The following is a 72,089-nucleotide window of genomic DNA, read 5'->3' as shown; positions in this document are numbered from 1 at the left end:
GAAGAGAAAATTAGACAGTTAAAGTAAAGGAAGTATATTTTATAAATTTTTGGACCTTACGAACGCCCCAAACTTTGTGCCCAATAATGGAAATGACCTTGATTTTTCGACCATGTAAAAAGGAGCAAAATATACTAGAATCTAACCAAATATAAGACCAGGGCCGGCCCTGGGCATAGGCGGGCTAGGCCCGTGCCTAGGGCCCACCCCTACCCAGGGCCTAAAAATATCATGTAAACTCTTAAGTGTGTTCAAAGAAAAAAAAAATTTAAATAAGGTCCGCTCAGCAGCCTTTCCCCTTCCCAGCTGGTGTTCAAGAAATTTTTTTTTTTTAAAAAGGCCCAACAGCCTTTCCTTCCCAGCTAGTTTGGAATGTATTTATATTACTAAATATTAGTTTAATTTTATTTAAAATTACATAAAAAAATTACATATACAAAATTGTCCATTTTTTTCAAATTTATTAAAACTGTCTACTTTTTTTCAGGACCGGCCCTGTATAAGACCAACAAAGAAAAAAAATAAACAACTTTGTGAAAAGGAAAAAAAAACAAAAAAGGAAAAAAAAACAATAGAAGATACAGGTAGAGCAATGATGATGAGAGAAGAAGATTTAATCTACCTACAAATGTTACAAAGCAAAGTGAATAAGTAAATGTCTCAATATTTTTTTAAATACATCACTAAAATTTTATTTTATTTTTATTTTACATCAAACATTTATTTATACTATACATCTACTTTTTTATTTCTTCTTTTTATATATATATAAATATATATATTTACATTATTTAGATATTATTGATTTTATTCATTAAAATATTAAAAAAATAAAAGAGAAAGAAACAAAATAAAATAAAATATAATTAATATAGAAAAAAATAATAATAATAAATAATTTTAACTTAATAGTTAAGTGTCTTTATATGTAGAGTAATATTATTCATTAAGTTAAAAAATATATAAAATAGATCAAATTTAACTTACTCGAAAGCTAATTTTATAATTCTTTTCTATATTTTAAAAATTTAGCTAATTTATTTCTTCATTCATAGTGAGTGTTCTAAGTCGGTTGAGGAATATTTGGTTATTCATATGTTTTCTTTGCTATGATATGATAGATGTGAAGATTGACACGTATAAAGTTTTATTGTGTAGATTGACATGTTTAAATTTTTGTTTGTATACAATCTTTTTCTATGTGTTATAGATGAGATTTATATTTTTTTTGGACTTTGTGTTTTTTCTGATTACTTATTTGGACATTGTATTTTAAAAAATTAATTTTTGGACCCTATATTTTGTAAAAATGTTCAAATAGACCCTTAAACTCAATTTTAATGAAAACAAAATTGAATATAACAACACAATTTTTAAGCAGAATGATTTTATTTTTGTTCTGAAGTGTTAGTTTGGTAAATTATTTGTGATTTCAGTTGAGAAAATTTTGACCAAAATCGGGTTTAGGGTTCTATTTGAACTATTTTACAAAACATAAGGTCCAAAAAGTAATTTGTCAAAAACATAGGGTCTAAAAAGTAATTTGTCAAAACACAAGGTCCAAACAGGTAATGGAACAAAACACATGATCCAAAAAAATATAAACCCTTATAGATGCAGTGTATTTTATTTATTATTTATTTTTTGAAATGGTAGTGTATCTTATTAGAATAATAATATTTTGGTAATATATTTTTATTGAAGAAATAATTTATTCATTGTATTGTATATAGTTTTGGAGGATTCTCCGGTGCACCCTTATAAAGGGGCACACCAATGCACCCTATTAGTATTTTTGGTTTAGGAAGTATTTTCGACAAATTTTTCTATCAACTTATAAAGGGGCACACTAATGCACCCTATTAGTATAAGGGGCACGCCAGTGCACCCCATTAGTAGTTATTTAGAGAATTCTGTAAATTTTCGGAAAATTCTAAATAATTTACAGTACCGAAAATAAGATTCAAACATATTACATTCCACACGCATAAAAAAATAGTCACGTGCGCAATAAACTATTTGAAATTTTTTTTTTACATTATAAATTATTCGAAATTATTCAAAAATTTACAAAATGCTCTAAATAACTATAATATACACAATTATAAAAATATTTGCACCGAAAATACTTTCCGATCCAAAAACTAAAAAAAATGTACTGATGTGCTCTTTTTTGGGATACACAGGATAACTACTCTATAATTTTTATACTATGCTGTAGTCATTTAGTGTAAAAAATAATATAACAGAAAGGAGAAGTTAAAAAAGTAGTCTTATTGATTGTATTTTCTCTACAATCTACTCAATTAGTTGGAAAAAGAACATGACCCAAGAATAAGACAAAAAAGATAACACTAAAAAATATTATAACAAAAGAAAGTGAAGCATACATTTTCTTTAATAAAAAGTAGTATTATATCCAATGAATTACTGTGAAGAAGGAAATAACAAAAGAAAAATAACAATACAAAATCAAGAATGATCACCAGCTTATCCTTTAGTAAAAATCTTATGCAAAAGAAACTAGCCATCCTTAGTTATATTTATCTTTTATTAGATATTTTTGGTGCGAGAGAAATATCAAATAAAAAAGTCAAGTTATTATTTTATTTGTAGATGGATGATTTGAAGTTATAAGTTTAATATATTGATTGAAATTTACTAAATTAATTAAGTTGTGCCACATTTAATAAAAAAGTGTTGTATAACCAAAAAAATAATAATAACAAACTACAATTATTTTACAAATGTATATCTATGTAGGCTCCACACTATAAATTTTTTAAAAAATAAAAAATAAATAAAATTACATAAATAACAAAATAGTGTAATGAAACCACCCATAACTATATTATACCCAACAATTTGACATATTTTTTAAAAAATAAAATCTAAGCCAGAAAAAGTAAAAGAGAAATAATAAGCTGATTGGAGACTGAAAATGGCATCAAAGAACGGGTGATGAACTAAATCAATATTCATGTTTTAGATCCAATTTAATTTGCAACATAATTCAAAACCAGTCTAATCTAATCCACAAAAATGCTTATTGAATTTGTTATTTTAGATTAATTTTTTTTTGAATTAATTACTAATTTTAATAATTTATGACTATAATTTATTGAAATAAGTCAATAAATCAAATATTGAAATAAAACATCATTGATTCAACAAACTAAAACTCTACGAGTCATAAACAACAATAATTAAAATCCAAAACTCATAAGTAATGACAACTTATAAATCATAAACAAAAAAATATTTTACATTGATTTAAATTACTCTTTTTTAATTTTTTTTCTAATAATATTTGAAATAAATATTTTTATATATTGATAATTTTTAAATGAGTTTATACTTTTTTGGACCCTGTGTTTTGTCTCATTACCTGTTTGGACCTTGTGTTTTGACAAATTACTTTTTGGACCCTATATTTTGTAAAATAGTTAAAATAGAACCCTAAACTTAATTTTGATGAAAAAAAAATTGAATATAACAACACAGTTTTTAAGCAGAATGATTTTATTTTTGTTATGAATTGTTAGTTTGGTAAATTATTTGTGATTTTAGTCGAGAAAACATTGACCAAAATCGGGTATATGATTCTATTTTAACCATTTTACAAAACATATGGTCCAAAAAGGAATTTGTCAAAACATAGGGTCCAAACAGATAATGAGAAAAAATACAGGGTCAAAAAAAGTATAAACCCTTTTTAAATATATCTCTTCTATATAAAAAAATTTGTATTTAACTATTTTTCTTGATTTTAACAATTTTTTTGTTAATTTTAACGAAACATTACAAATATTGAACGGAATATCATTTAAAACTAATTAAAAATAAATATTTATTAATTATATTAATATAAATTCAAATATTATAAAATATCATTATTATAATAATATTTAATACAAGACTAGATATTTAATAATTATATTAATATAAGTTTAAATGTTATAAAATATCATTATTATAATAATATATAATACAATACTAATTTAAGATGTTATGAAATATTATTATTATAATAATATATAATTCTCATTTTTATAAAATTTTAATAGAATAACTATTTGGTAGTTATATTAATATAAATTTAAATATTATAAAATATCATTATTATAATAATATATAATACATAATCTTAATTTTTATTAAAAATTTTATCGTTTATATTTTAAAAAAAACATGTTACTTTTTTTTATTACTTAAACTAACTTATATAAATATACATATATATATATATTCATATTAAATAACACAAATATTACAAATAGAATGACTGTGTAACTACATAAGAAATTATAATAATATTTATCTTCTATAAAAAATAAACAAACTTCTTCTTCGATCATTGATGTTTGCTTTGAATAATACCTGAATGTTTTGTTCCCTGAATATGGTAGTTTGTGATATAAAATGTTATCATATTATTTGTTTTTTTTTAAAAAAAACATAGGAATTTTTTGGATTAATTTTATTTTAATTTGTTTATGTCATTCTTTTATATATAATATTATTTATTTTTTTAAAATTTATATGGCAATCATAAAACATAATAAAAATAATTAATAATTTTTTTAAAAATAAAACTAAACAAACCTACATTACATTGCATGTTACTTATATTTAATATATAAAAATAAGGATTATATATTATATGTTATATATTATTATAATAATATTTATAATATTTGAATTTATATTAATATAATTATTAAATATTTAATTTTGTATTATATATTATTATAATATAATATTTTATAACATTTGGATTTATATTAATATAATTAATAATTATCTAGTTATAATAATGATATTTTATAATATTTAAATTATATTAATATAATTATTAAATATTTATTTTAAAAATATATTCGGTTAAATATTTATAATATTTCATTAAAGTTAACCAAAATAAAAATATTAAATATATAACTAATATCAATTTATAATAAAATCTAAACTCCCTAGTCCAAGTTCCATCCTATTTTTGTAATAACAACTACTAAACCCCAAAACTTAGCTATTCAACCGTTCAACCAATTCAGTCTATTTTTTATTTATAATTTTCGACCCACTTTTTCTTCTACCTAGCATTCCACACTATTTATTTATTTTTAAAAAGAAGCTTGTTTTGACAAAAGAAAAAAGTGGTAATATTATGATTGAATAATCTTATAGTCATAGCTTTATATCACGTGTGATGTAATACAGTGACAGTTGTATATCTATATCTATGTATATGTGTATATATACATATATATATATATCTTATTCGAATATCTATATCTATGTATATATGTATATATGTATATCTATATATGTATCTATATGTATATGTATATATATATACATATTCGAATTCAAAATATGTCTACGGATCTTGACTATGGATAATTATATCAATATGTATGTATGTATATATGTATTAGTGTATTATATATATATATATATATATATCTTATTCTTTTGGTCTTGTTTTTCTCGAGGAACCAAGTGATGTATTTAGTAGGTGATAGTTACATACCTATGGTTGATTCCATTGACTTGAATATTAACAATCCAAATAGTAGTTATATTTATATCGATTCAACCAATTGATTAAGATATCTTAATTCATCAGCCATGTATATATATATATATATTTATATATATATATATGGAAGACTTCTCAATATTTACTTTTTATAGATGGGTACTAACAATTATGATAATTTGGTAACATAGTGACTTGGTATAACAAGTCACCAACAAGTAAATATTTTTTTTCTACATTAATTTTGAATTTAATTAATTTTTTTTCCTATAATTAATGGTGTTTCGAACCAATAAGAAACAATAGTTATATTTTGAAATTGACATGCATTTGAAAAATAAAAAGCTTATAATATTATATTTTCATAATAAATACACATTTTTCATCAGGTAATCTTTCAAAAAATTTGAAAAAAAATTAAAATTTACTTTTAGAAATATTAATTAACAAATATAAATATGGATAATTGATCTTAATCCAATTGTTAACATTAAAGTAATCATCCATGGGTAGTAACCATTAAGAGTGCACCCATATATATATAAATATTATGGTGTAACCACTTTTCCATTCCTAGATATTTTTTTTATATAACGATGTACATTATAATTATTTAAGACATCATGCAAATTTTCAAAAAATTTCAAATAATTTACAGTACCGAAAACAAGATTCGAACAATTGTATTTTATATTCGTATACAAAAAAATAAGCACACGTGTACCAAATTGTTTGAACCTTATTTTTAGCACTCTAAATTATTTAAAATTTCTTGTAAATTTGCAAGTTGTCTTAAATGACTACAATATAAACTGTCATATAAAAAAAATGGAAAAAAATTATCAAGGTGTAAAAAATAACTCGAAAACACAAACTGGTTGTACCATAATCTTACCCTATACATATATATATATAAATATAAATGTTTTTTATCCCAAAGTAACATGTATAGCACCAACAAGCCCAACTTTGCACACAGGTGTGTTAGGTCTGTGCTTAGGGTCCCCACACAATGAGACCCTAAAATTTGTAAAAATGTAATTTTTTTACATATTAAAATGCTCCAAAATTTTAAAAATTATCACTTTATATATACATTTTTTAAAATAACATATTTTGTATAGGGTCTAATAAGAATCATGATGCTCCATCTAAAAACCAATTGGTGATTAGTGGAGTTATACATATTTTTATTAATGGTTCAATATTCTTACACTTATTCTATGTGAGACACAATAGTCTAATATCCCCTGAAGATGGTGGCGATTTTTCGCTCACCAATCTTGAATCACTTGATCACAAGTGGCCCATTTTTTTCAGCTCGCTTATTTTTTTTTTTGGATCTCAAGTGTCTTTTCGCACTATGCGGATCTCAGATCTCAAGTGTCTTTTTGCACTATGCAAATCTCGTGCGGCTTGCCTCACTCTTTTGGATTGGTCTGGGATCGAATGCCCGCTAGGGAATTGACTCTTGATACCATGACAAGAATCATGAGGCTCCATCTAAAAACCAATTGGTGATTAGTGGAGTTATACATATTATTATTAATAGTTCAATATTCTTACGCTTACTCTATGTGGGACATAATAATCTAATAAGATCTCCATGACTAACGGCCGAAGTTGAGCACCAATATTGAAGAGTTATTCGTAATGTAAGTTCATAATTAACTACATATATATTTTTTTAGATTTAAAAAAAATTACCATTATTTTTTATGTAAAATTCATATATCTTCACAAAAGATATATTTTTTTTCTAACCATCATTATCTTTTAAAATAAAACTATATATTTATATAAACTAGATTTATTTCATTATTTGAATACAACTTGCATATAGTTGACTAGGTATTTATATGTATGTCACCACATTAATTAAATATCTCCAATGACTGAAAAATGATCAACAACATATAAAAATAAGTAATTTTCAATCATATCACTTGTCTATATAGATTCGAAATTTATATTAGTTAATTAATTTTTCCATTTTTCTTGGATCCATGGACACTATTTTTTATATATATAGACATTCGTATATAGTTATTAATTAATTTGGTGCGTCATATATTACACATGTATATTAATTAACATTTCTTTTTGGCTTCTGTAATGATATGATGCCCTACTTAATTAGTATGATAGTATCTTTTACATTTTGAGAAACTATTATTTAAATTACTTTCGTACGAACACTATTTTAATTAAAATAATAAAACATTTGCCTAATTTACTAAATACTAACTAATGGGACTTTTTGTCAAAAAAGGAAAAAAATTATAGGACTTAATGAACTAGTGGGTTTCTTTTTTGCAGCTCTAGAAAAAAGTCTTCTAGATGTTCAAGGCTAGTTTGTCTAGATTTGAGAATTTTCTTATATCAAATTATACCACTTCCCTTGAATTAGGGTGCTCTTTTATATCATCTAGAAAAAGCTTTCGTTTTCTTTCAAGGACTTAATTTTATCTATGGAATATATGTATATACTTTGTCTTTTTCTACAATTGTTCGTTTAATTAAGTAATATGATTACTTTTGAATTTCTAGAATGTGAGTTTGAAGGAGACTAAAAAATTACCTTTTTTATACACTCCTCCCTCTCCTCACTTATTTCCAAAATAAATTTCACATCCATTTAAAACTTTTTTTTCACACTTTTTATAAAAAATAAATTAGTATAAAATTGCCGTAAATAAAAAAATATAGGAAAATTTATAATTATATATCTAGAATTCAAATTATTTACAAAAATATCTTCAACCAAATTATTTACACAAATATCGGTGTCACATCAGCATACCATACCGAATTTTAAAAAAAATTGGGAAATCCTGCTTCCCGAATTTTATTTTTATTTTTTTTGGATTGTAAAAAATTACTTTTTGGTTACTTACGATACCGATAAGATACTAATTGATCACTTTTTTTTTTATTATTAAAAGCTTTTTTTTTAGATCATATTATTTCAGTACCTTTTGGTTTCCTCCAAAACTCATTTGTAGACATCTTAATATACAAAGTAATTATTTTTATGTTATATTATGATATCTTATTATTTAAGATACATTTTGGTAATATTCAAGTTTATTTTAGAAACTAATGAGTTGCAATATAGTATAATAAGTTACCATATAGTTTATTAATAAAAATTAATTTAGTATACTACACAGTAACTTTTAAATGAAAACTTTTAATAGATTTTTTTAGTCACTCATGTAATTTACATGTCTTATTATTTAAGATACTTTTACGTATTCTTCAAGTCTATTTTAGAAACAAATTAGTTATCATATAGTATAAAAAGTTACTCCTATAATTCCAAGTTACTATGAATAACTTATTAGAAAATGATACTATTTAGTATACTGCATAGTTACTTTTAAAAGCTACATTTGCGTTGCTTGTAAAATCATTTAAGATACTAATTAGTTACCTTTTGATATATGACTAAATTTTTTGGTATGCCACAAATTTAAAGCAACCAACAAACTTAGTGAGTTACCAACATTTTTTTTCTTATGTTCTATTTAAAAGTTACCAAACAATATCCTAAAGAATCTATTTTAAAAAAATTATTTGAAATGTTTCTAGAATAGTTTTAAAGTTGTTTAGAATATCATATGGTATCTTTAAATGTAAAATAAAAATATAAATTTTGGTAGATTAAATTTTGTTTAAGTTTAAAATTTAGTTATTTTTTGGTTAACAAAATATATAAAAATAAAACAAACTAAAATGTTGCTTTTTATTCTGGTCATCTTCTCCGGCGACTGCGAAAAAATATATGATTCCCACATATCAAAATGACCACCTTGAAGAGTAGGTTGCGATAGTACCACTCTTGAACCCAATCGACTAGCAGGATGGCCGAAAGAGATTTTCTAAGTTAAGGAGAAGAGAGAGAAAGAAAGCAATGTTAAAAAAAATCTTGAAAAACAGTAAGAAGAAAGTGGAAATAAGTTTAAAAATCGTTTAAAATAAATGTGTTGACGCGGTTCTTCGCCAACAGGTAATTAAGAAAATAAGAGAATATGATTAGTGCTAAGTAATGAACTGAAACAGATGAATGATCTTAAAATGAACTGATGATACAAATACTTTTTTAGGTGGTTCAAATGTTAAAATCCTTCTACTCCACCAGCCAATATTATTGCTATATTTCTGGTATTCTTTACAGGGTATTTCTTTACACAATAGAATTCAACCATTTGCAACTCCCAGGGTCTCCATATTTATAGGAGAGGACACCTGGGGGTTGGCAAGGGGGGTCATCCCATGACCTTCTTACCCATCATGTCACTTCTGTGACATTCACTACAACAATTATGCCCATATATTACATTAAAATATAACATATTTTAAAAAACGCTATTGTTTGATACCACTAAAAAATTTATTAGGCGGTAAATTATTCACTTAGGCGCCAAATGAAAAAGCAAAAGAATCCCTAATAACCCTACGCCTCCTCTGTTTCTCTCTCATGCTCTATCTTTCTCTCTCAGCAAGATACCGTGCGGTCTCATCCTTTACAAAGTCTTCAAGCGCTTCTTCTACGATGACGATAGGTCGAGACCTCCGATTCCAATGCCCTCTTCTCTGTCGCCGATCGGTACTTCTGTTTCTCTCTCTGTAAATATATATATATATATGTATGTATATATACAACAATTCGAACACCAATTCCCTTCCTTTTCAATTTGCTGTTTCTGGGTTTTTGTTTGCAGACTTGAAAAGCTTTATGGTGGGAAGGCCTATGTCGGCCTTCGGATTCCCGATGCTGACACCGGCACTCGACAAAACATCGATCTGGTTCTCCTCACCAAAGGTTATGCAAATTTCTTTCCCAAAATTATAAATTATAAATAAAAACCTCATCTTTTTGTTCTCAACAGTGCAACTACGATACTCTCATTATATAACCTTGTACTACTACTCTGTTAACTAGCTCAACATAATAGAAGAAGGGTCAAAGATGTCTACTTCAACTCAATTTGCTTTGTTTCTGCTTACGAAGTTGTTACTTTTCTGTTTTTGGTGCAGAGGGGCAGTGGTTGTATCTGTCAAGAATCTTGTTGGATTTGTGTTGATCAATGCGGATGGTAGTTGGTCGTGTGAGACCAAAAATAAAACAGAACATCTTCCTAACCCAGTAAGTAGCTTTAAAAATCAATGCTTTCTGAATGGAGCTTTTTAATTTCAGTACTTTTATATATCAAATGCCTTTGCTTATTGCTGTCTTTGGTTTAGTTTAGTTTGCTGTTCACTTTACTTGGTTGTTTATGTGATACTCATGGTATTTGACAGCAAAAGCAAAAGTAATGCTTCAAATGGGGAAATAAATGATGTATACGTATCAAGTAATGTCATGGATATGCATGCATAACCAAATCTACAGATTCCAAGTATTTTTGTCTGGATTTTGGTCTTCAAGTTGTTTCTTTCATATTGTTTATTTTTAGGTGGAGGAGACTAGAAAACAAGCTTCAATTCTTGAATCATATCTTGAACAAAGAGGAGTTGCTTTGCCTAAAGGATACTTGTTTTGCAAAGTTTTACTTCCCAATCTGAAATGTTGGTATGCGATTGATTTGAATGTTTCGTGATTTGACCTTTAGTATCTTTATTTCACAGATAAATCTGTAGCTTTTGTTATGGTGTTTAAATTTCTTAAACTTACATGTTACTTTTATGTATGTATATGCATGCACATGTTCGTGCTTATGTACCTATGTTTATTAGGAGCTAAAAATCTTTTTTAGAAAAGAGGCAAAGAACTTGGCTGAGGACTATGGATTTTCACCTAGCTACAAGAAAATAAAATAAAAAAACTTAAACCAAATTGTTTTAATTACACTACATTTGGTATTTAAAAAAAAAACAGAGAGACAACTGTAAATGTTCTCTCTCTCTCTCTCTTTCTCAGAAAACCTGGACTACAAAAACACAAGATCTTTTTGCCAACTCCAACAAAGCTCCTAGTAAATGGCCAAAACCAGGAATCCCTGCAACACCCTTCTCTGGTAGCTCCTTTGACTAACTGGAACCAAAGTCTCAGAGCCATAGAACAATGCATGAACAATTGATCTATGTATTAACCTTTCACATAGGATGCTGAAATTTTAACTTAAAGACAGAAGAGGACATTTCTTTTGCAACCTATCCCAGGTTTAAACCTTATCACACGAGTCTCCAGCAAAAAAAAAAAAAAAACTTATCACATGAGCAATATGTTTTGACCTTACTGAGTGCCACAGACTTCCAAATTCCCAGAGAAGGCTTAAAAATCCAGAAAATAGGTGACGAGTCAATGACCATACCCTTTTACCATCTAATTTAACTCTCAACTGAAACCCCTCAAGAAGATTTAACAATGAGGAAAACTCAGTAGTGTTACATAGAAAGTTTAGAAATATTATCACCCCAAGATAAGAAAATACCAGGGAAAGAGATTTTAAAAGGAGAAAAGCCCCTCCATTAATATGTTCTCATCAATATGTTCAATTAAACAACACTTATCAGATTGGCCTATTTTCCATTTTCTTTGACCCTCAATGTCTCTATGTTTCTCTACCTATTGTTATGGCTATTGAATTGAGGATCCCTACATGGGGTCAATCAGAATGATATCTAGCAAGACTAGCATAATTTAGAAAGTACATTGCCACAATGAAAACATAATTATTTTGTATTCGAAGTGAATTAAAGGGTTATAATGCGGCCATTTTAAGTTAGACACTAAACCACTGCACATGCCTATCTCAGTGATTTTGTAGGTTTGTTTTACATTGTAGTTGTTGTAGATAGTAACATCTGTGACATTTAGTTTGTCTTCCCTTTAATTTCACCGAGCTTTTTTTCTTGCAGTACTATTCAGCCAGGCTCCTTTCCACCAGAAGTCATTCCCTATGACCAGTGGACTCAACAGAAACCAGAAACAAAGCCTATGTTTTCTGGTTGGCTTAAGGGTGCATTTGGAGGTGGAAAGAAAGAGATGCAAGAATCTATACAGCAGAACCTCAATTTTATTCTCAGTACTGCTCCAATTTGGGATAGGTTTGTCATTTATCTATACTATAAAGTATAAATACTTATTTCCTTTTTAAGGTATAAGAGATTGTTGCTTTGGTTGTCTGAACATTAATGAAGTCCTTATTTTTGAAGTCATTTCAAATGACATTTAGATACTGCTTTCCAATTGTAGTTTTTTATTTTCCAAGGAGCTCTAAACTATTTTAAGCTTTGAACAAGTTTCTTAGTCTTCTTTAAAACTTGTCTGATCATTATTATTGCTTTGTTAAAGAAAGGAGCACATGCCATTTTTATTGAGGGAAAAAAGAATATTGTTTCTTATGTAATTTTGAAGAAAATTAAAGAAAAGGGGTTGTCAAATATAGTCCATTTGTTTCCATGATATCTGGCTTTCACTACTGGAAGATTTTACTATTTTGTTTGCACACAGGGTGGAGCTCAAAGGTAATAAACATGTACTTGGAGAATTTCTGGAGTTCAAGGGAAAGCCAGAAGATCTCCATGCCTTGAGAAATATCAAAAGATCTAAAGTCAGTCGTCTGATTATCGACAAGCATGCTTGGATTAGGTGAAAATCCATTTCCATTTCTGAATAAAAATTAGCTGTGGTTGAGACATCTAATCTACACACTAACCTTTGTATCTTTTTCTATCAACTTTTTTTTGAGTCTTCAGCTTCTCTAAGTCATCATGTACATTTTTCTTTCGAAATCACAGCGCATTCGACGCTCCAAGTTTTGTACTCGCCTAGGGATTATCGAAGCGAAGGAGCTTCAGCTTCGGAGTGGAAGGAGGTATGCGTGAGGTCGAGTACAGAGGTTGTCTTCCAGCCTCAGAAATCTACAAAAGTCCACAAGTTCAATTTAATTCAAATTTGTCTGTGTGAGGTATCTTTTTTAATTCAAATTTCAATTTAATATCAGATAATCCTAATTGCTCAATTACTTCTATGAAAGTTAAACCTAAAACAGTTGTCACTTTCTTGCTAGTAAGACCATTTCACCAACATATGAAAATTAGACATAATGACACTAAGTGGAAGTGTTTAAATTTTGTTTTAATTGATCATAAAGAAGGGCAAAACATATATACAAAGTCTAAGGAAATAAAGTACAATCTGGTTAGCATTATATTGATTGGAATGAATACTAATTCGAGGTCATAGTTACGATTTCAGCTGAAGGATGTCAGACTTTGCAGTAGGATTCTGTCATTCTTTACAGTTCAAGAATTAAAAAACTGAATAATTTTACTTTCCACAGTAAAACATGTTATTTATCCAAATTAATATGTATTTTATTTCAAATGATGGATCAATTTTATCATTTAAAATTAGGGTAATCTTGTATCCATTTTAGTATTTTCTCCAAAAAAAATTCCCTCTCTGGATGGTTCCTATATGATGAAATCTATATATTGGGACAGAACTTGAAAAAATTTGTGAAAGCTGCAGATATTGATAGAAGGGATTACAGAATTCTGCAAGGTTGAAGCTACAGTTCTTTACAGAATAGAGCCTCGAAGCTGCAGTTCTTTACAGAAAAGTGCCTCCTACACTTCAAGAACTTCTAAACACAAAGGAAGGTTTTTTATTTTCATAATTAATGAGTACCCTCTTTTAATAAGAAATTGCTCTGGACTATCTAAAGTTGTGGTGTTTTTTTATGGCAGTTGATTGGGAGTTGTGAATAAGAAAGACTATTGTAGCTTCTAAGAGAGAAAGGCTTATAAAATTTGGGAGGAAAGAAGAAATGAAATCTCTTTGCAGGTACTTTCAAGTTCCTAACTTTTCTTTTTTGTTTTTTAATTTCTATGTATTCAAGTTCTAATCTTGTTCTTATTTCAAGAGGTTGTAATTTTCTAAGCTAAGATTATTGATTTGTATATATTTTATTGTCAATTAACTATAGATTAGCTCCATAGATTGAGGTTAAAGCTTTAAAGGACTTTTGAATTGAGCTTTTTATGCTTTTGTATTATGATGTATTGGATGGATATATTTTCTTTTATAGAATTTGCTGTTTTGGTGTGCTTTTGATAAGCAATAGATTGATATTTGTAGCCAAACGAGCTTTGTTTGTTGTATGCTTGCTGTGCTACCTACTTAGCATTCTTGTGCATATTCCTGAGATTTAGGAACTGTAGCATTACAAAGTTAAATTTAGTTTCCTACTCAGTTATAAAGTGATGGTTGTGGTCCAGCCTCGGTCACCATCTTATTTGTTAAGGATTGTCTATGTGTAGATCCACACTATAGTTTGGTTGTAGATATGTGGAAATTGGTTTCTGTTTGGCTCATGAATCAATACCAGAGATAGGATTTATTATTTTTGCCTTCTGACTTGTTTCAGATACTTAATCAGTAGTAAGCCAGTCATATTACTGTGTTTGGAAGCACTGAATTATACAGAAAACTTTTCTTTCTGCATGGTAGACTGAATGTAATTTATTTTTGAAATATAGATCTTAATATATTGAGTGCATATCTATGCATGGTAGACTGAATGTAATTTATTATTGGTTGCAGGGGGGAAGAAATTTTACACTACTGTTGATACTTTGACTCAACGAGAGCCTTATTCAATGCTTGCTACAATGTTCAGTGGTTGGCATACTGTGTGTCAGGATCCTGAAATGGTATTTAGTTTACATATTATTCCTTCAGATTTCATTTTATATTCCTTCAGCTTCGTGTGTTTACTTATGTAAGATGATATAATATATCTGATTTTCCATGTTTCATCTTCTTGTTACTCATCATAAGTGACTGCTGGCCAACCATAAATTATTGATTGCAGGGACTTATGGAGGAAATCAATGCTGTCTTAAGTAGAAAGTTAGATTTCGAGGTGTTAAACTTTCTGGCCTTGATCTTTCAAAACTGGTAATTTTTCACAACCTTGTGCTTGCAACAACAGTTTTGGTTTTATAAGAAAAATAATGAAAGTCTTGCAGTAGAATTTCACATTTTGGTTAGCCAAGATATGGTTTCTAGAGCAATATTTCTTCATTGAAAGAAGGAAAGCTTCATTTAATAAAGACAACACTCTTGCTTACTTTGTTTTTGAAGTTTCACTTAATATGTTTCTGTGGAATTGTAGGATTTGTCTTATGTGGACTTCATCCATGCTTGTCTTAGAGATGTATTCTTCTCACGTGCAAACCTACAGTGTGCCAAGTTCCGGGTAGGTATTGCTTTAAAGTAATGCATCTATTTACGATATAATAGTTTTTGAAACATTAATAATATTACATTATTGCTGTGTACTAATTCAGTACACAAGATATTGCTGGAAATGAATTAGAAGTTTTTTTAGGATGTTGAAGCTACCAGGGAAACTCTTTGGGTTAAGTTTGAATTTTGGGTAGCAAAATTGGTGTATAATGTTAAAAGTTTAAGGTAGTATTGTTCTCTGGTTTTGCCAGGGATTGGAATTGTGTTTTGTAATTTGTTAATTTACAATCCCCAAGTGTTTTGCATATTGTGCTTATTCATACCACATTTTCCTTGTATTAGCTTTACAATAAATACAAGTTTGTTTCTTTTGAAAAATAAATAAATAATAAAGGATTAAAGCTTGTTTATGTCTGTCTTGAAAACAGATTATTAATTTCCATGACCACTTGAAATTTTTATTCTGATCTTCTTATTTTGTTTTGCTTTTTGGGCTGGTGCTAATCTTAAGAGTGCAAACCTACAAGGCAAACTCTCTACACTCTGATAATCATTAAGTAACTGTCATTAGACACATCATCTTGATCTTAAACAAAGTTTCGTTTGTTATCAAAAACCAAAAATGTCATATATACAATTTGGCTCCACTCATGTATTTTCCTGTTGCATCATCTTGTATTTCTTGGTAATTGCATGTCTTTTTAATGTAAACTCTACTTTCATACAGATCCACCCTTTTTTCTTACTGTGATAAGAATAATCTTGAAAATCCCATACCTTGTTACCATTTTATTTGGTTTTATTTGTTATGGTGTCATGGGGATATGAATACTCTATACTACTTACTGTAAGGGAGATTGGATATATTAAATTTGACAAACTCTTCAGTGTTTTCTCTCATTTTTGCGGTTTCTCTCCTTTGGCCATGGATTTAGCTTGATTTTATCTTTTATTTCCAATTTCACTGCATCAGTTTTCAACTATCAAATAGGATGGTGATGAAAGTGAAAACACCACAACATCAGATTTCAGCTATCCTTTGGCTTAATACTATTATAGATCTCTGCATTGTTTATTATATTCTTTATATTGATCTTGGGTCAGAGTAACTGTAAACATCTTGTGTCACTTCTAAAAAAGTGTTCACAATTTATTTAAAAGATGATAATTTTCTTTGATATAAAAGATGTGGAGGATTTGTCCTACTTCATTTGCCTTCTTTTTATGATTGTTAATTTCCTATCCTAAGTAGTACTATCAATTTTTTTAGTACTCCTTGCCAACTTTTTTGTTTGAATAGTTTTCTTTTTTAGTTATTTTAATTTTAATTGCATAGTTTATCTAAGTTTGTAGAGTTTTCTTTTGCAGATGCATGTTTAATTGGTAGTAGTTTCTGGCATGGATATGATTGCTGATAATAAAGTCTTGTAAGTTGCATGTTACTTCCTCATCACGTCTGGACGTATACAAATGAGAATCTTTGCTATCATATTTGATAAATCTTTGTTTCTGTTTATTTAGGTCAGTGTTCTACAAGTGTCCAGCCTTCCATGTACACATTCCTAGACCACCAAGTGGAGTTCATTATCCAAATAAGGTACAATGGTTTGTATTTTTTATAGCAGTTAATATTCTAAATCTTGGAAGTTTAATGCAACATAATTCTATGCGGGACTTGAAAAGAGTTCTGAAATTTTACTAGATAAGGATATACAACTTTCTTCTATAGCATGTGCTTCCAAACAATTCTCATTGGAACTAATGAAAATAAATTTTGGTAAGGAAACCTTTGAAAATATTTTAATCTGAACTAGTTAATTTGGTGGTAGTAACTTAAGAGGGGTAGCTCAAATGGTGAGGCATGTAATTTACTCCAACAAGATCTGTTGTTCAAATTTTTCCTGGGCACCTACATAGCAATTGCTATGGTTTCTTGTTCAAATTTTTTAGGTCGAGAGCCTAGTTAAAAAAAAAAAAATTGGTGGTAGTAACTTTCATTACCAATGATTTATTTTTGTGTTTATGAATCAGTTTATTAACCTTGTTTGTTAGTTTTAGTCTGGACTCTAGAGTAATTGTTTGTGTGGCATTAATGATGCCTGGCATCTCAGCTTTATCAATTAAATTGTGTGATTGGATTGGAAAACAAACATTTGGTTTTGAGCACCAATGGCATCTTTTAACTTTTAAATGACCCGATTTTTACACCTACCTTTTAATTTGAGACAAAGTGTTGATGGAAACTTTTCAATGAGAAAACTTACTTTATTTGATGCTCCCAGTTTCTCTTGCTTTGATTATAAACGCATGTATATAATACACACACACACAAACACAAATATATAATTTGGGTCAAGTTGATTTTTGGTATTATGTTTATGCAGTCTATCATCAAGAAGCATGTTAAACCCACACCATTTTTTTGGCATGAGAAGTCTGCTGTTGTTGGACGGTTGCATTCTTTAAGGTGAGAAGGCCCTAATATTATCTTTTTATAGAACAGATTTTGCTTGTAGTATAATTGCATGGCCAGCTGATAAAGTTATAATTAGGTAATTAACTTTTTTTATGTACTCTTTTAGTTTACTATAACTTTAAGTTGAAGCATTACTTATTTAAATTTTGTTGTAGCTAAACAAATGGACTCACAACAAAGACAAGTGCACAAAGGATGATGAATTGAAGGATGGAGCAAGTTTCACGCATGGTTTACTTTTGTGTATCTTGTAATGTTTCTATTTTTCATTTTTGAAGTAAAAATTGTTCAAGATTATAAAACTTTATTATGTTATGCTTTCAAACTTAAGTTAGAACTAAGATCTCATGAAGTAGACACATTCATAGTTTGAATTAGTTATTGTTTAATGTAATACTTATGGTTTATCAATCTATTGAGAATTACATTTTATGATTAATTTTGAATTTTTTTTTATCAAAATACAATAATGAAAATCTTTTAATTAAAAAAAAAACCATATAAGTATATTTATCAAAATAAAATTTAAAATTTTATTACTATATGTTATGATTTAAAAGCATATTATAAGCGTAAAAAATCGTTATGGTTTATATAATATAACAAACTAAAAATGTTATCAAAATAATCAAATGTAACAGTTGAAAAGTGTTATGAAAAAAATACAAGATTAAACTTCAAATTTATAATCAAAAACTCTATCTAAATGTTATTATTTGAATATTATAGCACCTAAAATTGTGTTATTGAATAGTTTAAGATAACACCGAACATAACATTCAAAAAATGTTATAGAAAAGACTGGACTTTTAATAACATGGGCTACGTTAGCATTTTCAGAAGTGCTATCAATAGTCCCCGATAGCACTTTTTAAGTGTTATGAATACTGTTTTTTCTTGTAGTGATTCATGATTAATTCCTAAAACCTGACAAATGAAGTGTAGTCTAATCAATAGGAAAGGTGGATAATGGGCCGCACGGCCCAACCCAGTTGTGGGTGCCTGAACACGCACGTTTATGCTGCGTGTCCGAGAATTCAGGTATATATCAGACACGTGATGTCTGATATATGCACGTTTACATTGCATGGTTGACTTTATAAAGGGTCACAGCTTCCAGCTCAGGCTCGTGCCTCGAGCTGGATGCCTTCTTAACCCGCGGTCTTCATACCTCTGACTCGACTCCTTAGTAATCTTAATAAACTTTTGGCTACCTCGAGCTAAAGAGGTAGGACCTGATAACAGCAGCTCCGGCCACGTGGCATCCACGTAGCTGAGATATGGCATCTGAGATATAATTATGCCATATCTCAGCTCGCTAATAGCCCGTGGAAAATTAGGGCGTACAAAATGTATAATTATAAATAAAATGACTCGCATTATTATTGTAATTAAGATAAAAAAAAGGGTACTAAGTGTAAATTTTCCTTATTTATCTCCATAAATATTTATTTTAAAAAAAATTAAAACATCTTTGAAACTCACTAGCATCATTGAAATGTCAACGAAAGAAAGAGATATTTGTCTTATTTGTATTTCCATAGTATCAATCAAGAGATATTCCATTAATTTAACATACCTCAAAACCCTATTAAAAAGACTAACTAAACTCTTAGAAGGGTTATACTACTTTTTAGAAAGATTAATGCTAGACACACACAAAAATTATACTATTTAAACATAATGTGTGATTAAAATTAATTACATTGTATGTAAATATTGTGTACAACTTTTATGTGCCCTTATTATTATTACTCTTGTATTATAATAGTAATATAATTATCTCTTTCTCTATATGTTCATATGTTATTCTAGACTTCTAGTTATACTTTATTCCATCCACACAAATCACCTAGATTATGTTAGATAGTCTCACATCAAAGTTTATAATAAATTAATACCATTTATAAGAGTATGATTTACTTTACTCATTACTAATTGGTTTTGAGATGGAACTTTATATTACTTGGACCTCTCACCCATGCTTATATTTTCTACAATTATTGTTCACATATACTTCTAAATAGGCCTACACACAAGGCCCGACACACCTAGCCCATCCAAAGAACCCGTCCGATGCGATAGGCCCAAACCCGTTGCTCGAAATTCAAAAGACAATTTGGATTTAGCTCACTCAATTCGAATGTATTTCAAATCGAATTTCAGTGGGACTTTTGAGATTTTTGGATTTTGGGTGAAACTCGAACCAAATAATAAGTTTTTTTTTTCTAAAGTATATAATATATATTTGAAAATAAAAAACCCTCTATTTTCTTCTCTTTCTCTCATTACCCAGCCGACATCACACACAATCTGACCCTCTCCCTTTCTATCTCATGCTTTCTCGACTATCGATCCTTTCTCCTCCACGTCTCTCTAGTTGGTGACCATAGGTGACTTGGGATGTATCCCTCCCAAACTCTCTCGTTGGTGCCTTGGTGGTGGTGCGTGTTGCAGACAGTTCTCCTGCCATCAGCGGCAGCGTAGGTGGAGTAACTCCCCTCCCATCCCACCACAATTTGCTTGCCCAATCATATTTTATGATTAATGTTTGTATGTGTGTATGATAGGATTAGGATATGATTTGATTTGTGTATATGTATTTTGATTTGATTTTTGATGAGAATATTTGATTTCTACCATTGATGCCTGTTTAAGATTTCAAACTTCACATGAATCCAACTACACCCGTTTGACTACAACCAATTTGAACCTGAGCCAAATTCGAGACTCTTTCGAACAAATTCGATTATTATTTTCTCAAATCCAAACCTACCAAACCCGAACATGAGCACCTGAAATACAAAAAATGTAACGCCCCACGTCACTGTGGTTGCTTCCTGGAATGACGACTCACCCTACAAACCAACACAAGTCTTTCCAACGTGATTTGTCCTCACTCACACGTCTCATGGGAAAACTTCCCAGGAGGTCACCCATCATAAGATTGTTCCAGGTCAAGCATGCTTAACTTTAGAGTTCTCTAGTGACGGGCTACTGAAAAGAAGATGCATCTTGTTGGCATAGGTAATACCCATCAATCTATTTAAGTCATATTCAACTGTGTAGTCTCATACATACATAGTCTTAGAAGCATCACACTTGAATTCCCTAGGTGATGTGGGATTACACAACTTTTACCTAATCTTTCCCCCTGTGGATCACGAGATTCTAACTGTCACAATCACCCACCCTTAGGGGTCCAATGTCCCCGTTGGCCACATTTCCGGCTGGGTCAAGGCTTTGATACCATTTGTAACGCCCCACATCACTATGGCTGCTTCCTGGAATGACGACTGACCCTACAAACCAACACGAGTCCTTCCAGCATGCTTTATCCTCACTCACACGCTTCCTGGGGAAACTTCCCAGGAGGTCACCCATCATAAGATTGCTCCAGGTCAAGCATGCTTAACTTTAGAGTTCTCAAGTGACGGGCTATCGAAAAGAATATGCATCTTGTTGGCATAGGTAGTACCCATCAATCTATTTAAACCCTCTTCAACTGTGTAGTCACATACCTACATAGTCTTAAAATCATCACATTTGATTTCCCCAGGCGATGTGGGATTGCACAACTTTTACTCAGTCTTTCCCCCTGCGGATCATGGGATTCTGACTATCACACAAAAACCCGCTTGATGTGCAGCCCTACTTCTAAACACTTTCACATTTATAGTCATTCTTTTCGCATACTACAATCACTACTAGAAGAAGAGGCTTTAACTTCGGTTCCTACACATAATAATCCTCTGGAATAACAAAAAACTGAAGTTAAGGCCTTTACATGACTTTTTACTTCGATTTTGGGTGTCCCGATTCAAGGGAAATATGCTACAACTTCGGTTTATATAAAAAAAAAAAAAACAAAATCATAACTTCAAAGAACAAGGGTCGCGTTTGGTTAGGTGGAATTGGGAACTTTTAACTTCTGTTGTTAGCTAATAACCGAAGTTAAAAGTTATTTTTAGCTTCAATTATTAGCTAAGAACCGAAGTTAAAAGTCACCAATTCCACTTAACCAAACGCGACCCTTGACTACTTTTAACTTCGGTTATTAGCTAATAACCGAAGTTAAAAGTCTTTAATATTACCCTAACCCTTGACGCTTCAGGTCACTTATCCACAATTACAACAGAGGAAAAAACGCAGAACCTCCATTTTCACAGTACGAGAGATGAGGGTTTCGCCATTTTCCACCATTTTTTCTCCTCTTTCATCATTTTCATCCATTTTTCTTATTAAAAAACTGAAATAGATCATAGGAACTAGTTTATTTTCATTGTTGAGAGAAAAAGTGGAGTTTGGCCATGTGTTTAAAAGAGGGTCGACCATGGATGATTTTGCCGAATTTTGACTGTATTTTAAGCATTCAAAGGTGTTTATGAACTTCATATCAGGTATGGATCACTAAATTTTTGTTTATTTGTTTGATATTTTTTTTACATTATTATGAATTTATTTGTAATTTCTTTAATATATAATGAGTTTATTAACTATAGAATTTATGAGTTTCTAATCTTGATTTAGAAGTGATTTTGAGCATTAAAAAATGTTTGAGTTTTTTTATTTTATATATTATAATGAATTTATTTATAATTTTCTCATTTCTTTATTCATTATATTATTCTATAAAATACTAATATTTATAATAAGTTTTGTCTTAAATCATGTGTGTTTGCCATTGTCACAAGTTGATTTTTGCTGGTTAATTAAATTATATATGTAAACATTGGTAAAATTTCTTGTGGTTTAAATTTGATGCTTACTTTGCTATAGAAACTTTGTTGTGTATACACTAAAAATTATATGTAATTAAAATTTATAATAATTATATATGTTACTAAGTTTGATTGTTTTTTTTTTAAATTTTGAGGAGGGTTGTTCTTTTGGTGGTATTTTGCTTTTCAATTTGTGGTGACTATCTTGAAGATTATAAATTAGAGGTGAGTGAATTTGTTATTTTTATTTATTAATATTGCAACATTTACTTATAGAATTTGAGTTAAAATCATTTAGTATAAATTAGGTTTGATTTTTGTTGAATTTGTAGGTTATTTTTGAAATTGGGATATGTTGTATAAATATAAACTCCGTCCAATTTTTTTTTAAGATTTATTAATTAAGTATGTTTTTTATATATAATATTATTTTTTTGTCAATGGAGCCCTCATAGATAAAACATGTTTATTTTTTTATAACTTATTTTGTTTAATATAAATTATAAAGTAATTATATTTATTATTAGACCTATTTTATTTATATGTAAATTTAATTTTATAACTACTTTTCTTAGCTTTGTGTATATATGAAAACTTTAAAGTAGAAAATTTGCATGAATATATAAAATATTTAATTTTATAAGGTTTGTAAATTTTATATAGTTTTGATATATATTAAATGAAAATAATTTATATAATATAAAATTAAATAGAATTATATATAATAAAATTTTGAAATTTGGATAAATAATAAAAAAATTCAGATTTTACAAGTGGACTTTAACTTCGGTTATTTAGAAAAAACTGATATTTAACTTCTTTCTTTTTCAAAGGGTTTATACCTTTTTGGACTCTGTGTTTTTTCTCATTACCTGTTTGGACCCTGTGTTTTGACAAATTATTTTTTGGACCCTATGTTTTGTACAATGATTAAAATAGAATCCTAAACCCGATTTTGGTCAATGTTTTCTCAACTAAAATCATAAATAATTTACCAAACTAACAATTCAGAACAAAAATAAAATCATTATGCTTGAAAACTGTGTTGTTATATTCACTTTTTTCTTCATCAAAATTGAGTTTAGGATTCTATTTTAATCATTTTACAAAACATAGGATCCAAAAAGTAATTTTTCAAAACACAGGGTCCAAAAAAACACAGGGTCCAAAAATGTATAAATCCATTTTCAAATAACCAAAATTAAAGGTTGCTTTAAACTTTTTGTTTTTTTGTGACTTTTAACTTCGTATGGGACCGAAGTCTAATAGACTTAAAAGCCGAAGTTAAAGCCTCGGCTCTTGGTAGCGATTCCATTATACATATTCTTACGAATCATATCTTTACTTTAGTTATCTTCTAAGTTCCAACTCATGATTGGGTTAACGGTTTTCACTCGTTAAGACTCATGTTTTTAATTATAGTGGATTGAGTTCGTGGAGGAGCTGAAACTGTACGCAGGTTATATTGACCGAACCAATATGAATCCTTGTGTGTTTTGTGTGATCTAATCGTTACAATTATCCATATATAGTTGACTTGATGGAGCATCGAGCATGGAGCATCGTGTCGAGTTGGGTGTTGTAATCATCAATTCATCACAGCACGAAGAATATATATAGCAAGGGACACCTGGAAAACCACTGCCAAAATAATGGTTAAAACAGATGTCGCTATCCCAAATAATGCTGCTGTGGTTGCCAACTACAACTCTCATATACACAAACAAAAACAGTAAAAAGAAAAAGAAAAAGAAAAAGAAAAAGTTCATTAAAGAGACATATGCATCGACATATTCTGCATTTGCTGATGAATCTTTGGCCCTGGAAATTGGTGGGCTCTCTCAAAAGGGTTGACTGGTGTCATCTATTCCAAAGTGATTTAGCAATAGAATATATAGCTGGAGTTGGCAAAGAAAACAAATCCCAAGTGAATATATATATATATATATATTGAAGGGAAAATCGTGTTGTTTCGTTCGTAATTAGGTGAGCTGTATTCATCTATATATATATGGGAATTTCACAAGATTAGATTTAGATTAGCCGTGGCCGTGGCCGTGGGGATGCTAGTGCTCTAAAATAAGTAATGGAATAATTCATTTCTTATATAGGTTAGGGGTGTTTATTGGTCGTTTTTGGCAGGTTGGGTAGATTTTTGACAAACTCAAATTTATAATTAAGTTAATACTTTTCAAAATTGGAGTTCAACTTATATTGACCGAAATTTTTTTTCTAAAAAAATTATTTTTTTCTATTTTTTTTATTATTTTCTCTATTGTTAGTTTGTATTTGTAACTAAACTAATTATTACTTTAAAATATATGATATTTTATAAAAAAAATAATAATTTGAATTTAATTTTATACATGTATAATTAATAATTAAATAAATATAAAATTAAAAAAAGTAGGCAAATTCTTAATTGGGCGGGTCGGGTTATATTAAGGGATTGCCAAAAATTTCAACCCGTTTAATATAATAATTGGGCGATTTGAAATGAAGGTCGGGTTTTTCAAGCCGCATTTTTATTGGTTTTTTCAGATTAGTTTGAGTGGGTTATAAGGATTCGGCAAGTTGCAAATTTTTTGCACTACCCTAATCTAGGCTTCTTATTAGGGGTTTCTGCCTTTTGTGTTTTTGTGGCTGTGTTTTTAGGTTTTATGCATGTTTTTTATTACTGTGTTTTTTTCTATCTTTTCTTTCATTGTTTTTTATGCTTTATGTTGAGTATTTAGTATTTTTTTCTGATTTTTTTTATCTCATTTAGATTTTGGGATTGGATTGGTACATTTTGTCCATCTTATTATTTTTTAATTTTAGTATTGGCAAATGAACAATTTGTAATTCAATCCTATCCCAATATCCAAATGTGATCTTAATATAGTATAATCAATTTCTAAGATTCAAGTTTAAAAACATTTTGTAAATAGTATTGCTATTTGGTACTCTATGATTGTTCCCATAATATTTATTAAATTAAAATATCTGGGACCCGATATTAGATTACACTATAGTGATACGTCAACTCCTTATAATGTTGGACACCAATAGTATCCCTTAGCAATTCTCTAAGTAAGAAAGAAATATAAGATTGGAGGACCTTTATTTCCTTTAATATTATTAGTTACAAATAAGGGTAGATAACCATTTGGTACCTGTGTTTTTGCAAAGTATCATTTTAGTACTATTTGTTTTCAATAATGCTCATATGATATCATGTAGTTTAAAATTGTGCATATTTGATATCACTACAACAAATATGAGTAAATATTACGGTAAAATATAACATAATTTTTAAAACGCTATTGTTGAATAAGTAAATGAAAACACGGAGTAAACAACAAATGAAATTCAGGCGCCAAATAAAATAGTAATATGGCGCCTTTACTTCGTCCCCTCCTTTTAATTCACAATCTGATTATATAAAATCAGAAAACAAAAGAAAAACAAAAAGCTCTCTTTCTGAAATGGAACCTCTCTGCCCTAACCGTTCCGACTCTCTCTCGATCTCTTTTCTCTCTGTTCTTCTCCCTCTATTTCTTTCACATGGTCGACGGGTGAATGGAAGTGTGCAGGGGCTTCTCTCGGAAACTAGCTTTGGAGAGGGACAGTGCGACGACATCATTCTTCAACGGTAACTCTCTCTCGCTCTATCTTTCTCTCTGAGCTACTCTAGTGTTCAATCTTTCTTTCTTTCTCTCTGTTTGTTGCAGGTGTGTAACAAGGTGGTGGAGGCCCACGACTTGGGTCGTGTGACACGGAGGCTTGACTCGTGGTTCTACGGCGTGGCTCGCTCATGGGTGCGACGGTGCTTGCGACGGTGGTTTATTCGACGGGTTTGACTTTAGTGAGGTTATTCTACAACATTTATGGGTTTGATAATTGTTTTGAGTTTCCAAACTCATGTTATGCTTAGGCACAGTATGATGCCTCCTTTCTCACATTTTAGTTTTCATAAAGTACAATTACTAAGTACCTGTGATAGTTTATTTATAATGTCTTATTGATACATGATTTGAATTTTTACTTGTGCACCGAAGATTCTTTTTGTTGCACTTGTAAGTTATTGTTTTGATGAGCCACATTGTGCTGAGTGTTAGCTGGGATATAGGAATTGGCCAGCATGTGAAGGATGTCTGGGATATAGGAATCTTACTTTTTGTTTGAATAAGTATAAATGCTTAGATGAGATTATATATTAACAAAAAAATTTAATGTCTATTTGCAATCATAGAAAAAATGGGTTCTTGCAGTACTATAAGAAGAGCAAGAAATGTAAAGATTCATTTATTATGTTCTTGTGCAATTTGGTCTTTCTGTGTCAGAATTTAGCTCATGTTCAGTATACAAGAAAGCAAGGTAATTAGCATGCTCTTTGGCTTTATCCTTTTTTTGTTTGTAGGTGATTTGCCTGTTGTGATTTCATGCGCTAGTGTAGCTCTAGCAGATGCAGGGATAATGATGTATGACCTTGTAACTTCAGTTTCAGTGGTAAGTATCTTGCTCAGTGTTTTTTCCTTACTTTCTATTTAGTGTTCATAAAAGATATCATATCACCCTCTTTGGGCATTCTCAAGCCATTTGTATCTTGTTTTAGTCCAAGTTAGCCTTCTACCATCTTTTCAAAAGGGTGGCTTGCATACATAACCTGTAAGAGAAATGAGGTTTTTATAAATGTGTTGTTATAAGAAAGTCAAATTTATGTGATTGGTGATCATTTTTCATGTTTTACAATATTGGCTTGTCAGCAAATATTGCTCATCTTTTAACCCAATTTTGAGGAAAAGTTGTTATTTTTTTCTTCATGCTTTAGTTTGCTAGTAATTTTTTCCATTTAGCTGAGCAAGAATACAAGAAAGAGCAAAGAGCTTTTATGTGTTAAGAGAGAAACTTTTGAGAGCAAAAATGTTGTGAAAGTGTTGGTTCTTGCTGCGTGTTGAAGATCCTGTTTGAAAATTTCTTGTTCTTAATTCGTTTTTGTTCATAACAGTTTGTTTAATTGTTTAAGTGTTAGTTTGAGATAAGTTTTATTATTTGTTCTAAGGTGTCATTACAGGTGCTGCATTGTCCTTTTCAATGTTTGTTGTTGGTCTGCTGCTTTCATCTAATCCTGATGCCACGGGAGACCTGGTGCAGGTTCCAAGCATGCTGTTTCAAGGTTCTTTGCTTCTTGGGCTCATAAGTAGAGCCACTCTTGGTTATGCGTATGTCCCTGTTTTCTTTTTCAATCTTCATTATGCCAAAATAATAGTTTGTTTATTATTCAAAAGAGATCTTAATGAGAGCCTGCTAAGTCTTATTTCATCTTTTGGTGATGTTGTAATTTAAATTAAAGTCCCTGTTCTTTGTCTATTATCACATTTATGATTAAACTTGTACCATTATTCTTAGGCATCATCTTTGGGTATTCTGTTTTTTATATTGGTTTTAGATTTAGAGTTTTTGTGTTTTATGTTTCTGTATATAGTTTGTTTGTTTATCCTAGTTGTGTTTACTGTTTACAACATGCTATACATGCTGCTAGTTTTGGGAATTTTGTTTCTGATAGTGGTGTGCTATGCAGCCTAGTTTTGTTTTCTGGTTTATCTTCTTCTGTATCATTGGCTTAGTAATATAATCCATTTTGTATTCTTTGGTTTGAGACACTATAAGCATAAAAAATAAAAGTATTCAGATTGAGTTTTTTTGTTCTTCAGAATGAGTGGTTTGCTTGATTGGAGAGTAATAGATGGCACGTGAGGTGGAAAGCCCCTCTGTTTTGACTCAATCCTCATTTCAGATGCCCATTCCTCTCTTCTCGACACTGTTCGGTATTGAAAATTACCAAGTTTTAATATTTATATTGGCTCTCTTTATAAACTCAGTATGTTTTGAATTTGTGTATGAGTTTTTATGAAGCTTGAATCTGTGTTTTCCTTTCTATTTGAATTGGAAAATAATTTTCAACATGGCAAGCAACTTTGTTTAAAACTGTACTTCTACAGGTGTGTACATGATGTAATTGTTTCTTCATTTCCTTTGTGTCTTGTTCTTCAAATAGTTTTAAATATATGTGTTTACTTTCTTTACTTCAGTAGGTAGGATCATTTATATATATTTTTTAATTTTCTTTTTGTTCCTTTTTTGAGGATATGCTCTTGCTGCTCTTCTCTTATTACTTTGTGTGTGTTTCAATCATAAAAATATTGTTTTGTCTTTGAAAAAACTAGTATAAATGAAAGGAGACAAAAACGAAGTTGTTTGAAAAAACTAGTATAAATGAAAGGAGACAAAAACTAGCATAAATCTGGGTCTGTCTTCTATTCTGGTACTTCTGTTTCACAAGCTCAATAAATTTTCTTGCTCCTTTTAGTAAAATTTGTGTGTTTCATGGTTCCATTGTTTGCCTGAATTCTTATTTATACGTATACTTGAATCAGTGAGGGAGCAGTATAAAAAAACTCATGACTTGTTGTCTTCTCAGTATTCTTATGAGCTTCTTCTGCAATTTCTGCATAAGTCTCAATCTACCACTGTACTTGGTATTATCAATGAGCATATCAACTTTCAAGGTACATGTTTCTTCTTTTACCGCTTATGTAAAAATGCTTCCTTTATTTTTATATGATGTGTAATGTATGCATGTGTACTGGTTTGCAGTTTCTCTTGGACAGCCCAACTCAATTTCTGATGATGCGGAGGCTGTTACATTGACTGGCAGCAGCCAGGATGCAGTCAGTCAGATTAATCAGAAGGAAATACATTGGGGGGTGAGTCAACAAAGTTATCTTGTTTCAATCGGGTTTGCTTTTTTCTGTTACCCCCTCTTTGTGCTCTAAGTATTACACTTATGATCCATTGATTCATGTTGGTATGTTGAAGTTAAAATGGAATCTAAATGTCTTTTATTCATTCCTTTTTCATTTGTCTTCTGATCTCAGTATTTATCACATGTTTTTCCCTTTTTCATTTTCATTCAAAATTATTTAGGAATGATAAGCATCATTCTTCTTTTCTAAATTAATTATTTAAAACTTGGTCAACCTACAGAGAGTTATTTAGTAGCCTAAAAGAGGTTTTTTTTTTTCTTTCTATATGACAGTTTCCCATATATGTTTGTTAGTAATAGGAAATTTAAGTAGTTGCCATATTTTTATAGTTGCCGTCAGATATGAGGATGCATATTTTTAGCTTTTGTATAGCTTGAGGAACATAGTTTATGTATATTGGTTTTGTGTGAATGTGACTATTCTCGATAGTTTAAATAGATCTTTTTATGATGGAATATGTTGTTTCCAGTTTTAATTCTCTCTGCCAATCGAAGTCTTTAAGAGGGATTTAGTCTTAGTGTTTGCATACCTATGATGTTTATTCTAGCAAAAAAAAAGGAAATCTACCACTGTTTTTGTAATGTTAACTTTTGATCTAGGTTATTTGATTAATCTTTTATTTTGTTGCTTCAGTTCAGTAGAGGTTGAGCAGTTTATACTTGATGACTTGAGAAACCATGTACAGCTGAGCAGTGTTGCTCTGCCATCCGTTAATTTTTATACATTTATCAATGCACATAATGGGTATTGTCCTCAATTTTTTTTCGGTTCAACATTATCTTTCTGTTTTAGTAAAAAAAAATTTCTCAATTTCTTATCTTCCTGTTTATCTTTTTCTAGTTTAAACTGTTCAACTATACCCCCTGACGGGTCATTGGTTGCTGCTGGATTTTCAGATTCATCGCTGAAGGTTTTTTCTTGATTACATTTTCGTTGCATGTGACATGTCAATTGTTTGTGTTTTCTACTAAATTTGGTACACATTGTGCAGATTTGGGATATGGCAAAGCTTGGGCAACAGGCTGTTGGTAGTAAGTCAATCCTCTGTTTCTACTGTGTTGAGATATTCTTGTACATAAATCAAAGTTAAAAAAAGATATGCACGTGTTTTACAGTGTATAAATTAGTCTAGGATATATAGAAACACAATTTAAGCCTTCATAAATTGCTAGGTTTTTTCGGCTGTAAGTGCAACAAACATTTGGTTAAAAAATTGCTGGCAGTCATGGAGTTAAAGGCTAGTTAAGGATGGTAATATCTCTTTAGGTTTATTAAAGCTATGTTAGTTTGTTGAAAAGTATGTTTTGTTTATTCTGTATTCTGTATTTTGGTCAAAGCATATCTTATTTTTAAAATACTGTTGCTATTAGCTGTTTTGCAGGGTGACGATGATGCAAATCCAAATGAGTTTGGTTCAAATGGAGGAAAAAGACCCTATACCTTATTTCAGGGGCACTCAGGACCAGTTTATTCAGCTTCTTTTTGAGTCCTATGGGAGATTTTATACTTTCCTCTTCAGCCGATTCAACAAGTACAGTCATTTATTCTCTCTCCCTCTTTCCCTCTTTGTTTTGTTTATGAAAGAATTACATTGTTTTCGTGCAGTTCGGTTATGGAGCACTGAACTAAATGCAAATCTTGTTTGCTACAAGGGTCATAATTACCCAGTATGGGATGTACAGGTATATCTCATCATTTTCAGTTGTAAATTGTTCATATTAGCAGTTCTTTTGCATCTCTGCTGTTGATTTGACATGAAATGAGTGGCCAATATATATATGTGTGTGTGTGTGCATTCTCCTTTTTAGTTTCCTTTCTTGGCCACTTAAACATTTGCCCTCTATTTGGAATTTGGATTCTAGATTCTAGGATGGAAAAATGAAAATCCAAAAGATTTTTTTCTCTCTTGTTTGGATTCAAATAAAAATTGAGATTTTTTTTCTCTCTTGTTTGGATGCAATTTTCTAAAATTTATAACTTTTATAAATATATTGAATAAGGTGTTATACAATTTTAGATTTTCCTCTACTTTACTTTTTTTTCTCTCAAAAAGAATTTGCTTCTTTAAATTCAAGTTAAAAAAAAAAAGCGATATTAGGGGTATTGGTTTTACTTTTGTACCTATTCAATTACTTGTGTTATTACTATTTTCTGCCATACAATTGTTTTGACTTCTTTACTTTGTCTCTTCTCTTTCCCTTCACCACATTAAATAATGGTCATCTTTCCTTAGTAATGATTTTAATGTTATATAATAACTTCTTTGGTTATGAATTCTCGGAGCAGTATAGTCCTGTAGGACACTATTTCGCTAGTGCATCACACGACCAGACAGCAAGGATATGGTCTATGGAAAGAATACAACCTTTGCGAATAATGGCAGGGCATTTATCTGATGTTGATGTTAGTTTCTCTCTGACTTTATTACGTGTTATAAAAGGGAACTAGTATTGCTTTGATGTTATTTATATTGTTGAACAACAACAACCTTAATCCAGAAGAGTGCTTTAATGTTGTCTAAACTTACTGATCTAGTCTAGTTCTTATACACTAATTCTGATTGAGGTTTCATTTATCATTATCAGTGTGTGCAATGGCATGCCTATCTCATTTCCCTTGTATTGAAGCATTTATCTATCTCATTTCAACATTTCATGTTTAAGGTGTAAAATTTGAGCCTCTCTCTGTCATTTTAGATTTTCTCTAGAAATCCAAGTGTCATCTTTTTTTTCTGCAATTTTGGGTAAAATCTGAATCTCATATTATAATTGTAGCTCTCTCTATAAAATTGTCTACTATATTCATATCTATGTTAATGAAGCAACTAGTAAATTGTTGAATCTCATAGTAAATACTTGACCTGCCTTTGCTCATTGGCTAAGCCTCTTCACTGTCACTTCCTTTCCATCTCTTAGTGCCCCCTGCAAATAACCATTTTGTTTTTGTGTAATCCTATATATGTTGACTTCTTTTTGTGTCTTCTGTTAAGTGCATAATAGCAAGCATATGAACCAAGAACTACTATCACAAGACATGATATAACAACAGCTACCAATGCAAACTAAATCAGTATAATAGCTTTTTGATGCAAGGATAGTAGTTTTAGTTTCTTGTTCCCAGATGTTGTTTCTTAATATTTGAGTTGTTTAAAATATGGTTTGAGTTGCTCCTTTTTGGGCAAGTGTTTTTTCTCTTTAGTGAAGATAAAAAATATTATGAAATGCTTGGTCCTGGTGCTTGGAGCTTGTTTTTTCACCCTGAGCTTGTGAATTTATTTTAAGTGGGAATGTTTCTCTGCTTTGTCCCAAGATCTTCTATTCATGTTTAGTTTTGGTATTTGGGAATTTCAGCTATGCTAATGAAATATAAACATGGATAGAGATATGGAGTTTTGCTTTGCATAAGTCATTCATTAGTCTTGTAAATCAAAATGCATTCCATGCCAATCAGATTCGTTTTGTTTATGAATGTCCTAAAATTGTGCCTAAAATATAGCTGCTTATTTGAATATTTGTGGAAAGGGATAATGCTGTTTATTTGATACAATGAAAGACCACATTCTGAATCTCTTTGTAAGATCTTAACAAGTTTTTCTTAAGCTATTTTTGCAGCTAATGTTACTGATTGAGGTTCACTAATTGATTATCATATCTAGTATCAAGAAAGACTACATGTTAACATTTTCTTGTGCAATAGTGACAACTTTTATTTATACATTTTTCTTTTTTGGGAGTTTCCAACTTTCATGTTTAAGCTATATTAGGGTTGATATTTAGTTAAATATAATACTAATATGTTTCAGTCACTACACATTATATGTATGTATGTACGTGTGTATATGGTTTTTCTCTGTTTTCTTTTGATTAATTTTGTCATTTTATTCAGCTCTCATTTTGCTAATTTTTTGTGGAAAAGTTTGTAATTAATATGCAACTTATATGAGCATAGAAGAGGTCTCTTTGACTCACTGGATTAGAGAGTGATAGATGCCAAGCTTTTGAACTATTACCATACTGTTTATTTGACTAAATTTTGCAGTGTTTTAAAAAATTTCAGAGCAACATCATGAGGAGGTTTGCCTTGGAAACCTGAGGAGATTTCAATTTAGAGAGCTTCAGATGGCAACAAATAACTTCAGCAGCAAGTACTTGGTTGGATGATGAATTGAAGGATGGAGCAAGTTTCATGCATGGTTTACTTTTGTGTATTTTGTAATGTTTCTGTTTTTCATTTTTAAAGTAAAAAATGTTCAAGATTATATTACTTTATTATGTTATGCTTTCAAATTTAAGTTAGAACTAAGATCTCATGAATTAGACATATTCATGGTTTGAATTAGTTATTGATTAATGTAATACTTGTGGTTTATCAATTTATTGAGAATTACATTTTATGATTAATTTTGATTTTTTTTTTATCAAAATACAATAATGAAAATCTTTTAATTAAAAAAAAACCTTATAAGTATATTTATCAAAATAAAATTTAAAATATATTATCTACACTAAAGTAACAAAATTTTATTACTAGACTTTTAATATGTTATGATTTAAAAACATATTATAAGCGTAAAAAATCGTTATGGTTTATATAATATAACAAACTAAAAATGTTATCAAAATAATCAAATGTAACAGTTGAAAAGTGTTATGAAAAAAGTACAAGATTAAACTTCAAATTTATAATCAAAAACTCTATCTAAATGTTATTATTTGAATATTATAGCACCTAAAAATGTGTTATTGAATAGTTTAAGATAACACCGAACATAACATTCAAAAAATGTTATAGAAAAGACTGGACTTTTAATAACATGAGCTACGTTAGCATTTTCAGAAGTGCTATCAATAGTCCCAGATAGCACTTTTTAAGTGTTATAAATACTGTTTTTTCTTATAGTGTATTCTAAACTCAAATTTAATTAATAAAATTTTACCAATTTAATCAAACTGCTGTCAATTATGTAAGTTCTAAATTTAAATTTAATTATTTAATTACATATAACTGATGACAGTTTGATCATATTGACAAAATTTTATCTATCAAATTTAAGTCTAGGATATCAAATATGTATAATTTTAAAATACAGGATACCATATGAGCATTATTGAAAACAGAGGGTACCAAAATTATACTTTGCAAAATCATAGGGTACCAAATGAATAAATTCCCTACAAATAATTATAAAAAACAATATACAATCTTTTATAATTAACTTATAATCCTTAGGGGAAAAAAGAACTATATGTACATAATATATCTTGTTCATATAAATTTTGTGCGAATTATTCTTATAAATTATTTAATTATGTTCTTAATCATTACAAGATAAAAAGTATTGCAGAATTAGTTATTAATTAGCTGTAAGCTTCCCTAGAATATTGCTATACATTACATATACATATATATGCAGAATCTTCTTATGCTGTGAAATTAGACAATGACCCACTCCACTGAATAATCTGAATAAAATATGTAATGCATTATTTATTTATTTTGAGAAAGGCGTATTATTATTTATTTATTTGTGATCTATAAAAACGTTGGTCAGATAGTGTGCACTGAGGTATTCAATAGATGGTCGTACATGTGAAAAGTTGACTAGTAGTATTAACTAAATTCTATAGGTGAAATTGGAACAGGACTTGGTCAACTCTCACCTATATTCATATAAATAAATATATATATATATTTATATTATTTTCTAATTAAACTACTTTTTTTAATACTCTCGTACAGTTTCTTTTCTAAAAGAACATTCAACGGCCGGGTATACAGTTCCATCTTAAATAAATTTAAAAAATTATATATATATTGTGAGCTACTACAACACATACATCTACTTTTTTTTTTATCACATTTGTCCATTTTTTTAATTTTTACTATCTAAATAAATATAATTTCAATTTTTTTTTTATGAAAATATACATCGTAGTTATTTAATATATTTGCAAATTTATAAGAAATTATAAATAATTTACGAAGCTGAAAATAAAGTTCAAACTGTCAAATTTTACACGCGCACACAAAAAAAGAGGCACGCGTGCAACAGACAGTTAAACTCTGTTCTAGATAATTACAATATTTACCGTCATACAAATTTGTTTGGAATTATATATATTCAAGTGCTAAAAATAGAAAAATGATACACCAATATTATTAAAAATTAGATACATTATAGTCATTCCTTGTATATTTTATGACAATGCAATATACTAGTTTCTACATAATTATTTCTAAATTGTATGAAAAAAAAAGTTCATTACATCATGGCTTGATGATGATATATTTGACATTCTTCTTATAATAGTGGATATGATGCTGGCAAAGAAAGAGATTCTTAAGTTCTATACTGTTTTGGACACGTATATATATCATCTCCACCCAAAAAAAACAATAACTAAAAAAATAAGATATCATATATATAATTTTTTTTTATAGTGGTTTCACTTTAAGCACTACCGATAAGACTCTTAGTGATTTTTTGATCTGTAAACAATTTTTGGCGCAATTTTTTTTATGATCGTATATATTTTAAGTATTTATAGTAACCTTACAAGTCGAGAAACACTGAGTCCCACCAATAAGTATTAAAGTGAAAATCTATAAAAAAAATTATATATATTGAAAAATTCTATATCTTTATACCCTAAATTCATATATATATATATATATATATATATATGATCAGTTTGGGTATAAAGAGACTTTGGTATATCACAGGGCAGTCTTAGTCAGACTAAGCATTATTAATAGTTTTATGTGCCGTACGTATACGTGGACCCCTATATATACATATATATTTATATATATTTTAGTCATGCATGCCTTTAAATTCTTTATATTTATATATATATATATATAACAGTAGTGTTAGCCGACCCTATCGACCAACTTTTTGAAGTTATGAGCTTTGGTCGAGTCCTGATATTTGAATCCCAACTCTCTCTCAATTATTGGCGCCTTTTATAATTAATAAATAATTACTATACCTGTTACTGTCTCTATTGCCTTATCTAACTTTTCTAATTAAGAAAAAACAAAATGTATAATACATCCAACAAAAACTGTCTATCTATATATACGTATGTGCAAGAATTTATTCTTTTTCTCACACACATATGTATATATACGACCACTAAATTGATTCTTTAAAATTGAAGATAAGATATGAAATGTAATTAGTCACTTCAGATCAATGTGCTAAGAAAATTTAGATTTATCTAGCCACTTACCATATATGTTTGGTAGATAAGAAAAACGAGGAAAGAAAATATTGGAGAGAAAAAGTAGAATGAAAGAAATAAATTGAATGTTTGGTAGGAAAAAAAAAGTAGAAAAAAGAATATTATAATTGGTTTTACAAAAAAAATTCCTCTCTAATAATTTAGAGAGAGAAATAAGGAGAATTTTTTTTTTGGTAAAAGCACATAAAAGAGAAATTACTAAATGATTTTTATATTAATAATTAAAGAATAACATAATAATTTTAAAATAAACTTATTTTTATTCCTTCGTGCCAAACTAAACAACTAAGAGCACTTATAATAACTAAAGTTATAAAATTTACTTCAAAATTATCTAAAACACAATTCATTGGATGGACTAAATTTTTTTATTTCAGCTCACCATATTTTCAACTCTAGGTATAGTTAAGGTTTACATTTTTTTTCAAATATTTTTTATTATTATTTTAGTCATTTTTCATTCTTTCTCCTTCTAAATTAATTGTTGTTTTTTTATACTTGATCTTTTTTTTATTATTTTAATCAATAAGGATATTTAATAGTATAATATTTAAATAATATAGAGAAAAAATACAAAAAAGTTAATATATAGTGTAATATATAGTTAATGTATTGTGTAAAATAAAAAAAAATGATGTTTTTGGAAAGAAGTATTTTAAAAAATAAAGTAGAGCATAAGTTGAACTTACTCTAAGAAATAAATGTATTTTATTTTTGTCCAACTAAGGTTAAAGATTAAATTGTGAATATAATTAAATTTCAGTACACCATAATCATATATATATACACTATTTATGATTTTAGGTAGCTAAAATGGTAGTATGTTAATTAATGAGTGTTGTTATCTGATATCTTAATGTGTCTAACACTATATTACATGACAACTAATAATTAGTTGGAAACACCTAAACTTATAAAGGGGTTGTTCGACTATATTTTTATTTCTCTTTATTCGATTTTAAAAATGAAAAGATGTTTGATAATCTTTTTAGTTTTCTTCTTTAAAAAAATAAAAAACATTCTTCAGTGATAACTTATAAACCGGCATGAGTTCCGCCCAACTCCCCACCATGAACTCTGCCAACGGCCGTTGAAGTGACTCACCATGAACTCTGGCGAATCGTCGGCGATTATGGCAGCAACGCTGAAGTTCTATGCTAATCGATATAGGAAATTTGGTGATCATGAGAATGAGATCGATCTCAGATCGGACTCTTCGCCATTATTACCGGTGAATCTGGGATTGTGACTTTGCACCATTGTTGCTGACAAATCTGAGTTTGAGACTGTGATCACATATTTTTTCCTGAAAAAAAATCAATCACAGAGTATTATGGGAAAAAATAGAGCTAGTGTGAGAGAGATGATAAAAATATTTTTTTTAAAAATTGAAAGCATCATAAGGTTGTTTTCAAAATTTTAGGGTGTGATTGATTCGCGATTAGAAAACTCTGAAATGAAAATATGAATTTAGTGACTAAAAACATGTTTCTGAAAATGTGATTGGTTCAATGTCAATAAACTGTTTTTTAGCTTTAAAAAACTAAATCTGTGATTGATATTAAATTTAAAAATATAATAAAAATTGAATACGTGAGATTTTGAAAAAAAGATTCACAAAACTGAGAAAACGAATTTTTTTTCTCATTTTCAATTTTCCTTAACAAATTTTGGATACAAATTTAAATTTAATTTTTAAAAACAACTTACCAATCAAAGATTATGATAGGTCCCACCAATTTTAAGTATTCAAAATCATAAAATTGTATCCTAATTGAATACCAATCAAGCTCTTAAATTTTTTAATTAAAATTGAAAAAAAATAAAAATTGAAAATGACTTTCCCGAATGCATTTTTTTTTGGATAAATTTTCAGATTATTAATTAAATAATTAAAAAACTATTTTTTCCAACTTTACCGAACGTCCCCAAAATTAAAATTTTAACGGAAACATTTGCTTGCAATCCTCTTATTTAATGGCTAGTCAATTCATGAGGCTACTACCGCTAGTCAACTTTTTTTTTTCTTTGTCAGATCCGACCAGCCATACAAGAAATAATAGCCACTTGGAATTCAAACAATTAATGTTGATCATTATCATGATTTTATACTCATCGTCAAAGACTCCAAACTAGCTACTAATGACAAAAAGTACTTGATAGAAATTAAATGCCATATCGTAAAATACCTAAAGTTCATGTTTGGAAAATTTATAGGATTACATTATATAAAACATATCATTACTCTTACGTTAAAAACCATACAAAAATCAATTGGTTTAATATTTGCTGTTAATAAATTATGAGATAAAATAAGTTTGATACAAAATTATTATTGATATATATGAAAATAAGGATGGCAAAATGGGGCGGCGGGGCTGGGCGGGGTGGGGCCCCGAAAACGAGGCGGAATTCGGGGCGGGGTGTCGCCTTGCCCCGCCCCGCTATGAATTTAAGCGGGACGGGGCAGCCACGGCCCGCTAGGAATTTAAACGAGGTGGGGCCGCCCCGCCTCAAGTTTTTTTTTTTTTTATACTCTAACTCAATTCTCTCATCCTACTTATATACATAGTACGTAAAATTGACATTTCATATGTGGTTTAGAATATTTTTAATTCTATATAGACTAGAAAGAATTATAAATATTGAAAATATGTTTTATATAATTCATCCTTATTCTTGTATTTATTTTGTAAATATTAAAATAAAAAACAAAATATAATATTTTATGGTGTAATTGATACCAAGTGTAAAATATAAAGATTACAATAAAAAATAATATTTAGGTTTGGGGAAAATTCTAAAATTATAATTTAATGTTTCTTAAAAAAAAAAGTTAAATGGGCAAATGAGGCGGGGCAAACCCGCCCCGATTAAGCCGGGGCGGGGCGGGGCAAAATTTTCGCGGAGCGGAAGCGGGGCGGGGCAGACCCGCCCCATTTACATCCCTACATGAAAAATTGAATATAAGATAAATTTTTCTCAACTTTTTTAACGAGATTATGTTATCCAAGTAGATTAATTTAATATAATTTATAACATCTCTAATACCATGTCAAAAATCTACGCCAATGTTATATTTAGCACATTTTACAAAATTTATAACTCTAATGATGTTCTAAAAAGTATGTCAAATGTTAAATTTGGCACATCAATAAATGTTATTTTTTTATTTAATATATTACTACTAATTATTATAATTGAGTGGTTCAGAATTAATGAACAACGAAGGTGTTGTTTGGTAACAATTAAAAAAATAATTTTTTATTTAATTAATTAAAAATGTGACAATTAAATATAAAATGTGTTTGGTAACTCTATTTTTATTTATTATTTGTTTAAATTTTAATTAAAATTTATTACATTTTGAAAATATAATTTTTTCACTTTCAAAAATTTTTTAAACCGTTTTCGACTTTTATTTTATTTTATTTTTCTCTTCTTCAAATCAACACTTCATATTGTTAAATAAAAAATAAAAATAAAAGTTATCAAACGCATTTATTATTTTTTGTTTTTAAAAATAAAAAAATAAAAATAGTTACCAAATATATTTTTATTTTTTTATTTTTTAATGATAAATTTGTTGAAGTAGATAATTTAGATGATAAAAAATAAAAAATAATTAATATTTGTATGATGTCTATAAATATTAAAAGAATTATTAATTTTTTTCGCGATAACTTGTATATTGTGGATTGGAGATTGGTATTAGTATGTCTTTTTCAATGATATAACAAAATTATGTGAAAATTATCCAATTCTATCCGAATTCAATCTTATTTTTCAAAACACACCATCAAATAAAACAAAAACTTTTAATCTATATATATATATATATATATATAACGAATATTGTGTCATATATTATCAACGATATTGTACTAACTACTAACGTAACTTGATTGTATTTTGTACAAGTTAAAGAACATAAAAAGAAACAAAAATTCAACCCCCTTATTTTTTTTTTCTCCCCTTTCTCTCTGGATTGAACTAATAATTAACTAGCTTAATTAATCCCGAGATCAAATGGTGATAATAGTAATCAAAAAGATCTTTTAATCTGCTTAAAATCCATAGTCTCAATGCACTCAAGCCTTCCTCTATGAAGATTCAAAATCTTCAACAAATCACCAGTCTTCTCCTTCACCCTCTCACTACATCCGACTTGTAAGAGCAGCAAAAGCTTCTGAAAAGCCCCAACTTGGAGAGTCTCGACAATGAGACTCTTTTCTTGATCATCTTGGTCTTCGTGATCATAGTTATTATTCCCATTACTATCGTTCTTGATCATGGTCAGTAGCTTCCATAACATCGAGACCGAAAACTCGGTAGCCGAATCCGAAACACGAAGAATCTTCTTCACCAGAACCGGCACGGTAAGGGAATGCGCGCGCGCAGCCACTCTCCCTCGTCGGCTCCTGCAGAGCCTGTCGAGAACTCCCAAAGCTTTATCACACACGCTCCTATCTCCCTCCACAAGCATTTCGATTAGTAGCTCAACTAGCCCGAGTTCGACGAATGCTTCGCCTACTTTCTCAGCTTGTGATGATGAACTAATCAGCATGCGGTAGATGATGATCAAGGAAGATTTTGTTACAGTAGGGCAGATTGGCTCCTTGATGAGCTTCACCAAGGCCTCCAAAGCTCCTTTTATATCGACCACTGCGGCGATGCTTTGGTGATCGGACGACGAAATGAGTTGTTTCATCAATAAAACTGAGTTCCTTCTTCCCGCCAAGTCGCCAGACTCCAAAAACCTCACCATGCAATTCATCGACGACGACGAGTTCATGAAACGAAACTTGGAGTCGTCGTCCAATGGGAAAACCAACGTTAAAGAAGACAATATTTCCTCCAAAACGACGTGATCATCACTAGACGAAAAAGCCTCGAAAGCCTTGGATAAGGTACTTCCGGCGCCGTTGTTAACGAAACACCTCTTGTTCCTCTCGCTCTCTTTCGCCGAAGACTTAATTTTAACTGCCAAATCTCTGCATCCAGACGAGTCTCGTTTCTCGATCGCGGCATTCATCTTCGAGAGAATCTCCAACACCTCGTGCGAGCTAATCGGAGTACGCGGCGTCGGGATTCTCTCCACGCCGCGTGACCGGTTATCGACGCACCAACCTTGAATCATCTTTCGAATGGCGTGGTTGGGTATGGGCTCGAGGTTCTTAAGCTCTTGGTTCGTGATGGGGCATGTGATGTTCCCGGCTTCGATCCAAGTCTCGATGCTCTGACGATCGTACGTAATTCCGGTCATCAAAGTCACCGGGTCTTTCATCAAGTCAAGCGATATCGGGCACCGGAAGTGCCCCGGTACAGTCAACTCCTCCATCTCGATGATGTTACTGTCCACCTGAATATTGTTCTCTTTTCCGGGCCGGCGGTTACCGGACCTCCGGCGTCTCCATGAAGAGATCATTGTCGTAAGTTAATTGAATTTTTTTTAAAAGAAAGAAAGAGAATTTCGCTTCAACTATTGTTTTTCCTTTGTGGGTTTTGGTTTGAATTGATTAAATTGAATGAGAGAATGAGAAGTAGTATTGGGTTGGGTTCAGTCTGTTTGTATTATATACATATATATGTATATATACTTGATGAGCAATAGGACACGGGTTTCGACTTTGAATATTTTTAGAGTAAACAAAAATAAAAAGAACGCAGGGTGTGATGGGTTTTGAATATTTGACCGTTGAAAGTTTGAAACGGTAAAATATTTGGACGCTGCACCGCCAAAGGGGGACTTAGAAGCAAGGTGTGGACGGGTGTTTGATTAGAATAGAATGGATCAAACTATTTAAGTTTGACAATAACTGGTCAACGTAAGTCGGTGGACTGACTGACTCAAAAAATTTCTCTCATTACCCAAAACGCACCGTTTCATTATTCCGATTATATTTATTGGTGTTTCGGTTTCGGTTTCGGTAGTGTTGTGGGGACCTCGGCGTCGACCTGATTAATACACTTAACCGCGTTACCAAACGCGGTGCTATATATATATATACAAATAAATAAATAAATAAATATCTACCTTTATTTTTCATTTTTTATTTAAAAGTAGAAAAGTTTGGTGTGTTGTGTGATCATAATCAAAGAATCACATGAAAAAATTTACGCGTCTTGAACTTGTTTTTTTAGTTCTAATTGTACCTGGTAAAAGGGATTTTTTTTTTTCTTTTTCTTTTTCTTTTATAAGAATAATAATAATCACGAGCAATGTTTGAAATATTCTTCACACGGAAGAATTATAATCGTTATAATTCTTGGTTTCATTACGTATGAATTTGGGTTTTGAGTCTTTCTTTTTGGTTTGCTTAGTTAGTCAAGTTTATAATCGTAGACAATGGGGGTATGGAATTAAGAATATGGTACACTTCAAATTCCTATGTTTGCATTAATTTCTTTTTCTATCTGTCTTTTTACACATATAAATATATATATATATAATGGGAATATATTTGTTATATTTGATTTTAAGGTGTAGATTTGACCAATTCTTACATAATGATGGTTTGCTAAAGTCCAGGCATGAAAAACTCTTATCATGTGTTTTGGTTCCCTATGAACTTGAAACTAGATTATTAGTAGTAGAGAAATATTATTGGAAACAAGTTGGTAAATTTTGAAAATCCAATTGTGCACTAAGTCATTCATTGTGTGTGTATAGACCTTTGTGATTGATAACCATTTTTTATTTTTAAATGAATGATGGTTTTTTTTTTATTGTTGTTGAGAGAAATAAGATATGAACACGAATGATCTCATGTTTTTTTTTTTTTTTGAATAAAAGTATTGGACTTTATTAAATACTTTCTTCCAGGACAATAGCCAATACAGTAGAGGGTAGACCCTCAATAGTCAAAACACGGTCAGCTATTACAGAGGCAGCCCTTGCAATTGCATGAGCAGCTCTATTAGCAGAGCGCTTTACAAATGAAATTGAAACCGAACCCAGCTTCTCACAGAGAAGCTTACAATCATCAATAATCCCACCAAAGTATGATTCCATAACAATAGAACTTCGAAGAGCTTGCACACACAGAAGACTATCTGTTTCGATCATCACATTCGGCCATTTCTTCCGCTTAACCCAGCTCAATACCTCGCGTATCCCGATCGCCTCTGCTATCTCCGGCGAAACCACCCCCGATCGGCACGAAGAAATTGCTTCCACCACCTTCCCATCTTCGTCCCTGGCAACGCCTGCGAAGCTAAAGCACTGAGAATCAATAAACATTGCTGCATCTGTATTTATTTTTAGCTTTCCAACAGGCGGCTTCTTCCAAGACGAAACTCCATCTTCACCAGATAGGAACGAAGGCATAGGGGTCAGCTCCTTGTCTTGAGCTTGTATCCAGTTCTGAAGACTGCAATCGGCCACATAGAGAATCTCTTGGATAGACCCTCTTTTCTTCCTCCATACCCACTCATTCCGACGCCTCCATATTGCCCAACATAGCATAAAAAAGCGGCATCTCTGATCATCATTCAGTTGAAAGATAGAACCCCTAACCCATGCCTGAAATGATTCTGAACTTGGAGCTAATATATCGAAACCCAGCTGCTGCCAACAGGGCCAAACTAAGCGGCACCCAGCAAGGCAATGGGTCACCGACTCATTCTGTTCATGAACTACCATATTTCCTTTGTGAATAACATGAAAATAAAGACCATATGCACTAGAAGAAATAAACGAAGAAATATCTATGATCAAATTGTTTATAGCATAAGAAAAAGTTAAAGATTAAAGATAGGATAGATAGCAAGACAGAGATCTTCCTTAATTGCCACAAGCTCATCTAAAACAACATCAAAATTCCCATAGAAAGTAAGAGCATCTTTAATGGAGTGCTAAATTAGTGATGCATTGTTAAAATATATCTCACTTTACAAAATCTTGCTCCAATGATGTGCCAAAAGTTATGCCAAATTTGGCACATGCTAAAAGTTTGGCCAAATTTGGCACACAATATAGCATGATGTATATTTTGTATCATCATAAATGCTACACTTTTTTATTTACTTTTATGTCATTTTTATTATTTTTATCTATTTACATTAAATGCTATACGTTTTACCTTATTATTATTATCTTATACTATCAACAATAAAATATAAAGAAAAATAATTATTGTTTGTATATTTTCAATAAATATCAAAATAGCATTAATGGAATATTAAATTTTAGGGAAATTTGCGGCATAAATACTCATTTTGTTCATTTTGTTGCTAATAAGTACCCAATTTTTAAAAATTGCGGCATAAATACCCATTTTGTTCATTTTGTTGCTAATAAGTACCCAATTTTTAAAAATTGCTGCATTAATACTCAAAATTCCACTTTTTAGACTCTGCCGTTGGTACCCACTTAACAGAGTTACTATTAAGGACACGTGTACTGTCCTGATAATTCTTCTTTTTTTTTCACCTAATTAATTAAGAAAATACATAAAACTAATTAAAATAAAAATTAGTACTCTAAAGTCTTATAGACAGATGACATCTGATAGTAAGTACTCTAAAGTTTCCTCTTGGACTTTTTATCGGGCTAAAAATAAAGCTAGACACATTATTGATGGTACTTATTGTGTCCTTAATTAATTAGGTGAAAAAAAAGAAGAATTATCAAGACAGTACACGTGTCCTTAATAGTAACTCTGTTAAGTGGGTACCAACGGCAGAGTCTAAAAAATGGAATTTTGAGTATTAATGCAGCAATTTTTAAAAATTGGGTACTTATTAGCAACAAAATGAACAAAATGGGTATTTATGCCGCAATTTTTAAAAATTGGGTACTTATTAGCAACAAAATGAACAAAATGGGTATTTATGCCGCAAATTTGCCTAAATTTTACAACAATTTTTACAATTGTGCATTGGAGCATAATGCTAAAAATTGTGCTAAATATATAATATATTGACTTTTTGTGTCAAATTTAACACAATATTTACATCTCCCACTGAAGATGATCTAAAATATCAACGTGTTAAAACAGAGACATGGCAGTCCCAAATCACCTTATCACACCCACATACATGTCTATTGTAGCCACCATGATCAAAATTGACAGAGCTTGCCATTGCTCAAAAGTGCCAACGCCATTTAAAATGGAGAACTTTTGAAGAAGAACCCACATCTCTTTTAAATTCACTCAAAATGTGAAAAGCTTCCATTTCTAAGTCAATAACATCTTTAAGAACTCCATCATGAACATTCCAATAATTCCGAATAAACGAGTACAAGACAACAATAACAAGTTTGATATTTATGTGTTTTATTGCATTGATTAATTGATGTTTGAAATTTTCTTACTTGTGTTGTTAGTCTTAATTTATTGGTGTATTTTCATACTCATCCTAATTATTTTCTTTTTTAAATTGGCCCATCTTTCAATTTTGTTGTTGTTGAAGTCAATTTCCTCCATTCACCAAGTTAGCAATTTTCCAAGAATAATTCTTACAAAGGAGAAAAAATGAAAATGAACAAAAAAAAAAATTTGTTGTTATTGATGTTGAACAGAGTTATAATGCTCATATTTATATAGGTTGAGCAGGTCAATTACAAGAGGTTACAAGTAGTAACTAGAGCACGATAATCACTCAAACAAATTACAACAAACTAATAAACTAACTACTTAATAGCTAAAACTAACGCTTGAACCAACTTGACATGTTAACACTCCCCATCTAGATGGACTGTCAATGTTGATTAGTTTCATCTTGCTCATTGAGTAGGAAATAATGTCATGGTGAAAATGTCAACAATTTAGTGATTGGTAGAAACATGGAATGTCTTCAGGCTGCCCTATTGAATCCTCTCTATAACAAGATGACAGTCAATCTCTATATGTGTAATGACCCAACTACTCTAGACTTTTGGACCATTAACGAAAACTATACATACTAATCCTTAATAAAACTTACAAGTGAAAATACCTTTACTTTATTAAGAAACTTGTAAAAATAAAAGTTAAACTTACATAAAATTCAAGTTAGAATATGGGATCCCATTGTTTTAAAATCAAAACATGACATAATTAAAAAGAGATTTACATAATAAGATGCGGAAAAATACATGTAAAATACATAAAAATAAAACTACATCCTCGAATCGAAACTCTAGGCTCTTTGAATCCATTCCGCCTCAATACACATTCTTTAAGCTTCCAAGAACTTTCCCCGCCACTAAGACCTATTTTCCTGCACATATAAACAAAAAGGAATGAGCCTAATGTCCAGCAAGGAAAATCTAACATATAGCCATATACATAAGAATTCATAGTGCAACATAAAAACATATCATAACACATATAACACATACTATAATGGCCATTATTACTTGGGGTCCCATAGACTAAACAAGTCATATGCCCATTAGATTAGTGGGGTCCTACTAGCTAAGCAGGTCATATGCCCATAATCTATTTGGGGTCCTACTAGCTAAGCAGGTCATATGCCCATAATCTATTTGGGGCTTGTTAGTCATATGGGTCATATGCCCAAGCCTACAAACATACATATCATAACATATTTCATAACATAAAAATCATAAGATAACATATAAAACATATAGCACATAAATCCTATCCTATTTTCCTTACCAAAATAACCGGGATATGAGAACTGATTTGGGACCTTGGAACACTCCTAAAAACCATTTATAATAGGTTGAGTATATTGAAGAAAAGGGAAATGAAAGGAATGGGAGGACTATACCATTGAGAAAAATACTTACCAAAAACTTATGTGCAAGTTCTTAGATTTCCTAACCAAAATAAATAATAGGTTAGAAGGCTGAGTAGAAGACTATGAGAACTTTAAAGAAAATAATACCGAAATGGACTAGAGTTTGGGATACCTTGAGTACTTCTATGATCAATTAAACCTTGAACCGAAATGTGAATAGAACCTTACTTCCCAAGTGTTTGGTAAGCTTATAGTGATCAAGCTTATAATTCCCAACCCAAGTGTTTACACTCTCACAATAACCTAGCAACTTGCAGCCTCTTAACTTAGCTTGATGAATGAATGAAAAATGCTTGGTGCTAGGTCCTATTTATAGAGTTCTAGGAATAAAAATCTTCTTTTTGGCTTTGAATAAAAATAATAAATTTAATTGAAAATATTTGAATATCCTTCAGCCAAAGGCTTAGGAATTGTTCAAATTTTCAGAGAGATTTAAGGATTCAAAGCTTGATTTTTAAAATAATAAAAACAAATAGAATCCTAACTTATAACTCCCTAAATCTCGTAACTCTAAACCCCCTTCAGTAAAATCAACATATCTAGAGTTGTAGAACTCCGATTTGGACTCTCTTTATACCGTTAGAAATCTCATTAAATTATCTACAACTTTTAAGAAATACTATTTTTCGAAATTCCTAATATAACTGGGTAAAAAATAGGTTGGAAGTTACAGTACCCTAAAGTTACGAAAAATCTATTTACAACCTTATTCACAAATAAATAAAATTGTGATAAATGTCATCCTCCTATCAGATTTTGGTGAAGACTAAGTCTTATATTTATCTTATTTTATCATTAAAATAATAATTTGTTGATAATCATACATATAATAAGTGTTACTATCTTATTGGGTCTATCTAAACCTTATAATATAATAAATATCACAATCAATATCAGTCATATTAATCAAAACTTAGGTTAAAATTAATATTCTTAAAGTTATAAACATACTACAACTACTACTACTACTACTACCACTACCACCACCACCACCACCACCACCACCACCACCACCACCACCACTGCTGCTGCTGCTGCTGCTACTATCTAACTAGCTAAGTAAATTATGGGACTCTACAATATGCTTCGTTCTCTTGTGGAATATAGGGTTAGCACCAATATCTAACTACTACTGTCTGGTTATCTCAATAGAGTGCTGTAGACTTGTTTTGATTGGCCTTTAATTCATTTAACAAAGACTTCAACCAAACTAGCTCACAAGTTGTATTTGCCATACACCTCTATTCAGCTTCTGCGGATGACCTAGCACCATAATTTTCTTCTTATATATCTAGGATATAAATGAATTCCCTAGAAAAACACAAAAGCCATATATGGATCTTTTAGTGTTCGAACATGTGGTCTAATCCGATCCTAAAAAGCTTTTAGCTGCACATTTGACTTTGATGAGAAAAATTAAACCGTGCCTTGGTGCAAGTTTAATGTATTAAACAACTCTTTGTGCAACTTTCATGTGAGGCACTCTTGGCTTAGCAAGAAATTTACTAGGTCAATTTACAACATAAAATAAATCCAATTTGATTATGGTTGGGTACAATAACTTTCCTATCATTATCCCATACAAAAAAGATCTTACACAAGCTTTTCTTAATCTTTTGATAGTTTCAGGTTGGCTTACACAGGTATTGTTGTAGGTTTACAACCTAAATATCCAAAATCTAATAGTAGTAGCAGTGTATAGGGTCTCTGTGACACACATATTCCTTTGTCATTTCAGGCTATTTTAAGGCCAAGAATGTATCTCAAACCATCTAAGTCTTTGAGCTTGAACCAACCATTTCTCTTATTCTTGAATGCTTTTGCAATTTGCAAATTATTGCTGGTAATTATCACATCATCCACGTAAACAAGTAAATCCATGAAAACAAAATTTGAATACTTAATGAATAAAGAATTGTTAGTGGAACATTGTTTAAATCCTTCTTCAATCAAGGCACTTGAAAACTTTGAGAACCATTATATTGAGGTCTGTTTGAGTCCATAAAGTGACTTATGAATTTGCAAACTAGCATTGTAGGTAATGTCTCCCCATGAGGACAATATCTGGTATTGTCATATACATTTCTTCTTTTAATTCACCATGAAAGAAAAGCATTATTCACATCTAGTTGGTGTAAAACCCAAACTTTAATAGCAGCTAGTGCAAGAAATAATTCGATAGTAACTAATTTTGCGATTGGGAAAAAAGTATCAATATAATCAACTCCTTCTTGTTGGATATTGTGGGAAAAATATAACATAATTAGATATAATACTTGAATAATCACAATATGATAAACCATAAACTAAATATAATTAATATAATTATATACCTTAAAAGGAATTTTCTTCTCTTAAACAACAAGGCCATGAATCCTTATATAGGTCAATAATGAAAGATAAAATGTATCACAATCAATGTGGGACAAATTTATTTTTTAATTCAACGCAAAAATTCATACATAATGGGAATATATTTGTTATATTTGATTTTAAGGTGTAGATTTGACCAATCCTTACATAATGATGGTTTTGATTTAGCTAAAGTCTAGGCATGAAAAACTCTCATCATGTGTTTTGGTTCCCTATGAACTTGAAACTACGTTAATAGTATAGTAATACTATTGGAAACAAGTTGGTAAAGTTTGAAAATCCAATTGTGTACTAAGTCATTCATTGTGTGTGTGTATAGACCTTTGTGATTGATATTTCCATTTTTCTTTTTAAATGAATGATGGTTTTTTTTTAGAGAAATAAAATATGAACACGAATTATCTCATATATTTTTAGAATAAGTCTGAAATGCAAAAGAAGTTAGCTCATGAACTACCATATTTCCTTTGTGAGTAACATGACAATAAAGACCATATACACTAGAAGAAATATCTATGATCAAATTGTTTATAGCATAACAAAAAGTTGAGGGTTAAAGATAGCATAGATAGCAAGACTGAGATATTCCTTATAATTGCCACGAGCTCATCTAAAACAACATCAAAATTCTCATCGAAAGTAAGAGCATTTTCAATGGAGTGTCAAATTGGTGATGTATTACTAAAATATATCTCACTTTACAAAAAACTTGCTCCAATGATGTGTCAAAAGTTGTTCCAAATTTGGCATATGCTAAAAGTTGGCCAAATTTGGCACACAATATAGAATGATGCATATTTTACATCACCATAAATGTTGCACTTTTTTATTTACTTTTATGTTATTTTTATTATTTTAGCATCATTTTTATCTATTTGCATTAAATGCTATACTTTTTATCTTATTATTATATTATTATCTTATACTATCAATAATAAAATAGAAAGAAAAAATAATTATTTTTTTGTATATTTTCAATAAATATCAAAATAGCATTAATGAAATATTAAATTTTACAACAATTTTTACAATTGTGCATTGGAGCATAATGCTAAAAAGTGTGCTAAATATATAATATATTGAGGGATATTTGCGGCATAAGTACCCAATGTTTGGGTTTTGTACGCGGCATAGACCCAATGTTTATTTTTAGTGGCAAAAGTACCCAAAGTCAGTAAAACTGTAATTCTGTCAGCCTTCTCCGTTAGGTTCCGTTTCGTGATGACTGGACTCTTGTGCAACTTTCATGTGAGGCACTCTTGGCTTAGCAAGAAATTTACTAGGTCAATTTACAACATAAAATAAATCCAATTTGATTATGGTTGGGTACAATAGCTTTCCTATCATTCTCCCATACAAAAAAGATCTTACACAAGCTTTTCCTAATCTTTTGATAGTTTCAGGTTGGCTTACACAGGTATTGTTGTAGGTTTACAACCTAAATATCCAAAATCTAATAGTAGTAGCAGTGTATAGGGTCTCTGTGACACACATATTCCTTTGTCATTTTAGGCTATTTTAAGGCCAAGAATGTATCTCAAACCATCTAAGTCTTTGAGCTTGAACCAACCATTTCTCTTATTCTTGAATGCTTCTGCAATTTGCAAATTATTGTTGGTAATTATCACATCATCCACGTAAACAAGTAAATCCATGAAAAAAAAATTGAATACCTAATGAATAAAGAATTGTTAGTGGAACATTGTTTAAACCCTTCTTCAATCAAGGCACTTGAAAACTTTGAGAACCATTGTATTGAGGTCTGTTTATGTCCATAAAGTGACTTATGAATTTGCAAACTAGATTTGTAGGTAATGCCTCCCCATGAGGACAATACCTGGTATTGTCATATACATTTCTTCTTTTAGTTCACCATGAAAGAAAAGCATTATTCACATTTAGTTGGTGTAAAACCCAAACTTTAATAGCATATAGTGCAAGAATTAATTCTTATTCACATCTAGTTGGTGTAAAACCCAAACTTTAATAGCAGCTAGCGCAAGAATTAATTCAACAATAACTACCTTTGCGAATGGGAAAAAAGTATCAATATAATCAACTCTTTCTTGATGGATATTGTTGGAAAAATATAACGTAACTAGATATAGTACTTGAATAAATGCAATATGATAAACCATCAACTAAATATAATTAAAATAATTATATACCATAAAAAGGATTTTTCTTCTCTTAAACAACAAGGCCATGAATCCTTATATAGGCCAATAATGAGAGATAAAACCTCTCACAATCAATGTGGGGACAATTTAGTTTTTCTACTCAACACAGAAATTCTAACAATCTCCCACATGAATGAAAAACAACGAAAGAAAAAGACCTAGTTGATAGAGTTCAACGTTAGAAATCCGCATAGGATAGGTAGGTGTTACCCTTTGAACCTTCCCTTATGTAAGTATATTTACTTTACTGGCTGATCAGTAGACGTGGTGTCTTTGAATTGCTCTATCGTTCGTGTAAACGATGATATACCTCACACAGGAATCTTTCCTGACATATTTTGGTTCTCAATATTATGTTCATTTTTCGCCTTGAACATTTCCCTGGTTCTGCAAGAGATATTCCAGGAATTGAGCCATATTCAATTCCTATAGAAGCAGCCCATCTTTTCTCTCACATAAGTGATTTTCTTAATTAAGAGTAACTCGTATTACTCTGCTCGACATTTCGACGCATAAGAAATCATTAAAAGCATAGCTTAACCTTTCCCTTACGGTTATCACTGTTTCATCATAGGAATGAACAATGAGGATAATCCCCACAATGATCCAACATAGTCTTTACAGTTTTAGTTGTCCCTTTGAACCTAGATCTTGGGATCTCCAATCAACTAGGTTGGGTGTCTACTGTATTGATTTTTCATTCATGGGCTTTAGTCTCATTCCCCTTGATGATTTTTCAACCAACTCTCTATTTAACCCTTTGGTTAGCGAATCCACAATATTATCATTTGACTTCACATAGTCAATAGAGATAACTCCAGTTGAGATTAATTGTCTAATGGTATTGTGTCTACGACGTATATGTCTAGACTTACCATTATACACATTATTATGTGCCCTACCAATTGTAGATCGCAATGTATGCCAATAGCTAGCACTGGTTTAGGCCATTTTGGAATATCTTCTTGTTGACCCTGATTTTAGCCAACTGACACGGAGTCAAATTTGCTTGATGTGGACAAACACGTTGGAAAGAAAGTGATCACGAAATAATAAAGGGCACAAGAGTTTATAGTGGTTCGGCCCCAGAATCTGGTAATAACCTACGTCCACTTGAATTGTTATTGATATAGAATTCAAAGGAGTGATCAAAGAACTAGGGTTCAATGAGTTTCACCAACCTCTGAAGAACAAGACAATATATCAAATGATCAGAAAAGCCAAAAATGAAGAAGAAGAGATACTTTTCCCTTGAGCCCTCCTTATTATAATTAATACACAATGAGCACTAAATAAACAATAATCAATATCAAATCATGCTCATGAATTTCCATGATCAAACATTTTATTTAGGGCATTAATATAATAATATACGTACCTCAAATTATCGCATTGATCTCTAATAATCATGTTGATTACACTTCTTTGATCTACACATATAGAGAAAAGGAGAGCTTGGGAGTAATAAACACTACTCTATCATTCTCTCTACACCATAGCCACACTCATTCCACCTTAATCATCAATCAAGAGCACAACCCTTTATATAAGGAATTATGGGCCAATTGGGCTTACATGCCCAATGTGAGAGAATTAGTTGTCTTGGCCCAATGGGCTGACCAAAGACGTTTTAGAGCGTGTCCATGGGCCCCGAGCATGTTAGAACGTTATGTCCATCCCATTATGGCCCGATGGTAATATCATGCATTACCGATTATATAGTTATCATTACATGCTAATACCGACACTGTGTGAGCAACACTTAATTATGTTAGTCCATATAAAATATTCTAACATTCTCCCACTTGGACTACATAATTACACCAATATGTGCTCACTAAGCAACAATATCAATACACAGAAATCTCAAGAAACAATAATGTCTATAAACTAATTATGCACCATATTGTATCGACAGGACACAAGTATAATACATAATGAGACATCTGAGATTCATAAAACATGATGATAACTACTGATCTAGATCCACTCGAACATAGCACTGAGACTAAGCCACTGGCTTGCATCAACGAGTGTGTACACACAACATCAAAGAGTTATCCAGAATATGCATATATTCAACAACCAATAGCAATCCTTAACATGTCGATCATACATGAAAAACAATGACTCCCACTAATCAAATACATCTTTGGCTCCCAACAATCCAAACAAGAAATGACTTCTTAGTACATACGTTCAGGTAACTCGTGTCAGTGTAGTCATTAGCATGTTGTTTGTAAGTGCGTGTTATGATACTAATAGAAGACTCCACAACTTTCTCACTACATATGGAACGTCATCATCATTAATGGAGCAATAGTTCCGAGAGATAGATATCATTGCGATATTTATCACATAAGTTCAGTAAGTTCACAATAGAGTCAACTACTCTTAACACTGAAACGGAATATCGCAATTGTAATGTACAATCAATGTCCTTGTAACACGCCACACACTCTACCTTCACATACGAGGATGTTGTCAATGTCCATGCAACACCTAATCACATATAACTTCCCTTACCATTATACTCACTTTGTATGAGAGAGGAAGTTGTAGGTGTTCATATGACATTTAATTACAAAATAGCTCCTCCTAGAATCATGAATGCTTATAAGTGGATTTAATCATCCATGCAGCCTTTCCAATCGATATCACTAACACCAACTACTATATGTCACAATGTTGGTTTGTCGATTGCTAACACATCCTTGGTACCATAAGGATGACAACTCAAGTACCAATCCAGCATGCCTGTAACAGATATCACGATAGGAATGTGTATACTTGAGTAAGCCCTAGGCTGCCTTCAATAAGCATACATGTGAGATAATCTCAAACTTGATCTCTCGTCATTACTAATATCATGGACTTTAGGCCGTTCATAACACATCACAGTTTAGACTATTTAAAGATTCTCAATGGAAACATTAATCACTACAATAGTTAGTCAATGCAAACTATGAGACAATTCAGTCTATCGTTGATCTCATCACGAAGAATCTAAATTTTTAGACCATACAAGGTTTATCAAGAATTCTTCATCTGACAGATATTATCAAATAACGGCTTAATTTGTCTCCAAAATAGATCAAAATCATAAGATATGAGCAATGTACTATATCAAGTGACAATATAAACATATCATTGCTCCCACTGATCTCTCATATAGTGTTGACTAACGATAATGTTTTGAATTAACTATTTTGAGAATTACAGTAATCACTATCTTGATGTCTTGCCTCAAAATGGATTTAATGCATTGAACTCGGGTGTCCTTTAAACAAGAATTTAGTTCTTGCATCCTTACATATTGATTTCCAAATAGTCACTACTTTACAACTCAATAATAGTAATGAACAAATTCATTGTTATAGTGGAGACTAGTTATAGGCTTTAATTCACCTTACTTTAACCATCAAACAATTTATTCTTAAAATGAACCACCATCAAGAAAATCTCCCAATTATTATGGGATTAAGCCTAAACTTTCACGCTTGATCATAGCTTGGAAATCATGAAATAACCATATCAATTCTCCAAATAAGGATTAAGAACTACCAATGACTATCGATTAGAAATTTAGAGGTATATGTAATTAAACTTATCTCGTGTATGGAATCAGAGGTTTATCAAACTGTCTCGATCCTTTATCTTTATTTGTCCACATATGGAGTTTCTTACAATAATCTGGCCAATTGTAGGTCATCAATAATAACAGCGGAAGCAACAAAATGAGGGATAAATCCAATTATTCCCTAAATAAAATTTTAACCCTTGTCTAATGCCAGCTTAAAACTCCAACATAGATAACTTTATATACTTATAAAAAATAATAGCTAGAAGAGCCATACATATTAAACTTGATATTCTCAATAAAACACTTAAATGTTCATCTTCTCTCATATGATTAAAATCCAAGATTGTCAAATGCAATGTCCTATATTGCCTCATAATATTAGAACTTCTGAAATAGCCTTAGATGTAAATTCTTATTCAATCACAACATTCATGAGGCTATTCAGAATAAAACGATATGATCCATTGAGTCTTAGTATCTTGAGTGTTGTTGCGAAAGACATATCTCACATTGTCTCTTTCGAAAAACAACTAACATGGTTGTGAATATGGAATTATGTTTGTGATTATATTAGTCCATACAAGATTCAAATATCTCTCCCACTTGGACCAATATAATCAACAAACACCATATTAATCTCCAACATGCAATAGGCAATCAAATAAATTATGTATGAGATCATATCGATAGGATATGTATACTACACATAATTTGGCCTGAGAGACATTCAAATATAATAACAACCATCAAACCAAGATGCATGGAGTACAACAATTAAGACTATCTACCAGTCTTGTTGTGTCCTTGTCACTTTGAGAAACAATACACATAAAAAAGTGACTGCATATCATTATGCATGCATGGTTTAATCCCTTAGGTGTTTTCCACTATAAAGCTTTCTAAAACATAAAAGCTTTCAAACTTTGATGAGTCAAAACTTTGAGAAGACTGTGCTCAAGATAATAATGCATGAGAGATCTTAACAAAAGAGTGATAAATACTCGATATCTCTCAAAATTTGTATGCATTATAGATTAATCATTGTGGACAATTGGGTTGTAAAACTATTATCAATAATTATGATAGTCATTAGCGATGAATATGTGTACTGAGATTGAATAAGTCAAAAAACTTATATCCTCTATTCTTTCCATTTCTCATCCAAAATTGTAACTAAGTTATCAAAGTCACTATACTGAAAACTTTGTTCAAACTTAAATTAATCCAAAATTGTTGCCTAAATATAGCTTAGCTATCCTCAATTTTACTAGCAACAAAGATATGATATCGAGTACATATGCATTAACCCATTATCTTGAATTCACTATATTTACAGACACTCACAATTAACACAATCATCTCTTCGGAATAGACAATGACAATCATACATCCATTGTCATATTGATCCAAAACTTGTCAACTAATGATCTATGCCTTATCTTGATCCTTAAGCATAAAAGTATTGTAATAATTGATTCATTAGTTCCACTGAAACTATTTCAAGGCACAAAACCAACGTACTAGTCTCCTGAACTCATCATTGTGTAGCAAACGTAGGAACATCACTTTAGATGCCCAAGAAAAATTCCTAGGTGATTCCACCCTCATAAAATTTGTCAATAGGAATCGATCGACACATATATACCTTACTAAAACCAACTGACACCCATCGCAATACTCCCACTGAGCATGCAGTAACTTGGCATCTTTGAATTCAAATGATTTCAAGATTTAACAATTTCGAGGCCTAGTCCAATTTTCTAATGAGAGATCGATATGACAAGACATATTATAGTCCCATCCGATAACTAAGCGGTAGAGGTTTTAGGATTGCTTAATACTAAAAAAAAATATCTTAGAGCAGTGCCACTATGTGAAAACAAGGATTATGCAATCTGCTCGTTTTCTTAGCTTTCTCAATGATCTATCAACGGAAACGATCATGTCATGTTAGAGTCTTTCAAACAAAAAATATGACCCTTACGCAGGTAAGGACAACTACTTTAAATATCATAACCAAATTCAGCTAATCCACTACCGATAGGGTAGAAAAGATTGTGTGGTTCATGACATCTAATGTGTTTCCTTCACCATCTAAGCATCCTACTTTACAGTAAAATCATCGACAGGATGACTAAATTGCATGTATGGATCTTAGTTTTTAATTGTGATTGATACGGGAGAAAAGTATTTAACATGAATCACAATTTTCGACAATTGACATGTGAAAACTTACGACAGGTAAGCACAACACATTCAATGAAAAATTTAATCTCATAATTATCTAATAATGCCGATTGCGCATTTTTGTATTTCTAGCAAATTTTATTACCAAAAATATTAATTAAATATTAACAATAATTTTTATAATAAATGCACAAACCATGACCAATATCTTATTACACATTTTCCATAGTATATGGCCCGAAAGAATTCATAATAATAACAACAATGAAATTCACAAAAAATTATCAAAATCACGAAAGACATATATATAACAAAATTATGGAATGATAAACAAGTAAAAAATGTCCTTGTATGAGATTAAATTAATTAATGATAAATTTATCACAATTCTCACAATTTTATGAATAACAAAATTGACATGCTTAGACTCACGATAGGTGAGTACATAAGCACTCAATTAATTATTCATTAACATAATTATATTATCAAAAATGTCAATCATCTATCAAATAATTTTTATGGCATGAATATAATTATGTCTTCATCCATTGAAATAAATAAAAAATAAAATTGTGAGAGAAAAAAAAAATTAATTCAAATTAATTATGTGATTATGCGTCAATTAACAATTTAAATTGACCAAACCCAAAATATAATCACATAATCAAATGAGAAAAATTAAAAGGAGCAAAATGGTGAAAATTTGGTCCAAAATGGAATCTTCACGCGCCCCCACGCGCCCAAAAAAGATTTTTTTTGCTGAAAAATGCCCAAAAACGACATGTAGTTTTTCAGCAAATTAAATGTAGTTGGTAAGAAAACGACATAAATCATAAAAAAACGACAACACTTCGGAAAATGACAAAAAAACCAAAAAACGACACTAAATCAGAAAAACGACGACACGTCGTTTTGAGGTTGTCTTCAACCTCCAGCGAGTCTGTTCGACCTGTTTCGAACCCAAATTCTGACCCCGTTCGATTTTAGCCACCAGAGCTCCGATTTTGATGTCGTTTGAGGGGTTTTTCTCCATTTTTCATGCTCTTTCTATTTCCAGTACCCATTCAAACTTATAAACATTTGAAACCCGTAGATCTAATAGCCATTTTCGGCCATTAACAAGCTTTGAAAAAGCTTGGAGTTTTGGGTGTTTTCAACGTAAACGAAACAGAAAATACAATCTAAAATATTGATAAACTCAATACTCATTCTCCAATCTGATTTTATCTACCAATAATATATAAAATCGATTTTATTTTTTATTTTTTTTATGTAAATCATATTTGAAATTTTTTTTATTCTAATAAGCCCTAAAATCAAATGACCTGGCTCTGATACCAATTGTTATAATTAATACACAATGAGCACTAAATAAACAATAATCAATATTAAATCATGCTCATGAATTTTCCATGATCAAACATTTTATTTAGGACATTAATATAATAATATACGTACCTCCAATTATCGCCTTGATCTCTAATAATCATGTTGATTACACTTCTTTGATCTACACATATAGAGAAAAGGAGAGCTTGGGAGTAATGAACATTACTCTATCATTCTCTCTACACCATAGCCACACTCATTCCACCTTAATCATCAATCAAGAGCACAACCCTTTATATAAGGAATTATGGGCCAATTGGGCTTACATGCCCAATGTGAGAGAATTAGTTGTCTTGGCCCAATGGGCTGACCAAAGACGTTTTAGAGCATGTCCATGGTCCCCGAGCATGTTAGAACGTTATGTCCATCCCATTATGGCCCGATGGTAATATCTGCATTATCGATTATATAGTTATCATTGCATGCTAATACCGACACTGTGTGAGCAACACTTAATTATGTTAGTCCATATAAAATATTCTAACACTCCTTCTATATTTATTCCTTTCCAGTGTTCAGGCCCTGGATTACTTGTGTATCTACTCAGTTTACTAACTGCGTAGGCTATATCAGGTCTTGTACAGCTCATTAAGTACATTAGATGTAATGCCCCGAATTCTTCGTTATGGTTTAGTGACGGGAATAGTAGGCCGGGAGGGCCATACTTGTTTAATTATGCCATTAATTGATAAAATGCATGTATATGTGGATTATATTATAATATGATGTTAAATGCATGCATGTATGTCCATATTTATAATTACAGGGGTGTGATGGTAATTTGGCCCGTTGAGGGTAAATTTTTTATTTGTATGCATGTCGGTGATATATTTTGAGACCACATTATAATGTGGGTTTGTTCGAGCCATTCGGCATGAGACGATCATGGTATGTTAACTATCGGTTTGGTCATAACAGGTTTAAGCTCGGGGCTCGGGGTGATTTTAATGATTAGAGCATTACCAGGTATTAGAGGGTAATGGGATATGAATTATTGGCATTTGAGATTATTGAGAAAAGCGGGAATTGGAGAGCGTTAATTATGATTAACGAGATAGGTTGGAAAGGACAATTATGCCCTTGGGAGCCTTTAGAAACCCTTAGATGACCTAGGGGTATAATGGTCTTTTTACCCCTAGGATAGATATAAACTCCTTTATGCTGTAAGTTGATAAGAGAAATAGAGTTATTTCTTGAGCTTCCCGTACCTTCTTCTTCTTCCACTTTCTTTGTGATTTTTGGTGATCTTGTTGAGGATTCAAGCTTGGGAAGTAGACCTTGGGAGTTTGGGAGAGTGTTCCACCATTGAAGAGCATCACAACCTGAGTTTGAGGTAAGATTCCAACCATTGGTTTACTAGTATACTCTGTTTTGGTGTTAGTTTTTAGCTTGTGTTTTAATGGTGGATTGTTGGAATTGGTGGAAGTTTTGATTGGGGTTTATCTTGGGTTTTGCCAAGGGAGTGGTATAGATCAATTTTAGGGGTTGTATTGGAGGTTTGAGTGGTGTTTAAACTTGGTTTGAAGGGTTGGTTCCAAGAGAAAACGCAAGGGAAGAAAAACAGGGGTTTTGGCTGAACTGGAGGTTGCGCCGCGGCATGGCCAGGGAGGGCCGCGGCCTTTGGAGGATGCTGAGTTTGGGCGCCTCTGTTTGAGGGGTGGGCCGCGACATGGCCAAGGAGGGCGCGACCCTTAGTGGCTTTTTGGCCAGAAAAGTGTTTTTAGCTTGGGGATTCAAGCCTTAGGCCTCGGGGTCGAACCTACTACCTGGTTGAGTAGTGTTTGATGTCTCGGAGGCTAGGTTTTGGTTTGGGAACCTTTTAATATTCATTTTATTGATGGAATCCCATAATTGGTTATGACCAGGTAACCGCTAAAGGACCAAAAGGTTGATCGTTCTCAAGGGTCGTTCTTTTATTCATTCTAGCTCGAACCAAAGGTAAGAAACTGCACCCCAAATGTGACATGCATGGTTACTCATGAGGCATGTTGGTTGTATATATATGGACATGAATTGATTATGGAATACTTAGCAAATGTTGCTCACTTGTGCATGGTACTGACTCATTAGTCAGATTTGGCAAAGGTGTTAGTATCAACTGTGAAGCTGTGACTTATTAGTCAGGTTCGGTAGTGGTACTGGGCACTGGTCGTTGCGTTGACTCATTAGTCAGAACGACCTTAGTGTGTTAATGCATGCCAACAGAGATTAGATCTATTCGATTATCTGCATTGAATGACTCAAAGAGCATTAATGCCAGACCGACCTCAAGGTCGATGAACATTATAAGCGCTTGAAGGCCAGTGGCTTAACTAGCAGCCACTCTTCCATTTGATCTAGTGACTCGCTTGTCGGTCACTCAATATGGTTTACCAGAACCTATTGAAGGCTAGTGGCTTACCTAGCAGCCACTCTTCCACTTGAATTAGTGACCTGCTTGTCAGTCACTCAGTATGGTTTATCAGGACCTCAAGTGATGTTCACTCATTTGCTTGAAATCTTTATGCTCAGTGTGATTATAATGATAATCATTTGATAATGTTTACACATAATGTTATGTTTTCTTGCTGGACTTTGGGTCATGGGTGCTATGTGGTGCAGGTAAAGGAAAAGAAAAGCTCACCTAGCCTTGAGTGGAGAGCTTGGGTGGTGATGTGTACATATTTGGCCGCTTGACCACCACGGCCAAGGAGTTCTCAGAGGAACTAAGGGGTTTACCTTATTTTTGCCGCTTAGGTCGGCGGGTTTATAATTTTGGAACAGTAGTGACCTTTTTGAGTTGTAAATAAGTTGTAAATGTTTTTGTGGGCCCATGAATAGTTTTATGTGTCAATAAATGTAGAGTCCAAGAACTTTACTTAGCTAAGATAGATAATAGTATTATAGTATTAATAGTATTATCTTTGTAACTGTGGATTTTTGATTCAGACCGGGAATTATTTGGACACTCATAGTAGTACTTATAGATTTTCTAAGTTTAACCTATAGTTTAAGAATATTAATGTTAACCTAAGGTTTGATTATATGACTGATATTAAGGATAATATTTATTATACTATAAGGTTTAGATAAGGACCAATAGGATTTTAAGCACATGTTATGAATGGGTGATTAAGGATTAAGTATTTTGAGGATTAAATTTAATAAGGGGTAAAGTTTGAATGCTATAAGGTCAGTCAGCAGCTTTGAATACGTTGAGGGCTTAGTCAAGGCTGTTTACTCCATTCAAACTTAGCTAAAAATGTGTAATTTCGTGTTTAAATAATCAGCGTGTGCCGATATATCGCAGCACGTAGATACGGAAAACACGAGACGATGCACGACAGCCTCGGGCATACTGGCCCAGGAAATATATCGCCTACAGGGGGCGATATATCGCCTCCTTCAGTATATTTCAAAAGTTTTTGAATTCTTTTTCCTTTCAGCCATTCAACCTCTTGATAAGTCCAGCACCTTTTTGAACGAGTCTTCAGCCTCTGCTGAACGATTATTCAAATTATTTTCACCTAAAAAGCTATTATTTTTATTCAAGTAAAATTAAGATCCTTTCATTCCTAAACTCTATAAATAGGACCTAGTACCCAGCCATTACTCATCTTTTGCTCTAAGTTCAGAGGCTGCAAGTGCTAAGTGAGTGTGAGAGTGTAAACACCTGGGTTGGGGAATCATAAGCTTATCAAACACTTTGGGAAGTAAGGTTTTATAGTATTTCGGTTTGAGTTTTAGATTGGTCTATAAGTCTTCAAGGTATTTCCACACTCTAGTTCATTGATTTTATGTTATTTTCTTTCTCATAGTCTTCTACTCAGTCTTCTAACCTTATTCTTATTTTGGTTAGGAAATCTAAGAACTTGCACATAAGTTTTTGGTAAGTATGTTTCTCTAAGGTTTAGTCACTCCATTCCTTCCATTCTTTCATTACTTTTTCTTCAATCTACTCACCCTGTTATATATGGTTTTAGGAGTGTTCCAAAAGTCCCAACGCTATCATCTTATCCCGGTAACTTTGGTAAGGAAAATAGGATAGAATCTATATGTTGTATGCTTATGTTATCTTATGTTTCTTATGTTATGATATGTATGTTTGTAGGCTTGGGCATATGACCCATATGACTAACAAGACCCCAAATAGATTATGGGCATATGACCTACTTAGCTAGTAAGACCCCACTAATCTCATGGGCATATGACTTGTTTAGTCTATGGGACCCCAAGTAATAATGGTCATTATAGTATGTGTATGTAATAAGTGTTATGTTATGTCTTTATGTTTCTTACAAAATTTATGTATATGAAGTATGTGTTAGAATTTCCTTGCTGGGCATTAGGCTCATTTCTTTTTGTTTAAATGTGCAGGAAAATAGCTATAGTGGCGGTAAGATTCGTGGATGCTTGGGGAATGTGTATCGGCGGTGAATGGAGTCAAGGAGTCGAGAGTTCGATTTTCGAGGATGTAGTCTTGTTTTTTGGTCTTTATATGTATTTTCCGCACTTATATGTAATTCCTTTTTATTATTTTAAATTATGTTTTGTTTTTAAAGACAATGGGATCCCATATCCTACTTATCTTATGAGAATAACTTTTATTTCTACAAGTTTCTAATAAAATTATGGTATTTTCGCAAATGTAAGTTTTATTAAGGATTTGTATGTATAGTTTCGTTAATGGTCCAAAAGTCTAGAGTAGTGGGTCATTACAATAAAACATATCCTTTCCTTTATATTGGTTTTCACCTTAACCTGTTAATAATACCTAGAACACGTTTTTAACCAAAGGACTCAGGCAATGAGTCAAATTTCCGGTTCACCGTTCACCGTAACTGTTCTGGGGTAACCAGGGCATTACATTAGACTTCCAATAATTCTAGAGTACTCTACCTGAGAGACACACTCCCCTTTGTTCTTGAACAAATGTAGACTTGAATTTACAGGGGTTCTAGATACACCAGAATCTTCTTTGTTGAATTTCTCAAGAATCTTGTCCACATAATGTGACTGACTTAGAATGATCTTATCAGATGTTCTTGAGATTCGAATCCCCAAAATGACATCGGCTAGACCCATATCTTTCATGTCAAGTTTTGAGTTCAACATACTCTTGATAGATTTGATCATCTTATCACTGCTTCCAACAATGAGCATGTCATCTACTTAAAGACACAAAATAACATAGTCATTATCTGTTTCTTTAACATAAATACATTTATCGCATTCATTGATTTTGAAGCTATTTGCCAATATTGTTTGGTCAAATTTCTCATTCCATTGTTTTGGTGCTTGTTTTAAACCATATAAAAATTTCACCAATTTACATACTATTCTTTCTTGTCTTGGGGAGGAAAAACCCTCGGGTTGCTCCATATAAATTTCTTCATTTAAATCCCCATTTAGAAAAGCAGTTTTCACATCTATTTGATGTACTTCAAGATTGCGCAACGCAGCAATAGCAAGTATCATCCTAATGGAATTTATTCTCGTCACAGGAGAATAAGTGTCAAAGTAATCAAGGCCTTCACATTGCTTATAACCTTTAATTACAAGTCGTGCCTTATACTTATCAATTGAACCATCAACTTTCATTTTCCTCTTGAAAATCCATTTGGCCTCTAAAGGCTTACATCCTGGAGGAAGATCTACTAACTCCCAGGTGTGATTTTGAAGTATGGATTCAATCTCACTATTAATAGCTTCTTTCCATAAAGAGCCTTAAGTGGAGTTCACAGCTTCATCAAAGCTTTGAGGTTCACCTTCTAGCAAATAGGTAAGAAAATATGGACCAAAAGACTTTTCTATTATAATTCTTTTGCTACGTCTAGGTTCATCCTCACACTCTTGATTTTGATCCTGACTATTTTCAGCAATAGTCTCATGTGTTTGTTTTAATGAACTTGAATCCTCTTTTGATCTACATGGAAATATGTGTTCAAAGAACGACGCATTTCTAGATTCCATTATCGTATTTTTGTGTATGCCAGATATTTTAGACTCATACACCAGAAACCGATACACACTACTATTATGTGCATAACCAATGAAAATACAATCAATAGTTTTTGGACCTATTTTTACCATTTTTGGTAAAGGTACAACCACTTTGGAAAGACACCCCCACACTCTTAAGTATTTGAAGGAAGGTTTCGATCCTTTCCATAACTCATACGGGGTCTTATCCTCCTTCTTTTTGGGTATCTTATTTAAAAGATGATTAGCTGATAAGGTAGCTTCTCCCCACATGTTCTAAGGCAATCCAGAACTAATCAACATTGCATTCATCATTTCTTTCAATGTACGATTTTTCCGTTCAGCAAAACCATTTTGCTGAGGTGAATAAGTTGCAGTGGTTTCATGGATGATTCCATGTTCAGCACAAAATTCAAGAAATGGCGATTCATACTCACCACCTCGATCACTTCTCAACACCTTAATCTTTTCGTTAAGTTGATTCTCAACTTTGGTCTTATAAAGAACAAATTTCTCTATAGCCTCGTGTAGAGTCCAAGAACTTTACTTAGCTAATTGTTTAGGAGTATTATAGTATGTTTAGTATTATCTTTGTTACTGTGGATTTTTGGTTCAGACCGGGAATTATTGGGACACTCATAGTAGTACTTATAGATTTTATAAGTTTAACCTATAGTTTAAGAATATTAAGTATAACCTAAGGTTTGATTATATGACTGATAATTAAGGATTATATTTATTATATTATAAGGTTTAGACATCAACCAATAGGATTTTAAGCACATGTTATGAATGGTGATTAAGGATTAAGTATTTTTGAGGATTAAATTTAATAAGGAGTAAAGTTTGAATGTTATAGGGTCAGTCAGCAGTTTTGAATACGTTGAGGGCTTAGTCAAGGCTGTTTACTCCATTCAAACTTAGCTAAAAATGTGTAATTTCGTGTTTAATTATTCAGCGTGTGCCGATATATCGCAGCTATAGGGGGCGATATATCGCAGCACGTAGATACGGAAAACACGAGACGATGCACGGTCGCCTCGGGCATACTAGCCCAGGCGATATATCGCCTACAGGGGGCGATATATCGCCTCCTCCAGCATGAATTCAAACTCTTTTGAATTCTTTTCCTTTCAGCCATTCAAACTTCTTCAAAAGTCCAGCATCTTTTGAACGAGTCTTCAGCCTCTGCTGAACGATTATTCAAATGATTTTCACCTAAAAAGCCATTATTTTTATTCAAGTAAAATCAAGATACTTTCATTCCCAAACTCTATAAATAGGACCTAGTACCCAGCCATTATTCACCTTTTGCTCTAAGTTCAGAAGCTGCTAGTGTTAAGTGAGTGTGAGAGTGTAAATACCTGGTTTGGGAAAATCATAAGCTTAAACATCATAAGCTTATCAAACACTTTGGGAAGTGAGGTTCTATAGTATTTCGGTTGAGGAGTAGATTGGTCTTTCAAGTCTTTGAGGTAACCATAACTCTAGTTCATTTCTGTATTATGTTATTTTCTTTCTCATAGTCTTCTACCCAATCTCTAACCTTAATCTTCATTTTGGTTAGGGAATCTAAGTTCTTGAGCACGTAAGTTTCGGTAAGCATGATTCTCAAATGGTTTAGTCTTCCCATTTTCCTTTTCATCTCTTTTCTTCTTTCAACTCACTCTTGTTCATTATGGTTATTAGGAGTGTTCCAAAAGTCCCAACTCAGTCCACATATCCCGGTAACTTTGGTAAGGAAAATAGGCTAGAATCAATATGTTATATGCGTATGTTATCTTATGTTTTATGTTGTTAAATGTGTTATGATATGTATGCATGTATGTTTGTAGGCTTGGGCATATGACCCATATGACTAACAAGACCCCAAATGGGTTATGGGCATATGACCTACTTAGCTAGTAGGACCCCACTAATCCCATGGGCATATGCTTGTTTAGTTTATGGGACCCCAAGTAATAATGGCCATTATAATAAGTGTATGTTATATGTATTATGTTAAGTCTTTATGTTTCTTATAAAGTTATGTTTATGACTATGTGTTAGATTTTCCTTGCTGGGCATTAGGCTCATTCCTTTCTGTTTTATGTGCAGGAAAATAAGCTTTAGAGGCGGTAAGATTCGTGACGCTTAGAGGATGTGTATCGATGGTGAATGGAGTCAAGGGGCCGAGCGTTATTCGATTCGAGGATGTAGTTTCTGTTTTATGTCTTTTTACATGTATTTTCCGCACCATTTATGTAATGTCTTTTATTTTAAATCATGTTTTGTTTTTAAAGACAATGGGATCCCATATCCTTCTTAGTATTCTATTTATTGTAAGTAACTCTTATTTTACAAGTTACTCAATAAAATTATGGTATTTTCGTAAAAAAAAATGTAAGTTTTATGTATAGTTTCGTTAATGGTCCAAATAGTCTAGATTAGTGGGTCATTACACCTCGTCTTTACTTTTTAGCAAATACACATAGCAATATTTCGTGCTATCATCGACAAAAGTAATAAAATACTTATTGTCTCCCATTGTTTGAACAAATTTTAAATCACATACATCACTATGTATTAAATTTAGGGGTTCATTATTCCTTTCAATTGTTTTGAAGGATGACCTTGTTAGTTTTGCCTCAACACATGTTTCACATTTATGATTGAATCAATATGAAATCTTGGTATTTGATTCCAGTTAATTAGTCTCTGTAGAGTGTCATAATTAACATGTCCTAGTCTACCATGCCACACATTTAAAGACTCAAGCAAATAAGTAGAAGAGTTATTAACTTTATTGATATTTGGTTTAACAACCATAACGTCGAGTTTAAACAACCCATCAGTTACATAACCCCTTCCCACATACATTCCACTATTGGACAGAAGAACTTTGTTTGACTCAAATACAATACGGAATCTGTGTTTATTCAGCAGTGAACCAGACACTAGGTTTTTACGGATCTCTGGTACGTACAACACGTTGTTCAGAGTCAGCTCATTTCCAGAAGTCATTTTCAGGATCACACTTCCTTGACCCGCAATTTTAGATGTGGCAGAGTTTCCCATGAAAAGCTTCTCGCCATTATCTACCTGTTCAAAAGATTTGAACAGACTTTTGTTTGAGCATACATGTCGAGTGACACCAGTATCAATCCACCACTCCATTGGGTTGGAATCGACTAGGTTTTTCTCATAAACCATGGCTGATAGTTTTATTAGATCAACATCCTTGGAGATGTTATCCACCACATTAGCCTCATTATTTTGTTTCTTCTTCGCCAGTCTCCAATTCGTGGACTTGTGACCCGGCTTGTTGCAGTTAAAGCACTTGCCAAGAAATTTGAATGGCTTTTTGGAGATTCCTCCTTTTGGCCCAAACTTGAACCCTTTATTATGGTTTTAGTTAAATGTTTTATATTCTTAGTGTGGTAGAGTTTAGGCATATTTAGTTCGGCGAAGTAATTGAGTTACTTTTTGTTCTCCTTTGTATCCTGAGAGACAGGCATCGAAACCTCTTGGAGGAGGCGAATCTGTTTTAAGATTGTGGGAAAAATATAACGTAATTAGATATAATACTTGAATAAACGCAATATGATAAACCATAAACTAAATATAATTATATACCTTAAAAAAGATTTTTCTTCTCTTAAACAACAAGGCCATGAATCCTTATATAGGCCAATAATGAGAGATAAAACCTATCACAATCAATGTGGGACAATTTGGTTTTTCTATTCAACACAAAAGTTCTAACAGATATATCCTTTAGAACCTAGCTATGCTTTGTGCCTCTCTATAGACCCATTTGCATGGTGTAAAATTTTATAAACCCACTTACACCTAACAACATGTTTTCCCATAGGCAAATTCACAACGAACCAAGTTTTGTTTGCCTCTAAAGCTACTATTTCAACTTGCATAGCTTCATCCCATTTCGGTTCTCCAGCAACTTGATGAAAAAGTTCATGTTTAACCACACTAGAATAAGCATGACTACAGATTTAAAGATTGAAGACAATTTATCATAGGAAAGAACTTGAGACAAAGTGTGTTGAGTGGATGAAATATGTTAAATGTCATCACAATGATAATATTTTAAATATGGAGGAGTTTTATGACTCTAGAAGATCTTGTAGTACAATTAGTTGGTAATCGATTAAGAGTAGAGTTAGGCGAATCATGTACTAGTTTAGGAATGACAATTTGATTGAAGAAGTTGAATACATCATTAGATGGTATGGGGTTGTTAACATGAGGAAAAATAGTAAGAAACATCTCGTGATATGAAAATAGTTTTGGCTTCAAGGTCAAGAAGTTTATATGCTTTCATGTCCAATGATTATCCAAGAAAAATGCAGGCCGTAGATCCAAGAAATATGTAGGTCTTAGATCTAGGTGAGAATTTTTTTCCTAGAATTGAGAAGTTTTGATGCATAACATAAAATAGATTTATAATATAGGACTTCAAAAGCTAATTGATGTTTGAGAATAAATGATATGACTGTGAGTATACAATCTCCTCAGCAGGCTAAGGGTACGCTGGACTAAAATAGGAGAGCTCTTATTACATTAAGAAATTGTTTGTGTTTTCGTTCCACGATTGAGTTCTGTTATGGTCGTTCAACACAGATGTGTTGGTGAAGGAGACTAGTAAGAGTAAAAAAAATAAGTGAAATTAAAATCTTTGACATTTTCATTACTGTCTCCTTTAATGGTCTAATTAAACTGGTTTGGAACCATTAAAAAATTGAGGCATGACTGTTTGAGCATTATCTTTTGTTTTTAAAAGGTAAATCCAAGTAAAACGAGAAACATCATCAACTATGGAAAAAAATATTTAAAAGCATCTACTGTAATGGTATGAAAAAAGCCCCACATATCAAAATGAATAAGATCAAAAAGTTTATTTGTAATTTAATTATTGGAAATAAAGGGTGAACAGTTTTGTTTTGTACAATATCATGTTGAACAATGTAAATCAGACTTGCATAAATCATGAAATTGTAAAATTTTATTGAAATCATGAGATTTGATACAAGATGGATGGCCTAATCTATAATGATCTATTGCATCTTTGGAAACTTAGAAACAAAACAATAGGAAAAATAACACATTGAAGACTCTTGGACATCAAGAAAGTAAAAGTTGCCAACTATCCTACCCATCCTAACTAATCTGGATTATTCGAGTATGGTTTTGAATAAGACAAGTATCAATGAAAAAGATCGAAGAGTAATTGGTAATTGTGGTTAGGGATCTAATTGAAAGTAGATTGAACTTGAAAGTTGGAATAAAAAATACATTTTATAAGATAAGAAAAGTTGATAAGCGAATTGAACCTATCTTGGAAATAGACAAGAATTACCATTAGGAATAAATACATAAGAAGCAAGTGAGAAAGGTTAAAAGGCAGTGAATGCTGAGATGTTATTACAAACATTGGGAGTAACACTAGTGTTTAGAATCCAAGAATTTGATGGAATGGAAAGTTTGTTACCAGTCATGTTTGAAACGATGGGTGGCTAAACTTTTAAATTAGAGGTTTTGTGGATTGCAGTTTGGAATTCAACATGTTGATGATTTGTTGGAAATGAGCAGCTGAAAAAGAAGATAATGTTGGGAATTTAAGTCTCGCAAAAACATATATCAACGATGGTTAAAGAAATTAATTTAATAATACAAACCCTAGAGATTAATCAAGAAAGAAGATAATGTTGGGAATTTAAGTCTCACAAAAACATATATCAACGATGGTTAAAGAAAATAATTAATAATACAAACCTTGGAGATTAATCAAGAACCGGATTCATAGCATAAAGATAAATCTTGATAATTAAATATTTATATTTAAAATTTGAAGGCAAATCTTGATAATCAAAGATTAATTGAGAAAATTAAAGATAAAAAGATAGAATGATTATAAAATAATTTTATCACTTGGAATCATCAATAGTATGATGAATAAAATGAAAGATGAAAACACAATTAATTAATCAAAACACAAAGTTAGGGCTAGAAAGATAAAACTCTTATAAGTAGAACCCTAAAGATTGCACATGAAGGATCTTCATTGTCCAAAATCTCTATTCCAAGCCTTCCCAGGATTGTTTGAAGCTTTTACAATGGTGAAATAAGAAGTGAGATTAACAATTTTTGAAACATATGCAAGTCAAGCAATGCTTGATGAGTTTCTTGGAGAAAATGAGTGTTCTTAGGGAGCTAGAGAGAGAGTTGAAAAGTGTGATTAACGCTTTTCAACTATAATAACCCTTATTTGTATTGCATGCATCATCATTAGGCTAAACCAATAGGATTATGCCACTTAAGCACTTTAAATTGAGTAATTTTAGGCTTTTCAGAAGGCTCCAACTGACATGTTGTCACTCATAGGCAATATGTCGCCTATGTGTTTTTTAGCATAAAACCTTTTAAGCCTAGTGGCAACATTTCGCCACGTAGGTTGCGACTACATGTCGCTACTCTACTACCTGGGTGCCTAAAATCAGCCTTAGTGACATCTTCAAATGACTCCAAACTTTTAGGGGAAGCTTAGATACCTTATTGTATCACTTTAGACCCATAAAAGTCAATTATAGATGCATACAACAAAAACTCATATTTTCACTTCAACTTATATGAAAATTGTTAAGTATTTTGCACCATATTGTGTT

At 31.3% G+C, this 72,089-nt stretch overlaps 4 protein-coding genes and 1 long non-coding RNA gene across 6 annotated transcripts; 3 read left to right on the top strand and 2 right to left on the bottom strand.

Annotated features, from left to right (window-relative positions):
- The first annotated feature begins 14,046 nt into the window (after positions 1-14,046).
- On the top strand, positions 14,047-18,577 carry LOC133821676 (uncharacterized). Its single transcript, XM_062253839.1, has 7 exons — positions 14,047-14,342; positions 15,102-15,211; positions 15,373-15,458; positions 15,676-15,759; positions 17,271-17,346; positions 18,134-18,216; positions 18,381-18,577. The coding sequence occupies exons 2-7, from the start codon at positions 15,158-15,160 to the stop codon at positions 18,382-18,384; spliced, it is 387 nt and encodes a 128-aa protein (XP_062109823.1). The 5' UTR covers positions 14,047-14,342; positions 15,102-15,157; the 3' UTR covers positions 18,385-18,577.
- An 8,138-nt stretch (positions 18,578-26,715) lies between these two features.
- On the top strand, positions 26,716-28,233 carry LOC133821675 (uncharacterized). Of its 2 annotated transcripts, none has more exons than XR_009887737.1 (3): positions 26,716-26,798; positions 27,349-27,437; positions 28,003-28,233. It is a non-coding gene; the product is annotated as an uncharacterized LOC133821675 (long non-coding RNA). The 2 variants fall into 2 exon arrangements; XR_009887736.1 differs by having other exon boundaries at positions 27,991-28,233.
- A 2,898-nt stretch (positions 28,234-31,131) lies between these two features.
- Positions 31,132-32,426, top strand: LOC133821674 (transcription initiation factor TFIID subunit 5-like). Its single transcript, XM_062253838.1, has 3 exons — positions 31,132-31,286; positions 31,361-31,437; positions 32,042-32,426. The coding sequence occupies exons 1-3, from the start codon at positions 31,247-31,249 to the stop codon at positions 32,201-32,203; spliced, it is 279 nt and encodes a 92-aa protein (XP_062109822.1). The 5' UTR covers positions 31,132-31,246; the 3' UTR covers positions 32,204-32,426.
- Positions 32,427-40,848: 8,422 nt separating this feature from the next.
- On the bottom strand, positions 40,849-42,574 carry LOC133824423 (U-box domain-containing protein 21-like). Its single transcript, XM_062257303.1, has one exon. The coding sequence runs from the start codon at positions 42,428-42,430 to the stop codon at positions 41,048-41,050; it is 1,383 nt and encodes a 460-aa protein (XP_062113287.1). The 5' UTR covers positions 42,431-42,574; the 3' UTR covers positions 40,849-41,047.
- A 1,236-nt stretch (positions 42,575-43,810) lies between these two features.
- LOC133825746 (uncharacterized) lies at positions 43,811-44,647 on the bottom strand. Its single transcript, XM_062258649.1, has one exon. The coding sequence runs from the start codon at positions 44,645-44,647 to the stop codon at positions 43,811-43,813; it is 837 nt and encodes a 278-aa protein (XP_062114633.1).
- Positions 44,648-72,089: the final 27,442 nt, after the last annotated feature.

The sequence above is a fragment of the Humulus lupulus genome, chromosome 3, assembly GCF_963169125.1.
Source record: "Humulus lupulus chromosome 3, drHumLupu1.1, whole genome shotgun sequence".
Taxonomy (NCBI): Eukaryota; Viridiplantae; Streptophyta; class Magnoliopsida; order Rosales; family Cannabaceae; genus Humulus; species Humulus lupulus.
The sequence above is the reverse complement of the archived record's forward strand: the minus strand, read 5'-3'. Positions and strand labels throughout refer to the sequence as shown.

Bases quoted from the DNA above. Each gene is read 5' to 3' on its own strand.
- LOC133821676 (XM_062253839.1), top strand. From the start codon at position 15,158: ATGCTTGCTACAATGTTCAGTGGTTGGCATACTGTGTGTCAGGATCCT. The intron at 15,459-15,675 runs GTAATTTTTCAC...GTGGAATTGTAG, and splicing joins GCCTTGATCTTTCAAAACTG to GATTTGTCTTATGTGGACTT. The intron at 15,760-17,270 runs GTAGGTATTGCT...CTGTTTATTTAG, and splicing joins TACAGTGTGCCAAGTTCCGG to GTCAGTGTTCTACAAGTGTC.
- LOC133821674 (XM_062253838.1), top strand. From the start codon at position 31,247: ATGGGAGATTTTATACTTTCCTCTTCAGCCGATTCAACAA. The intron at 31,287-31,360 runs GTACAGTCATTT...GTTTTCGTGCAG, and splicing joins CTCTTCAGCCGATTCAACAA to TTCGGTTATGGAGCACTGAA. The intron at 31,438-32,041 runs GTATATCTCATC...TTCTCGGAGCAG, and splicing joins ACCCAGTATGGGATGTACAG to TATAGTCCTGTAGGACACTA.
- LOC133824423 (XM_062257303.1), bottom strand. From the start codon at position 42,430: ATGATCTCTTCATGGAGACGCCGGAGGTCCGGTAACCGCCGGCCCGGA.
- LOC133825746 (XM_062258649.1), bottom strand. From the start codon at position 44,647: ATGGTAGTTCATGAACAGAATGAGTCGGTGACCCATTGCCTTGCTGGG.